Here is a 72,089-nt window from a genome sequence, read left to right as displayed (position 1 = left end):
TAAGTGCCTAGTATTGTGAAATATTTGATTATTCAGAGTTTAACATACCATCATTTTTAAGAAGTGATCATAATACTTCAAACATGTCATTTGAGGATTTACTGTTTTTAAGATTCTATACTAGTATCACGGGGAATCCAAAGGAGTTCAAAACATTAAACAGTGTAATTGGGGAGAATAGAGATAAATGAACAATTACATGGGAACTCACAAGAGGACACTGATAATTGAAAATGAGAGATATAAGTGAATGTGCCATGAACACAGATGAAGGTGATAATACTGTGGGCAAGGGCAATCACAAAATGTTTTAGGAAGGTTTTATTCTTATTCTTATTTTTATTATTTTTAATGACAAAATTTTATTATTTCTTAATAAAACAAAGCAAATCATGTATATTTTTTAAAAAATCAGTAGAACCCAAGAGTAAGTGATTACTTACTCTTGTAAGGATTACAATCCTCCTCCCTGATTAATTCCCAAACATTTCTTCCTCAGAAGTAAACTTAATGAATTCTGCATGTCATTTTCCAGAAGTTTTCTATATACACACATACACACTCATGTTGATGAGTGTTTTCAGGTCTTTTGGCTATTAACTAATCACTAAACAGTTCTTCATTGAATATCCTTGCACAATATGCCTATGCATGTATCATATGGTTTATCTGTAGGATAATTCTTCTAAATGGAATGGCTGGATATGTGCATTTAGGATTTTGAAAGATATTGCCAAATTGTTCTCCCTTTAAGTTGTAGCAATGTAAGTGTACTATTTCCCTACACTCATATAAAAATTTTGCTTGTGAAAAACTTTGACATTTTAAAAGATAAAAATGGAACGTCATTATTTTATGTTTTGTATAATAAGGCTGATTTTGAGAATAAGCTAAGATTTTTATCTCCTTTTTTTCTGCAGCTCTTGTCCATTCCTATTTCTCATTTTTATATTTGATTTGATTCTTATTTCTCTATAAACTCTTTATATTTAAAAAAATTAACCCTTTGTTTAACCTCATGTCTAACAAATATCATTCATTGCTAATTATTTCTGTCTTTTTGTTATGGTGTTTTTGTAAAGCACAAATTTTTATTAAATAAATTATCAATATTTTCCTCTCATAGTCCTGAGTTTTGTTTCTTACTTAGACATTCCTAACAAAATTATCCCATTTTTTTTCCTTAGGTACCTGTGGTTTATTTTATAATGTTTATATTTATGGACCACCAGGGAAATAATTTAATGTAAGAAGTAAGGTAGGGATTTATTTTTTCCAAATGGCTAGCTTGCTGTTTTCAAACTATTTATTGAATGAACCATGATTCCTCCCATGATTTGGAATGCTTTTTTTATTATATATTAAATTCACACATACATTAGGTCATATTTCTAAAACATCTATTTAATTGTATTGATTGATCTGTAAATATATGTCATACTATAATTGTTTCAATTACTATAACTTCATAATATATTTTAATAACTTGTAGGATTTGTACCTTGATACTCTTCAAATTTTTTCTAGTTATTCTCATATGTTTATTTTCTATATTAAAATTTAAGAGAAGCTAGTCTAGCTTGTAAAAACATTTTCTTGGGTTGCCTGGGTGGCCCAGTTGGTTAAGTGTTCAGCTTTGGCTCAGGTCATGATTTCACTGTTTATGGGTTTGAGTCCTGTGACGGGCTTTGTGCTGACAGCTCAGAGCCTAGATCCTGCTTTGGATTCTGTGTCTCCCTCTCTCTCTGCCCCTCCCCTGCTCGTGCTTTGTCTCTCTCTCTCAGTCAAAAATAAATAAAACATTTAAAAATTTTAAAAAATAATAAAAACATTTTCTTGGTGTTTTTACTGGGATCATATTAATTATAAATGATTTTGAGGAGACCTGACCTCTTTACAATATTGAGGTTTTTTTAAAATCCAAAACAAGTTATCTTGTTCCACTTATTCATATCTTCCTTGGGTAGTCAGAGCAGAGAGAAATGGAAATGTAAAGAAAGAACAGCAAGGTCCAAGAGCTGTAAAAGAAACATTCTGGGAACCCTGGGCAAATTTACTGTTTGGAGTCAAAGGGAAAGTAGATAAGACTGGGTAATATAGGAGTCAGGTTGCTGAAGAGCCTTGAGTGCTAAGTTAAAGAATGTGGACTTAATTGAGGCTGTTATAAGTCTTGCTTCAGGAAGATTCTTAACAGCTATCAGTGGTTTTCAACCAGGAGTGATTTTGTATGCAATGTACATTTGACAACTTCTGGAGACTTTTATGTTTCAGAGTGGCATGGGAGGTGCTACTGGCATCTAGAAGTATTGGCCAGGGATACTGCTAAGCACCCTGTAATGCACTGACCAGCCTACTACAACAAGAAATAATCCAACACAAAATTTCAATTGTGCCAAAATTGGAAATCCCTTCACTAGAAGGATTAAAGGGCAAAAAGAGACTACAATCAGGGAATTTATTTATAAGACTAATGCAGACACAGTGGGCTTTGCCCATGCTTTAATGTAGTTCCAATTGACATCTCCTTCCAGCATCTGCCATTCAAAAGCAGAATGGTATGAGTGAAGCCTTGAAAGTCCTGGTGGACTCCATGCCTGCAAAGGAATTGTTTAGTGGTTTGCACACTTCATATTTACCTACATTAATTAAAACATAGAAAAACCTCAATCCAGAAAATATTTTGAAAAATTCTTGTAAAACTTTCTTTCAAAATAAAAGCTTGTTTAGAGTTTAAATGCTTGGAATTACAGAAACCACACTGGGCTAATTTTAGAAATTCAAGTAATTATGGATGGTTTTTCTGGTCTTGAGAAAAATGAACAGCATTTCCTGCTAAGGAAGCACATCTCTGAAAATGTTATACCTCTCACTCATCATCTCTGTTCCTGGGCTTCTAAAGCAACACTTAGCATAATACATACAAATAGTAGGCACTGATGAATAAAAATGAGTGAATACATAGTAAGGGAAAAGTAAACATATAACTATATTATTTCAAATAATTGCATTATATAAGTGAATAACAACAATTAGGTTTATTTTGTGTTAATATTGTTCAAACATTCTTGAGTGGGTTATCTCTTTGACTTCTTACAACAATGTAATAATGAGGTGGGGGTCATCATTACGCATAAGGAAATAAGGCCCAGAAGAGAAGTGGATTGCCCATGGTCACCTAGCTAGTGAGTAGAGAATGGTGGTATAAGCAATCTGTCACTAGAATCCATTATTTAAAGCACTGGTTTATAGTGACTCTGTTACTCTTCTTACTAGTGATATACAATTCCCCTATCTGATTTGACTCTCACCATGGCCTGAGGGAGAAAAATATAGGATTCCATTTTGTAGTCATGGAATTTGAGGCTCAGAGTTGAACCTGCCTGAGGCCCTACATCCAGTAAGACATAGTACTGGATCTAGAGGAGCCTAATGTTTCTTGTAATATATCACAGTCTATATCAGCTATCAATGTATTGTCTCTCAGCTCAAAATTCACCCTTTATCACTATGGCAGATGGAGTTGGATCCTGCAAATATTTCTCTTTTGCCAGTTGGCACAATGTTAATTTTTGTTAGTGGAATGCTGGAGAGACACTGCCAGAGGAGGGTTTTTTTCTCACTGGTTCCAGAGTGCTCCTTTCTCAAAGCTCTAGCAGTGCATGATCTGTCCAACATTAACTTCTTCAGGTGAATTACTTCTTCAGCACCCAGCTCCTTCAGGGCCCAATGCCCAGTAGCATTCCTTAGCAACTCCCTGGGAAGCTTTGCAATGAGCTCCGAGGCATGGCACCTCCTTGTAAGCAGCTCTCCCTGGCATGTTAGAGGACAGATTTCCAGCAAGTTCAACCAGCATGTTACCTGAGCAACTTCATGGCCCTCCAGGGAGTCATGACTGTGCCCTACAGGAGGTCTGGATCTCAGCCATAGGGAAAGTGACTTCTCTTGATATCTGCAATCCTATATTCTTCAGGGTTCTCTTTCCTCCTTACTAACCAATACCCCATAACTTCAATGTCCTGTCATAGTTAATAACTTTATTTTAGGGACACCTGAGTGGGTCAGTTGGTTAGACATCTGAGTCTTGATTTTGGCTCAGGTCATGATCTCACAGTTGGTGAGATCAAGCCCCATATTGGGATTCTTTCTCTCCATCTCTGCCCCTTTCCAACTCATGTGCATGTGTGCACGCACACATGCTTTCTCTCTCTCTCTCAAAATAAATAAATAAACTTAAAAAAATAAATAACTCTTTATTTTAAACTTTCTCTATCCAACTGACTGTGTGGTCTGTCTCATGGTTGGTTCCTGACTAATGTAAGTTGCTTCCCTTCAGAACATCTTATTAAGATAACTGAAAATTACCTGGCACTCCATAAACATGAGCAAGAGAATCATGAAGCCAGGAGCCAAGGGAAATTTGCTTTTATCTTCTTTTCTTGGTCTGTTATCTAAGCTTCATGGAATGCAGGAAAAGAGATAAACCATATTGTACTTTTTATAACTGGTATCTATGAAATATACAAATGTTGATTGTTTAATGCTCTAAAAACAACTCAAATCCTGTTTACTTCTAAACATTTTTCAAATGTATCTGTAAGTATAACATTCAGCATCCAATTCTCCAACCATGGGCTTGACTGCTTTCCATCATTTGTAATCTCAATATGTCCTTTCCTCCAGGAATGAGTACATTTTATCACCAGCTTTCACAAGAACAATGCCGCCTCAAATGCACCCAGCAGCTTCAACCATTAACCGTCAAAGAAGCTCCACAGCAAGTTTCACAATCCCCTCTTTAGACAAGCAAAACCTGTCATTGGGAGAGTTAAAGGGCTCTCAAAAGGGCAAGTGATAAACATCAAAGCTGCAAGCTAGGACTGAAATCCATGTCTTCCAAGTTTATTGTTCTTTTTTCTATACTCCTTCTTCTCCCCATCTCCCTATTTTCTGGACACAAGCTTTATCCTCTGTTAAGGAATTTCAAAGAAAAGCAAACAGGAGAGTGTGGAGGACTATTTGGGGGGCTGCAGGATTCTTTTAGCACCTGTCATATCACTGTTGAGCAGAAAGTATCTCAGGTACTGGACCAGCTACACTCCCATCCCATAACAGAGGTGGGAGTTGGGTATAGGTGCGGCCATGAAAATGGTATTGCATAATCTGAATGGGACTTTAAGGTTTTTCCCCAGCAGAGTGATAAGACTGCATAGAAAGGGAAGTGAGTATGTGTGTGTGTTTTGGGGGATGGGGGTGTCAACAGTCATTTTGTCTGTCCTTCTTGAATACTAGCAATGCTTTGTGAAAGCTGTCTGCCATCTGAAGAGGCATGCAGGCTGCTCTCATGTGGTGACTTAGTATTTGCACACGAGCAGAGGACTAGCATCACTTTACAGATAAGATGCTGGTATATCATGTTTGTACGAGACTGTCTTGGTTTACACTACTCTAGAGAAATTAATTCCTGTTAATTATTTTTAGCACCCATTTCACTCTCAAAATTAAATTACAGTCACCCTGTTAAGTCTACCACAGACAGCAGACACTGGGATGCTGGACGAAAGGTTGTATAATGGTGTCACCACTTTGAATGTGAATGTTCATTCCTTCTAGGGAAACACTTTGGGTAGAATTGATGTTTTTTAAGTTTCCCTCATTTTGTGGAAAAATTCTCTCCTCCTCTTTTTGCTACTGATTCAGCTGTTTCTCTGCTTACCAGCACCTCCATTGAAGGTTTAGTAGAGTAAATCAAATTCATTCTCTAATTCTGTCATTCTTACAAAATATCTAAAGACACATTTATAAATCAATCAATCTATTTTATTTTTAATTTCCTAACAAATTATAGTACAGTTGAGTAAGAGTCAAATTGAGAGAAATCTAACTGGGGGAAAAAAAACTATAGTAGATGTGAAAATTTCCAATTGAAATGTGTGTGTAACCAGAACACCTCTAGGCATCACCAACTTGTAACAATGATGGCAGCAATTATGATGACATTAGCAGTGACTAGCATTTATTAAGCACTTACCCTGGGCCATTGACTGTTCTAAGCATTTTATATGCACTCTTCTACTTACCCCCAAAATAGCCATATAAACTTTGAAGTGCTACATTTAATATAATATCCAAAAGGTAGTAGATACTTCTACTGTAGTACTCTCCCACACCTTACCAAAGATCTCCTAACCATACCCTCACCCAACTCCAGTTATTTCTGAAACCCTGGAGAGCCTCACAAGTACTTGTGTTTTCCTTTTCTTTTTTAATTTTTCAAACTTCTCATTTTGAAATAATTTCAGACTTACATAGAAGTTACAAGAATAATTCAAAGAATTCTAGTATACTTTCATCCATATTCCCCAAATGTTAACATTTTATATAACCATAGTCCAATGATCACAGTGAATAAATTAACATTGCATAAATGACACTATTATCTAGTCTATTAATAATTGACTAATGTAACTTTTTATGCTCCAATATCCAGTCCAGAATCATATATTGCATTTTTGTTTGTCACTTCTCCTTAGTAACCTTGAATCTGACATAGTTTCCCAGTCTTTCTTTGACTTTCCTGACCCTGATACTTTTGCAGAGCACTGACAGTGTAGTGTTCTTCAATGCAACGTTGTTTAATGTTTCTTCATGATTTAAGTTCAAGTTATGCATTTTGGGCAAGATTATCATAGAAGTGATGTTGAACTTCTCAGTACATATAAGGACACACATGATGTCATTTGCCCCTTTACAGGTGACTTTAATTTTGACTGCTTGCTACAGTGCTGTCTGGTAAGTTTCTCCATAGTAAAGTTACTATTTTTTTTCCTTTTGGAAAAGTATGTTGTGGAGAGATATTTTGAGAACACATAAACACCATGTTTTCATCACACCTTTGCCAATTAAGTTTAGCCTATATTGATGTTTCTTGCCTGTAACAGTAATCACTGTTGTGTTTGCCAAATGGTATTGTCTTATTTCCATCAGTCCTTTTACATTTGTTAGTTGGAATTCTATGCTAAGAATGAGCTTTCTTTTATCCTCCACTTATTTAATGATTCGTTATTTATATTAGTATGGACATAAGAATCTTTATTTTATTCCATGGTTTTATAATCATCTCAGATTTGGCCCCTGGAGACTCTTGCAAGTTGGTGCCAATAGGACTCATGTTCTCTCTATCCTTTTTTAAAGTTTGTTTATTTTGAGAAAGAGAGAGTGCAAATTGGGAAGGGGCAGAGAGAGGGGGACAGAGAGAATCCCAAGCAGGCTCCATGTTGTCAACACAGAGCCCAACACTGAGCTTGATCTCATGAACCAGGAGATCATGACCTGAGCCAAAATCAAGAGTCAGACACTCAACCAACTGACCCAGGTTCCCTGGACTCATCATCTTCTCTTGAGGCTCTTTCGTTATGGAGGTCTGTGTCTGAGAAGCCACTTTTTGTAGGAGGTTCTATATCATCATCATTGCCTGAAAATACTGCTTCTCTAACCCTGTGTCCTGCTGGGCACTCCTGCTGCTGCTACTCTTTCTGTTTTTCTTCTCTTCTGAGAGACCTGGATGCTCTGGGTTTCAGGGCAGAAAGGAGACATTTCTCAGCTCTATGTGCACCTATGTCACTGGGCCTCAAGTGGCACTGCCCATATCCCAGAGTCACACATCAAGTGTGTGTGTTTTCAGGAAGTGACTTTCTTCAGCTTCTAACTTTCCCATCTTGTGCAGAGAATTTTAGGAGTCCAAACAGGAAAAAAGGTGGTGAGTCCAGAGGCTTTGGAACAACTGACTTCCACAGAAAAGAATTGAAAGAGTCATGGAAAGGTGAGCAATAAACTGTGAGGTGGAGGTATAGTCTCTGAAACCAAATGTATTAGAAACCCTCCCATTGGAGAAATAATCACTTTATCAACCTGTTTCTGAGTAATGGTGAGCATCCCTCATACCATATGCAAATGTTTTTTTCCCCTCTCAAATGGCTTTTATAATCATCATCTGTCTTGATCTTGATGCATTTTTATGTAAAGAAGCAAAACAAGGTTGTTATTGTTTAAATCCATATAAGGGTGAGAAAACTGAGGTAGTTATAGGATCATACAGGCTAAAGGGAGGATCTATACCTGATTTGACTGTCTGATTCTCCAGTTCAGGTCTCTCTTAGGTCACAATGCTGATCAAGTCACTATCCTTCTCTTGGAAACTTGGCTGGGTCCCTCTATTATACAAAGGTATTGTTGGGTTCAGATTATTTTTATTCTGAGAGACATATCAAAAATTGGTGAGGAGAGGATATGAGATTAAAAACAAAGCAGATTGTTGGTGGGAAAATAATATGGAGATGCCTCAAAAAGTTAAAAGTAGAACTGCCCTGCAGTCCAGCAATTGCACTACTAGCTTTTTACCCAAAGAACACAAATATGCTAATGCAAAGGGATACATGCACCCTAATGTTTATAGCAGCATTATCTACAATAGCAAAATTGTGGAAACAGCCCAAGTGTCTACTGACTGATGAAAATAAAGAAGTTGTGGCATACATACACAATGGAATATTACTTGGCCATCAAAAAGGATAAAATTTTGCCATTTGCAGTGACGTGGATGGAGCTAGAGAGTATTATACTAAGCAAATTAAGTCAGTAAAAGACAATTCTTTTACTGACTTAATTTGCTTAGTATAATATGGTATTTGTCTATGCCATATGATCCCACTAATATGTGGAATTTAAGAAACAAAACAAACAAGCTAAGTGCAAAAAAGACAAAGAGACAAAGAAACAAACTCTTGACTCTAGAGAACAAACTGATGGTTACCAGAGGGAAAATGGGGAGGGGGGTGAGTGGAATAAATGATGGGGATTAAGGAGTACACTTGCTGTGAGAAACTCTGGGTATTGTATGAATGTGTTGAATCACTATATTATACACATGAAACTACTGTTAAACTGTATGTTACCTAACTGGAATTTAAAGAAAACTTAAAAAGAAATAAAAAGAAATACAAAGCAGAGTTTTGATGTATTGTTTTTATTTATTTATTTATTATTCTTTTCTTAATTTGCTTTTTATGGCAACACTTAAATTTTGACTAACCTAGAAACAGGCTATGAGATCTTTATGTTTGTCAAAAGGGATCCATACAGAAAACACTGCACAACACTGAACTGAATGGTAGGCAAGCTCTTATCCAGCACTTTCTTTTTTTTTTTCAATATATGAAATTTATTGTCAAATTGGTTTCCATACAACACCCAGTGCTCATCCCAAAAGGTGCCCTCCTCAATACCCATCACCCACCCTCTCCTCCCTCCCACCTCCCATCAACCCTCAGTTTGTTCTCAGTTTTTAAGAGTCTCTTATGCTTTGGCTCTCTCCCACTCTAACCTCTTTTTTTTTTTTTCCTTCCCCTCCCCCATGGGTTTCTGTTAAGTTTCTCAAGATCCACATAAGAGTGAAACCATATGGTATCTGTCTTTCTCTGTATGGCTTATTTCACTTAGCATCACACTCTCCAGTTCCATCCACGATGCTACAAAGGGCCGTATTTCATTTTTTCTCATTGCCATGTAGTATTCCATTGTGTATATAAACCACAATTTCTTTATCCATTCATCAGTTGATGGACATTTAGGCTCTTTCCACAATTTGGCTATTGTTGAGAGTGCTTATCCAGCACTTTCAATCACTGATTCTAATACCATTTTCCTTAGCACCACCTAGAATTTCATTTTCATATTTTGATACATATTTCCAAAACTCTCAGATATATTTGTTAGGTTTGCTTTTTAAAAAATATGTATGTACATATGTATGTATTTATGCTAACTTAACTCAAAAAGGAGGGTTACATGATTTAAGATAGAATCTAGCCCAGGAGTAATGGAATAATTTGAAGATTTTACAAGGATCTTCCAGTTGAAAGTTCTAAAAAGGAAGTAGATACCACCCAAATTAAATGTTATTGTGACAACCCAGAATATCCATGATTTGTCTTAGTAGAAGTTCATTTTAAACAAAGTGTTGTTAGAACTCTGTTTCCAGGCTGTAAATTGAGCAAAGCCTCTTTGCAGAGAACTGGTTAAAGCAAATCCTGTGAATTCAGTATAAGGAATTAAATGTATGACTACACATTCTGCATGCCAGCTCCTTCTTTCTCCAAACTCTTCGATCTTGTGGGATCATCTTTAATTTAAATAAATGATCTAGAAATGGTTCCAGGTATGTTTCTGAATGCGGTATAGAGGTATGAATTGAAGAATAATTTTTTTCTAGAAAGTAGAACAGTAAATTTAGCTCAGAACTTCTTTCCTTTCCTTCTCCTGCTGGATTGAAAGAAACAGAAAATCAAGTGTTTTGTTTTTTTTTTTTTTTTGGCAATCATAAATGATGATTGTCATCTGGATAAAAATCAGGTAAAACATGTATTGTAAATGGCTTTTGTAACCACCATTTTTACTGATCATTTACTCAGAGAAGGAAATAGGTTCATTTTACAGAATCTTCCTTTTAGTGTTCAGTGTTTAGTGGGCTGAAGTAAGGAGACCTAGATTTGAGTTCTGACTCAGCCATCCACTAGTTAAATGACCTGAGCATGACACTGGACCTCATGGAATGTCTGTCTCTATTTACACATTTGTGGAGCAAATAACACCTGCCCTGTTCATACTGAATCAAGTGAGGGGATTCTTATATGTTGTAAAGTGCCACAAAATTTTTATGCTGATATTCTTATTGTCATTATTATTATTATTACTATTACTATTTGCCATCTGGGGCTTTTATCTGCATATCCTATACTAAATTTCCATATCTTCAAAGACCAAAGTAGACCCTGTCTATGGTTTTAAGGCTTGTCTCAGACCCACAAGGAAATAGGGGGTTGCCAGAGTGTGCTATTTGTTCCCTTCCCCAAAACTGAATGTGCTGTGTGGCTCAAGACCCTTCAGCAGAGACTGCCAGAAACAGAATCCTCTGTCTTGATCTGAACACAACCTGGCATATGATAAGACATGATACAATGTTATTGTTCCAACAGACCCAGTTTCAGGCTAGGCAGCTTTTCAGCCAACTTCCTGTCCCAGGACACTGCAGAGCAAGGCTGATTCCACCTGGACCACACACTAGAAACCATTGACTTTAGTGTCAGGAATGACTATGTCTTCACCACATCTAGCGCACTAAGTAGCAGACTTGTGGGAAAAATCAAGGCAGATACTGCTTGTTGGTTTGAATTTTTTCTTGATTTGGGCTTACAGAATTGTGTGGACAATTTGATCAGGTCCTCTTTCACCTACAAGGATGTGTCTCTAGCTTTCCTTGCCAAATATAATGAAATGCCTTTACCACAGCTCTCAGGGGAGACATAGTCATATATTTTAGGAGCATTTGGCTCAGCACTATGAGTTATGAAATGATTTTGAAAGAGCTATCCAGTGATATCCTGTTTGGATAGAAAGGGAATGTGGTATATTTTGTTGTTTTGCTTTTTAGTGGAAAAGTAAATCTTACAAAACCAGACCAATTCCCTCTGCTTTCTCTAGTTCCTTTCCCCTCTGTGTAGGGGAGAAAACATAGAAGTACTGTCAGTGTCTTCATGCTTCCTACTATACAGAGAAAGATTTCCACCAGTGAGCACTTTAATCCCACAGTGATCTCTCTAGTGCAGTATATTTCCTCAAGATTGTATGTATCTAGCACCTTGGGATATCTGATCATGGTCTATCTGGGCTGTTGTATGATTCTTGGCTCTCCTCATGCTGTTCTTTCATTTCTTTGGTCCAAACAAGATAAAAATTTTGAAAGAGTTCCTTGGATTTCTGCACCCTACACCAAATTGTGCAATCTCCTCAATTCTGAGAGAAAATGAAGTCAGGGATTAACAGCTACAATATGGCAACTACAATGCAAGATCTGAGACACTGTTTCAGGCTCTCCTCCTATGGTAGGGGGCACTCCTGCAGCCTCCTCCCCAGTCTGCCCTCTGTCGCGCATAGCCCTGCCAACATCATCTTCCTAGACGATAATTGTCAAGGAGCTCCCTTTCCTACCACCAGCAAGATAAATGTCAGCTTTCTCCAACCTGGCTTTTGAGGTTTTTTACAACCCAGGACCAGCATGCAGCTCCTTTGGCTCCCATTTTGATTAATATGGGACTTATTTCCTGTCCCATTGCCTGCCTCTGCCACTGTCACTGGTGTTTTGTTCAAAATATCTGTTTCATTTTCTTAAGATATATTTCTGGGATTTTTAGTCCAACTGAAATCAACTTCTTCTTGAGAGTGATGCTCAAACCCTATAGCTTCCATAGTACCTTCCTTCACATGAAGTGATGTCTCTATCCTTTGAATTGACTCAGAAATTTTCTGTATTTTTCACTTCAATCAGTCAATCTTCTGCAATTGTAATCTTCAATAATGTTATGGACTGAATGTTTGCATTCCTCTAAAATTCATATGTTGGAATCCTACACCTCAATGTGATGGTATTTGGAGAGGGACCTTGGGGAAATAATTAGTGTTAGAAGAAGTGATGAGGGCAGGTGCCCTGGCCTCATGAGATTAGTGCTTTTATAAGATAAGACATGAGTTCTCTCTCTCTATTCTCTCCCTCTCCCCATCCACTTCCTACCCTCCCTATTGGCAGGTACTAAGGAAAGGGCATGTGAGAACAAGGCAAGATGATGGCCATCAGTAAGCCAGAGAGAGGCTCATTACCAGAATCCAACCATGCTGGCCCCTGATCTTCAGGAGGACTTTCAGCCTCCAAAACTGGGAGAAAATAAAACTTCAGTTGTTTAAGCTAGCTAGTTTACAGTATTTTGTTATGGCAGCCTGCACTAACTCAGACAAATATTTTAAGTCTTTTTCTGGGTAACTTCTTCTCTTGTTTTACTTCCTACTTTCCCAACAGGATACCTTACACTCCTGGAGATCAAGGCCTTAAACACCTTAGCATCCCCCACAGGGCTTGATATTCAAAATATTAATTGGTCTCCTTTGAACTTAATCTTTCAGACCAATTGAAGAAAGATCTGTCTATATTTATGGAAGTATTTTTTTTGAAAATAATTCAAGAGGTCCAGTTTTTATCCTCAAAACCATATTCTAAGTAGAATAATGTTTCCTAAAAATTTTGTTAAAGAAAATTCTTTTTGAGACTTTAATGTATAAATAGAAATTATTTGCCCCTTCCCCTAGTAATTGGATATTCATGTGTATTCCTTACTCTTGATAAAATTTAAGTTAGTTTTTCATCCTTCCAACATAGTTTGAAACTCCAACCTGCTATCTTGTTTACACGATTTCTTCACAGGAGCCCTTTCTTCATAATTGCAAAGGTTAATGTCAATTTATCCTTCATCCTGAACCACTGTGAGTTTTTAGGAAGCTGAGTCAGAATTGGTGAGGTTTAACAATATAAGCATTTTACAAAATAAGTTTTCTTTTCCTAATCAGTCCACATTTTGCAAAAGCTTTATTTTTCCCTTAGCGCTTCCACTACTATATGGGAAAGAAAATAAAAAGCCTCCCAAAATGGCTGAGAGCTTGTTTCCCACTTCTTCCCTGCATGTGTGGTAGGGTTCTGACTCTCTGAAATGCGTCCTGAAACAATTCCAAGAATAGCAAGACGGAAGGGACTGACTTCTGGGAACTCATTGCACTTCCACGTAGAAATTGAGGAAGGCCAGGTGGCCAGGAGATGTCAGCAGCTGATGAAAATAAGTGTGTATTAGACAAGTGACCTAATTCAGTGGGGCTGCTGTTCCTCAATGGGGAAAAAGACCACAATGCATTTTCTGTCCTCAAGCAGATGTTAGTTTGGCAGATGTTATCCATAGAAAGCATATTATTAAGAGCTCAGTTTTAACCTGAGGACCTAAGCCTGATTTGGAGTGCCTTCCCATTTCTCCTTCTCCACTGGCTGCTCTCTGAGCATTGTTTCCTGCCTCTCTGATCACTGCTCTCTACTGCCCCTGCACTTATTGGTCCCAAGTAACTGTTCTTAGCATCCTTATTCAGAAACATTGGATGGTCCTTTAAAAGAGTCTACAACATTAGGGGCGCCTGGGTGGCGCAGTCGGTTAGGCGTCCGACTTCAGCCAGGTCACGATCTCGCGGTCCACGAGTTCGAGCCCCGCGTCAGGCTCTGGGCTGATGGCTCAGAGCCTGGAGCCTGTTTCCGATTCTGTGTCTCCTTCTCTCTCTGCCCCTCCCCCGTTCATGCTCTGTCTCTCTCTGTCCCAAAAATAAATAAAAACGTTGAAAAAAAAATTTAAAAAAAAAAGAGTCTACAACATTAATTACAAACGTCTTCAGAAAAATTTTGAAAACCCTCTACAATTTCTCTTCTTTAACCTATTCAGCCTTCTCTCTTATTATAACATCTCACACATGTTATCCATAACCCCATGGAGTTTGAACAGTCTAGTGCTTCCTAACTTTGCTCAAGCTATCCTTCTTCCACATGTCCCTTCCCTCTTTACCAACCTGGCCAGTGCTGTGTCAAGCTATCCAAATTGGAGTCAAGGCAAAAGGAAAAATACACACCCTCATATATACTTACCAAAATATGTTCTCATATTTGGAATCAAATGCAAAAGTTAATAAAATCTCTATAATAAAAAAAAACATGACTATCTATAAATCTCTGTGTTTCCCAATCTCTTTGCAGGTCATTGTCAATCCTCATAAATTTATATGGTAGGGGATTGGGTACCAGGAGCTGATTGAAAATTACTGTTCCCATTATATAAGAATGCAGCATTACAAAACAAACATTCTTTCTTTACTGAAATGTTGATATTCTATTCATCATGGGCTCTTTTGTGTTTAATTTAAAAAATATATATATATTTCATTAAAATACTATTTATCTTGATAACTGAGGGTTTTTTCCCCTTTTTTATTTCTTTTTCTTGGAGTACAGTTGACACATAATGTTATATTAGTTTTAGGTGTGTAACTTAGTGATTTGACAAATTTATGCACTGTGCTATGTTCACAAGTGTAGCTACCATCTGTCACCATATACTGCTATTAGATTATCATTGACTGTATTCCTTTTGCTGTGCCTTTTATTCCCATGACTTATTCCATAACTGGAGCCCTGTATCCCCCTCTTGCTTTCACCCATTTTGCCCATCCCCCATCTCCCTCCCCTCTGGCAACCATGAGTGTTTCTCTGTATTGATAGGTCCGATTCTACTTTTTGTTTGTTTATTCATTTGTTTTTGTTTTTTTGTTTGTTTTGTTTTATTTTTTTAGATTCCACTTATGAGTGGAATCATAAAGTATTTGTCTTTTTCAGTCTGACTTATTTCACTTAGCATAATACCCCTTTGGTCCATCCATGTTATCTCATCCTTTTTTATGGCTGCAGAATATTCCATTGTACACATTATATATGTGTATATATTTCCTTATTCACTTGTCTGATAACTGAGTTTTTTTTAGTGGCACTCTTTTGCGTTTTGTACCCTACTCAAAATGGCTTATTCCCGGGGCGCCTGGGTGGCGCAGTCGGTTAAGCGTCCGACTTCAGCCAGGTCACGATCTCACGGTCCGTGAGTTCGAGCCCCGCGTCGGGCTCTGGGCTGATGGCTCGGAGCCTGGAGCCTGTTTCCGATTCTGTGTCTCCCTCTCTCTCTGCCCCTCCCCCATTCATGCTCTGTCTCTGTCCCAAAAATAAATAAAAACGTTGAAAAAAAATTAAAAAAAAAATGGCTTATTCCCCTTACCTTAATCCCTGCCCTGAATCTGGCAAAACAGGGCATTCACAGCCTTGTTTAGGCTTTAATAAGCCTTAGCAGATCACACTCATTGAATTGATCTCTCCATCATCATACTTCCACATCATGCTGCTTAGGCCTGGGTCTTGTTCTTAACTACTCTGTTCTTTTTCTGGTTATTGGCATGTGGATCTTGCTCATTTACCAGCTAAGGACTTATGGAGAAGTAGGTTCATACCTTTTTCAACTCTATATTCCTTGCTATGTTTAAAACAGCACTCTGCATATGTAACTATTTGAGGAGTTTGGCCTTGATTAGATAACAAATACTAATCCCCTCACCTGAAATCCCATTCAGATGTTATTTGTTATAAGATATAACTTAGTAGAAATTCTTTTATTGCAACTAAGGGGAATTTGGTTCCTGAAGTTCTGAGGATACTAAAAAGTAGTTCCATTATAGAGGGCTGGAGTGTAAATGCACAACAAAGAAATGCCCTCCTGCTCTTCTCTGTTAGAAATGCCCTCCTTGCTCTTCTCATTGGGAGGAGTCTCTTCCCATCTCTCCTCATTAGATCAGTGAGGGATTCCTTACAACCATGCTGCATACATTCTTTACTGTCTTTGCTATAGAACTAGGCTTGGGGCTCAATGCTTCCAGTGTTTCTCATATTTGTGCTTATTCTTGATCCTTTCCATTAATCTCTCTCAATGCAGTAGTATCTCTGACATGGGATAGGCCCCTGTTGCCCTAGATTACTAGGGAAGAAGGGAGCACTTGATCTTTCCTGATGAAGCCTGGAGACTCACTGTGCTAGGGAAATGGCTCTGGAAAGGAAAACCAGGGTCCCCGAGGTGCAACTGTCCCTGATTTGAAAGGCTTTGGACCTACTGGTAATTACCTAGGGAATTTGAAGATATTTCTCCACACATTTAATGGCATACCTTTTCATGCTTAAATCAAGATGCTTTGTGTAAGAATTAAGGCAACTCATAATACTGGAAACTTTTTATTTATTTATTTATTTTTCCATCTTCCAATTAAAATTTTATTACAAATAAGCACTTTAACAGGTGGAAATGTTAAATTAATTTTTTTTGTAATGAAACATGTTTCCATCATGTTACCCACACAGAAGCTTATATAATATATACATACACACATGTTTAAAACTTAGAGACATGCTATACAATGTGCTAGTCAATAGCCATTAGCCACATGTGACTACTGAGCGCTTGAAATATGGCTAGTTCAAACTGAGATATGCTGTAAGGTAAAATGCACACAAGATTTCAAAAAATCAATATGAAAATTGAGTATAAACTATCTCAATATTTTTTCTATTGACTACATGATGTTGAAGTGGTATTTTTATATATTGGATGAAATAAAATAAATTATTAAAGTTTTACCTGTTTATTTTTAATTAATTTAAATTTAAATTTACATATGTGGTTCACATGTGTAATTCTATTAGAATTATATTTATACTGAATAGTGCTAGTTTTGAATCTGCTATGGATCACTTAAAAAACTTTGGTGTTATAATGTATTTATGATTTTAATTATTTTCATGTCTATAACATTCTAAATTCTTTTATTTATTTATTTATTTTTTGTTTGTTTTTTTTAACCCTTATTTTTTTTTAATATATGAAATTTATTGTCAAATTGGTTTCCATACAACACCCAGTGCTCATCCCAAAACGTGCCCTCCTCAATACCCATCACCCACCCTCTCCTCCCTCCCACCCCCCATCAACCCTCAGTTTGTTCTCAGTTTTTAACAGTCTCTTATGCTTTGGCTTTCTCCCACTCTAACCTTTTTTTTTTTTTCCTACCCTCCTCCATGGGTTCCTGTTAAGTTTCTCAGGATCCACATAAGAGTGAAACCATATGGTATCTGTCTTTCTCTGTATGGCTTATTTCACTTAGCATCACACTCTCCAGTTCCATCCACGTTGCTACAAAAGGCCATATTTCATTTCTTCTCATTGCCACGTAGTATTCCATTGTGTATATAAACGACAATTTCTTTATCCATTCATCAGTTGATGGACATTTAGGCTCTTTCCATAATTGGGCTATTGTTGAGAGTGCTGCTATGAACATTGGGGTACAAGTACCCCTATGCATCAGCACTCCTGTATCCCTTGGGTAAATTCCTAGCAGTGCTATTGCTGGGTCATAGGGTAGGTCTATTTTTAATTTTCTGAGGAACCTCCACACTGCTTTCCAGAGCGGCTGCACCAATTTGCATTCCCACCAACAGTGCAAGAGGGTTCCCGTTTCTCCACATCCTCTCCAGCATCTATAGTCTCCTGATTTGTTCATTTTGGCCACTCTGACTGGCGTGAGGTGATACCTGAGTGTGGTTTTGATTTGTATTTCCCTGATAAGGAGCGACGCTGAACATCTTTTCATGTGCTTGTTGGCCATCCGGATGTCTTCTTTAGAGAAGTGTCTATACATGTTTTCTGCCCATTTCTTCACTGCGTTATTTGTTTTTTGGGTGTGGAGTTTGGTGAGCTCTTTATAGATTTTGGATACTAGCCCTTTGTCTGATATGTCATTTGCAAATATCTTTTCCCATTCCGTTGGTTGCCTTTTAGTTTTGTTGGTTGTTTCCTTTGCTGTGCAGAAGCTTTTTATCTTCATAAGGTCCCAGTAGTTCACTTCACTTTTGCTTTTTTTTTTTTTTTTTTTTTTTTGGGACAGAGAGAGACAGAGCATGAACAGGGGAGGCGCAGAGAGAGAGGGAGACACAGAATCAGAAACAGGCTCCAGGCTCCGAGCCATCAGCCCAGAGCCTGATGCGGGGCTCGAACTCACGGACCGCGAGATCGTGACCTGGCTGAAGTCGGACGCTTAACCGACTGCGCCACCCAGGCGCCCCTCACTTTTGCTTTTAATTCCCTTGCTTTTGGGGATGTGTCGAGTAAGAGATTGCTACGGCTGAGGTCAGAGAGGTCTTTTCCTGCTTTCTCCTCTAAGGTTTTGATGGTTTCCTGTCTCACATTCAGGTCCTTTATCCATTTTGAGTTTATTTTTGTGAATGGTGTGAGAAAGTGGTCTAGTTTCCACCTTCTGCATGTTGCTGTCCAGTTCTCCCAGCACCGTTTGTTAAAGAGACTGTCTTTTTTCCATTGGATGTTCTTTCCTGCTTTGTCAAAGATGAGTTGGCCATACGTTTGTGGGTCTAGTTCTGGGGTTTCTATTCTATTCCATTGGTCTATGTGTCTGTTTTTGTGCCATGGAAACTTTTTAAACCAAGAGAATAAATGAACAGCTGAATAAATGTCTAAGTAAAGTGGTCTCGGTGACCTCCCTATCACCCTAAAGGTAAAATATCCCTAGATGCTCAGGAAGAAAGGAGATGAAAGTGGGCCCTTTTATTTGTGGCAGGATACAAGGTTTTATAGGCTACTTATGACAAAGCTCAATTGGTCAGGGCCACAAAGGGATAATACTGGGGATAAATTACCCCAAATCAAGGACTTTGACTGACCTGATGCTTCTGGACTGAATCATCCTGTGGCTTGTTTGAGGCAGCTTTTAGACTTTGTTAAAGTTTACTGCTCCCTGCTGTAGACACCTAGTGCAGACTCTCTTGGCTGTGTGACCTAGCTTCCTAGTGGTGGCCACTGCTGACATAGCCACTAAGAATGCAGTCCAACTCACTGAGCTAAGCCTGGAAGCTCCTAAAGAGAAACAAATCACAACACCATGAATAAATTACAATAACCTTTAACTTAGGTTAATACTATACTTGCTCTGTTCAACCTTTGCATCAGCCAATTCCACAGATTCCCAGGATTCTTTTGTTCTCAATCCCAAGTTTGACAAGTGGTGCTTACATGTCCCAACTGAGCAAGTCTGGTGGGTGGTTTTGCTAGAATAATTCCCTACTTGGCCTCTCCAAGCCAAAGACAGGAACTGAGAAGTCTTTTTAAGAATTATTTTCTCAATATTTTAAATTCCATTTTTTCTACATCATATCAGTGGGTGTGAAATGCGAGTGACACAGACATTTGGAGTTCTATGAGGTTGAGTACACCAAATTCCAAGGCTTTTGGGCTTTAGACACATACTGAAACATACATGCTGGCCCACATATTTACCTTACTCTGTCCCCAGCAGTGTGAGCTACCAGTATATCTCTTTCCAAGCCCATTTCCATTGTTACTCCATGTTGGTCTTTGCCTCTTGAGTAAATGAGCTAGATTCATTCATTCATACCCTCACTTTTTCACTTCCTCATCAAAAATTTTTGAGTAACTTCTATGTCCAATGCATAGGTTAGGTGCTGTGAGGGTCTCAGAGATAACTCCAGAGTACCTGAGAGCCCTGCTAGCTGCCACTTTCTTCTCCCTGTCAGCCCCATTCACTATCAGCTCACTTTAGGTTCAAATCTCCTATTACCCTTACCTCATCCACAATTCCCTGGATGAATTAAGTTTAAGTGTTCAATCGGAAAAGCTTTGGAACCTTATCCTTACAGAAAGGGGAAAAACAAGATTCCTAAAACAAGCAGACTGGATTTTCAATTTGGAAAATAATAAATTTGGGTTAGCTAAATACTACTGGACACCAGGAACTGTGTATGGGCAGAGAAATTGTTTGCAAGGCCTATACCAGGAGAGTCTGCTGCTCTGCTCCTGTGGGAGATCAATACAGGCTAATGTACTGACTCACCAGGGAGGGCTTTCTAAGAAATATGGCAGGACCAGTATTTTTCTAATGGTAAACATGGTTTTTCATGTGACTGGTTCACCCAACTCTATCCTAAAGCCTACTGAATGAGAGAGTTCTAGCTGAGTTTTTGAACACTCAATCTATCTAATTCTGTACTAAATATCAAGCAAACTGCAGTAACTAGAGGCTCCATTTCCTGGCTCAAAGAGCCCAGATGTGGATGTGTATAGAGAAGATCTACAGGTACATATAAACATGGAAATGAGCAAACACCATCAGGACTGCTGTCAACACTTGAGAAGAAAGAAATTTTTTTTAAGTTTATTTATTGAGAGAGAGAGAGAGAGAGAGAGAGAGAGATCACAAGCAGGGGAGGGGCAGAGAGAGAGGGAGACAATCCGAAGCAGGCTCTGTGCAACTAGCACAGAGCCTGATGCAGGGCTTGAACCCACAAGCCATGAGATCATGACCTGAACTGAAGTCCAGAGTCAGGCACTTTACCTACTGAGCCACTCAGGTACCCCGAGAAGGAAGAAATCTTATTGTAAGGGACTCCTTATTAGGAATAAGTATGAAAATAAGAAACCTACAATTTGCTTGCCACATCAGAAGGCAATGTTTCAGGTGCATGCTGTTAAGCGTCACCACAGCCCCTGAAAAGCAGATGTTAATCTCATTTTCCCACAGGATAAAACTGAGGCATAAAGGTGACCTGGCTTACCTAATGTGACTATTGGCAGGACAGGGACGGTGACCCAAGTATGTAAGTCTCCACATCTCTCTCAGGTCTTTCCCAGAAATCAGAGCCCTCATACAATCCCTTCCTCTGGGTCATGCAAGAGCCAGGGCTGCCCATTCAGGCAAGGAGGAGACCATGGCCCACTTGGTAGGATTTCAGGGGTGTTGCTTACTGAAAAGTTTCCCTCAATAGCTTGCCAGCACTGCCTGCTGGTAATCATATCATAATCATTTCTTTGGTTGTTTACATTGTATTTATCAGCATTCACTCTCTTCCTATTTGTAGACTTCTCCTCAGCCCCCATAAAGCATTTAACTCTCCCCATTTAAAAACAAAAACAAAAACTTTCTATACTTCTGCCTGTCCCCCTTCCCCTACTTATAGCCTCCTCTTCAGTGTTCCAACTCTGTAAAAGAAGTATCACAGTGCTGCTATATGTCTTTATCCTCCTATGGCCAGTTCTCATGTCCACTAAACCAAGCCCTCCTAAGAGACTCCTAGTTGTCACCTATAATAGTATTTTTTTTCAGCCTTTTTCCTACCCGGCCTTTCCATGGAATTCAATGCTACTGATCACCACTTCATTGAACTGCCTTCTTTCTCAGTTTTAGGCAATTTTATTTTATTTTTTCCAGATTTGTTGATGCTGGTCTGTTTTTCCCTCTTCTTTGCCTGAATGTCTGAATGGCTCTAATTAAAAGTTGATCCCTTGCTGTTTCTCCTTCTTTATTCTCACTCTTGGCCAAAGGCATCACCATAGAAAACCATGTCATAAACTGGAGGCAGGAAGCCATATTTTTTGACACCTCCTTCTATTCCTCAGTCTCCACATTCATCCACACAAAGTCCTATAAATTCTACTTTTTTTTACTCATCCTGTCTCCTCTGTTATCTCTGCTACTGCCCCTTTTGAATTCTTCTCTTTTCTCACTTGTAATAAAGAGATTCCCAACTGATGTGCTGCTGATAATATCTTTCCATCTCAGTGGAATCTCTACATGGCTGTCAAAGAGATTCTTTGAAAGTACAAATATGGCCATATCAGGACATGATAAAAATTTTAAATAATTCTGTTCCACTATAAGTTAGTATCTGAATTCCATGGAATGGCCTTTAAGCCTCTTTACAAGGAACCTTGCTGTACAGTTCTTTGTTGTATGGCCTGCAACCAATCCCACCATTCACTCGGCCTTCCAGACTCTCAGAAGAACCTGTCACTCCTGAAAAGCTATGCCTCCCCATCTGTGCTGTTCACTTCCCTTTGTCAGAAACACACTCTTACCTGTCCCTCAAGGTCCAACCTAAATATTACCTCCTCTGACCAAGTACCTCTCTTCTCCCCTGACTCCTTCCCACAAGAATGGTGGAACTGAGGTGTCCTTTGTGCATCTGCAACACTGTAATCCTTCTGCTAATACAGCCCCACCCCCAAAACCCCCTTTAATGAGTTACTGGACAGGTAAGAGCCAGGTTTTATCTAACTTTGTTTTTCCAGTACAGTCACTGATACATCGTAGGAGCCAAATAAATGATAATGATGATCATTAAAGTACATGAACTAATGAATGAATGGATAGATGGATGAATGAATGGATGAATGAATGAACTAATGCATTTAAATTCTTTTAAGGGCTTTCAGGAAGGAGGAAAAGAGAGAGATGGAAGTAAATAAAAGGGGAAGCAGAAGCAATGAACAGGGTAGCATAACTTAGCTTATTCACCAGTTGTTTTTAAATGAAAGGGTTAGTTAAGTTTTATTTTGCAGAAAGCCAGCTGGCAGTTTAGCACTAGGGAGCTGCCTCAGGAACCCCAGGCCAGGTAAGAATCAGCAGAGAGCTGAGCCCAATCCCCAAAGTGGGACTAGCTATACACAGCCTCTGGATGCTTGTGCATTCTGAATTGAAAAAAGAAAAATTATAAAAACAAACACTTCATAATTTTCCCTTGAGACTTTTTGGGGAGTGACAGTTTTCTATGCCTAAAGAAAACTCCCTAAAATTGAAAAAGCTGCAAGCGTCCTAGGAGCTAGGTTTCCATAGTGTGGTTAGGGCTCCTCCTGGTGGATATCTACAAAATGAATGTTTCCTAATTCCATCCTCTTACCCATTTACTCAACATTCTCTCCATCAACTATTGCATGTGCCTTAGTTTTATATTGCTACTGTGACAAATTATCACAAATATAGTGGCTTAAAACAATATGAATATATTATCTTATAGTTGTTTAAGTGCCAAGAGCAGGCTACCCAAAAATGGAGCACTTTAGAGGAAGATACTTTGAGCTGAAGGCAATTGAGACCCTACAATTTGTTGGGGAGCAGGAATACCTGTATCCTCAAAGATACTTCTAGCTTCAGTAATAAACAAGTTTACATGAGACAGATTAACAGGAAAAAAACTTAATAGGCATACATTTGGAGAACCCACATAGACATAGAAATACCAAAGACAGGCAAAATAAGGTATATATGTCATTCTGAACTAAGGAAAAGGGGGTGGGATCTGGGATTTCAGAGGAAGGGAATGCACTTGACAGGGTGCTAAGAAGAGCAGATGTTTGGTAATTAGATGTTTGCATGGACATACAGATGGGCCACTCAGATAAAATTTATATCTGTAAATAACTATTTTCTGGGAAAGACCCTTAATTTATATTCTTCTATGTGGTTAAGGGAGGGACAGAAGTTTCTTTTGAAACTCAAAAGGATCTCAAGTGACTTCAGCTCAAAAAAATCCATATGCCAAAGTGGCACATTCTGGGTTGGGGATGGAGGATCTGTCCTGAACCCCTTCAGTTCCCCCATCTGAAACTTTCATGGAAATATTACATATTAAAAGTTGAGCTGGACAAGGAGTTAAGATGGCAGAGGAGTAGGGAGGCCCTAGGCTTGCCTTGTCCTTCAAACAAATATATAAATATCAACTCATTTTGAACACCCAAGACACTGATTTGAAGACTGAGAGAGCAAAAAACGCACATCTAGAGGTGAAAAAAAACCCCACCACATTATGGAAGGTAGGAACTGCAGACAGTTAATTTGAGGGAGAGAATGGCTGTGGGCGCTGCAATGGAGAAGGAGCCCTGATAGAGAAGAAAGGAGACAGAGAGATGGGGAATTGCACAAGAAAAATTCTTCCCACAAACCATCGACTGGGAATAGGAGACAGGAGGACTACCACAAGTTTTTATAAGCAGCAGAGGGCAGAGCCTAAAGTTGTAGAAGTCGGAGACATCACCAGGTTGGCAACTGATGGGCTTAGCAGTGTTCTGGTGGAGAATGAGGGTAGAGAACAGGCAGCATGGTCTGAGGATCCCCGGGTCCCCTGAGTTGGACGGGGAAAAGCAATTCCCCTGCTTGGAGTGCCTTTGGAAAAGGGGACATGATCTCTCTAGGGGCCAGGCACCCATCGGTTGCCATTGAGCTGCCCCGTTCACTAGCATAAGAATGAGGGCACTGGCTGAGAGCAGTGAGTCTTGGTGCTAGCTTTCTGCTGCACTTTGCCATATACTCCAAGCTGCTGTATGGTCGCGTGCCTGATTTCTGAGACAAACCGGCAGGTGGCAACACCACAGAGAGACCTTCCTCCAGGGGATCGGTTCAGGACCATACCCTCCAGTTCTCTAAAATTTGGAGTTTTGGAACCCAGCTGCGCACCTGAGATAAAGCACAAGAATCCTGCAGGGCCTGGCAGGTGGATAGCTGAGATGAAGGCAGGGTGAAGGCAGGGATCTGACACAGGAGAGGTAATTGCTCTTCTGTAAGGGCTTTCTGAAGGGTGCTGGGTGAGAACTCCCTGCTCTGGAGACCATACAATTTACACCCAACCCATCAGCGCTGACAGCTTCAGGGAACAAAACAGCGCCACCTAGGGGAGGCCAGAGCCATTTACCCCAAGCCCGGCCACCTTGTGCCTGGCAGGTGCAGCTACACTAGGGCAAATCCCCTTGAGAATTGGTGTGACAGGCCCCTCCCCCAGAAGACCAGCACAAAACCCTCACACACACACCAAATCCACAGACCAGAGTGCTACGAAACTTCAGCTCTAAGGGAAATAGAATTGAGACCCTTTTTATTTTATTTTTAACTTTTATTTATCTAATTTCTATTTTCATTTTAATTAAAATTTTTTAAGGTTTATTTATTTGTTTTGAGAGAAAGAGAGAGGAAGCAGAGCAGAGAGGGAAAGAGAGAGAATCCCAAGCAGGTTCTGCACTGTCAGTGCAGAGCCTGACACAGGGCTCTGTCTCATGAACCATGAGATCATGACCTGAGCCAAAATCAAGAGTCTGATGCTTCACCGACTGAGCCATGGAGGTGACCCTTTTTATTTTTTATTTTGTTTATTTTAATTATTTACATTTTTTATTTTTGTATTTATGTATTTATTTACGTATGTATGTATGTATATATGTATGTATTTATTTATTTTTTTGCATCTAGGTTCTTTCAACAAGCACACCAAACCATCTAGGATCTAGCATACATATATATAATTTTTTCTTATTTATTTTTATTTTTTAATTTATATCCAAATAATATAGTACAATAATGATTTCGGGAGTAGAATCCAGTTATTCATTCCTACTATATAAATTTTTAAAATATTTTATTTTGTGTACCTGGGAGGCTCAGTTAAGAATCTGACTCGGTTTGGCTCAGGTCATGATCTCATAGTTCGTGGGTTTGAGCCTCATCTCAGGCTCTGTGCTGACAATGTGGAGCCTGCTTGAGATTCTGTCTTTCCTTCTCTAGCCCTCCCCTGCTCACTCTCTCACTCAAAATAAATAAGTGAACTTTAAAAAATTATTTTATTTTAGGGGCACCTGGGTGGCTCATTCAGTTAAGTGTCCGATTTCGGCTCAGCTCATGATCTCATGGTTTGTGAGTTAGCACCCTGTGTCGGGCCCTGTGCTGACAGTTCAGAGCCTGGAGCCTGCTTCAGATTCTGTGTCTCCCTCTCTCTGCCCCCCCCCCCACTCACACTCTGTCTCTGTCTCTCTCTCAAAAATGAATAAACGTTAAAAATTTTTTAAAAATTATTTTATTTTATTATTATTATTATTTTTATCTTTTGGATCTAACTTCTTGTAACAAGCAGATTAAAACACACCTAAGATCTAGTTTCCTTTTTTTGTTGTTGTTTTTTGTTTGTTTGTTTGTTTCTTGTGGACAAAATGACCAGGTGGAGGAATTCACATTAAGAGAAAGAATGGGAAGTAAAAGTAACAGCCCGGGATTTAATCAATAAGGATATAGATAAGATGTCTGAACTAGAATTTGAAATAACAATTATAAGGATACTAGCTGGGCTTGGAAAAAAAAGACACAGAAGACCCTAGAGAATACCTTATTACAGAGATAAAAGAACTAAAATCTAATATGACTGAAATTTAAAATGCTATAACCCAGATGCAAATCCGAATAAATGCCATGAGAGCAAGGATTGATGAAACACAGGAATGAATCAGTGATATAGAAGATAAACTTATTGAAAATAATGAAGCTTAAAAGAAGAGGAAAAGAAAGGTACTGGATCATGAATGTAGACTTAGATAACTCAGCAACCACTTCAAACATAATAACATTTGTATCATAGGAGTCACAGAAGATGAAGAGAGAGAAAAGGGGCAGAAGGTTTAGTTGAGCAAATTATAGCTGAAAATTTCCCTAATCTGGGAAAGAACACAGACATTGAAATCCAAGAAGCACTGAAAACTCCCATTAAATTAAACAAAAACCAGTCATCACCAAGACATATCATAGTCAAATTCCAAAATACACAGACAAAGACAGAATCCTGAAAGCAGCAAGGGAAAAACTGTCCTTAACCTACAATGGAAGACAGATCAAGTTCACAGCATATCTGTCCACAGAAACTGGCAGGCCAGAAGGAAATGGCAGGATATATTCAATATGCCGAATGGAAAAATATGCAACCGAGAATAGCCTTTATCCAGCAAGGCTGTCATTCAGAATAGAAGTAGAAATAAAGAGTTTCCAGACAAAACGTAATAAAGGAGTTCATGACCACAAAACCAACACTGCAAGAAATATTAAAGGGGACACAGAAAGTTGGGGAAAAACACCAAAGTGACCAAAGAATAGAAAGGAACAGAGGACATCACCAGAAACACCAATTTTACATGTAACACAATGGCAATACATCCATATCTTTCATTAATCAATCTGAATGTAAATGGACTAAGTGCTCCAATCAAAGGAGACAGGGTATGAGAATGGGTTTAAAAAAAACACAACAAAACAACAAAACAAAACAAAACAAAACAAAACAAAACAAAAATGACCCATCTATATGCTGCCTACAAGAGACTGATTTTATCCCTAAAGACACCTGCTGATCTGAAAATGAGGGAATGCAGAGCCATCTATAATGCTATTGGATGTCAAAAGAAAGCTGGAGTAGCCACACTTATATCAGACTATTAGAATTTATTTTATTTTTTAAACTGTTTTTAATTTTTATTTTATTACATTTACATCCAAATTAGTTAGCATATAGTGCAACAATGATTTCAGCAGTAGATTCCTTAGTGTCCCTTACCCATTTAGCCAATCCCCCTCCCACACACCCCCATAACCCTCAGTTTGTTTTCCATATTTATGAGTCTCTTCTGTTTTGTCCCCCGCCCTGTTTTTATATTATTTTTGTTTCCCTTCCCTTATGTTCATCTGTTTTTTCTCTTAAAGTCCTCATATGAGTGAAGTCACATGATATTTGTCTTTCTCTGACTGACTAATTTCACTTAGCATAACATCCTCCGGTTCCATCCATGTAGTTGCAAATGGCAAGATTTCATTCTTTGTGATTGCTGAGTAATACTCCATTGTATATATATACCACCTTTTCTGTCATCCATCGATGGACATTGGCGCTCTTTCCATACTTTGGATATTGTTGATAGTGCTGCTATAAAAATGGGGTGCATGTATTCCTTTGAAACAGCACACCTATATTCCGTGGATAAATGCCTAGTAGTGCAATTGCTGGGTCTAGGGTAGTTCTATTTTTAGCTTTTTGAGGAACCTCCATACTGTTTTCCAGCATGGCTGCACCAGTTTGCATTCCCACCAACAATGCAACAGAGATCCTCTTTCTCCGCATCCTCACCAACATCTGTTGTTGCCTGAGTTGTTAACGTTAGCCATTCTGACAGGTGTAGGGTGGTAATTCATGGTGGTTTTGATTTGTATTTCCCTGATGATGAGTGATGTTGAGCATTTTCTCATGTGTTGGTTTGCCATCTGGATGTCTTCTTGGGAGAAGTGTCTCTTCATGTCTATTGCTCATTTCTTCACTGGATTCTTTGTTTTTTGGGTGTTGAGTTTGATAAATTCTGTATAGATTTTGGACACTAACCCTTAATCTGATATGTCATTTGCAAATATCTTCTCCCATTCTGTCAGTTGCCTTTTAGTTTTGCTGATTGTTTCCTTCACTGTGCAGAAGATTTTTTATTTTGATGAGGTCCCAGTAGTTCATTTTTGGTTTTTTTCCCTTGCCTCCAGAGACGTGTTGAATAAGAAATTGCTGCGGGCAAGAACAAAGAGGTTTTTGCCTGCTTTCTCCTTGAGGATTTTGATGGTTTCCTGTCTTACATTGAGGTCTTTCATCCACTTTGAGTTTATTTTTGTGTAGGTGTAGGAAAGTGGTCCAGGTTCCTTCTGCATGTCGCTGTCCAGTTTTCCCAGCACCATTTGCTGAAGAGACTGTCTTTATTCCATTGGATATTCTTTCCTGCTTTGTCAAAGATTAGTTGGCTGTATGTTTGTGGGTCCATTTCTGGGTTCTCTGTTCTGTTCCATTGATCTGGGTGTCTGTTCTTGTGCCAGTACCATACTGTCTTGATGGTTACAGCTTTGTAGTAATAGTTTGAAGTCTGGGATTGTGATGCCTCCTGCTTTGTTTTTCTTTTTCAGGATTGCTTTGGCTCTTCAGGGTCTTTTCTGATTCCATACAAATTTTAGGATTATCTGTTCTAGCTCTGTGAAGAATGCTGGTGTTATTTTGATAGTGATCACATTGAATATGTAGATTGCTTTGGGTAGTATCGACACTTTAACAATATTTGTTCTTCCTAACCAAGAGCATGGAATCTTTTTCCATTTTTTTGTGCCTTCTTCAATTTCTTTCATAAGTTTTCTATAGTTTTCAGTGTATAGATTTTTCACCTCTCTGGTTAGATTTATTCCTAGGTATTTTATGGTTTCTTGTGTAACTATAAATGGGATCGATTCCTTGATTTCTCTTTCTGTCACTTCATTGTTGATGTATAGGAATACAGCCGATTTCTGTGCATTGATTTCATATCCTGCAACATTGCTGAATTCATGAATCAATTCTAGCAGTTTTTTGGTGGAATCTTTTGGGTTTTCCATGTAGAGCATCATGTCATCTGTGAAGAATGAACGTTTGACCTCCTCCTGGCCAATTTGGATGCCTTTTATTTCTTTGTGTTGTCTGATTGCAGAGGCTGACTTACAACACTACGTTGAATAACAGTGGTGAAGAGTGGACATCCCTGTCTTGTTCCTGACCTTAGGGGGAAAGCTCTCAGTTTTTCCCCATTGAGGATGATATTAGCGTTGTGTCACTCATATATGGCTTTTATGATCTCGAGGTATGCTCCATCTATCCCTACCTTCTTGAGGGTTTTTATCAAGAAAGGATGCTGTATGTTGTCAAATGCTTTTTCTGCATCTATTGAGAGGATCATGTGGTTATTGTCCTTTCTTTTATTGATGTGATGAATCACATTAATTGTTTCGTGGATGTTGAACCAGCCCTGCATCCCAGGTATAAATTCCACTTGGTTGTGGTGAATAATTTTTTTAGTGTATTGTTGGATCCGGTTGGCTAATATCTTGTTGAGGATTTTTGCATCCATGTTCATCAGGGAAATTGGCCTATAGTTCTCCTTTTTAGTGGGGTCTCTGTCTGGTTTTGTAATCAAGGTAATGCTGGCTTCATAGAAAGAGTTTGGATCTTTCCTTCCATTTCTACTTTCTGGAACACCTTCAAGAAAATAGGTGTCAACCCTTCCTTAAATGTTTGGTAGAATTCCCCTGGAAAGCCATCTGGCCCTGGACTCTTGTTATTTGGCAGATTTTTGATTACTAATTTGATTTCCTTACTGGTTATGGGTCTGTTCAGATTTTCTAGCTCTTCCTGTTTCAGTTTTGGTAGTGTGTATATTTCTAGGAATTTGTCCATTTCTTCCAGATTGCCCATTTTATTGGCATATAATTGCTCATAATATTCTCTTAGTATTGTTTTTATTTCTGCTGTGTTGGTTGTGAGCTCACCTCTTTCATTCTTGATTTTACTTATTTGGGTCCTTTCCTTTTTTTTCTTTTTGATCAAACTGGCTAGTTGTTTATCAATTTTGTTAATTCTTTCAAAGAACGAGTTTCTGGTTTCAGTAATCTGTTCTACTGTTTTTTTTTTTTTTTTTTGGTTTCAATAGCATTAATTTCTTCTCTAATCTTTATTATTACCTGTCTTCTGCTGTTTTGGGGTTTTATTTGCTGTTCTTTTTCCAGCTCCTTAAGGTGTAAGGTTAGGTTGTGTCTGAGATCTTTCTTCCTTCTTTAGGAAGGCCTGGATTGCTATATACTTTCCTGTTATGACCGCCTTTGCTGCATCCCAGAGGTTTTGGGTTGTGCTGTTATCATGTTCATTGACTTCCATATACCCTTTAATTTCCTCTTTAACTTCTTGGTTAGCCCATTCATTCTTTAGTAGGATGTTCTTCAGTCTCCAAGTATTTGCTACCTTTCCAAATTTTATCTTGTGGTTGATTTCGAATTTCATAGTGTTGTGGTCACAAATATGCACGGTATGATCTCGATCTTTTTGTACTTACTTAGGGCTGACTTTTGTCCCAGTATATGGTCTATTCTGGAGAACGTTCCATGTGCACTGGAGAAGAATGGATATTCTGATGTTTTAGGATGAAATGTTCTGAATATATCTGTTAAGTCCATCTGGTCAGTGTGTCATTCAAAGCCATTGTTTCCTTGTTGATTTTTTGATTAGATGATCTGTCCATTTCTGTGAGTGGGGTGTTGAAGTCTCCTACTATTATGGTATTACTATCAAAGAGTTTCTTTATGTTTGTGATTAATCGATTTATATATTTGGGTGCTTTCACATTTGGTGCATTAATGTTTACAATTGTTAGGTCTTCTTGGTGGATAGACCCCTTGATTATGATATAATGCCCTTATACATCTCTTGATACAGTCTTTATTTTAAAGTCTAGATTGTCTGATATAAGTATGGCTACTCCAGCGTTCTTTTGTTGACCATTAGCATGATAGATTGTTCTCCATCCCCTTATTTTCAACCTGAAGGTGTCTTTAGGTCTAAAGTGGGTCTCTTGTGAATAGCATATAGATGGATCTTGTTTTATTATCCATTCTGTTACCCTATGTCTTTTGATTGGAGCATTGAGTCCTTTGACATTTAGAGTAAGTACTGAAAGCTATGAATTTATCGCCATTATGATGCTTGTAGAATTCGAGTTTCTGGTGGTGTTCTCTGGTCCTTTCTAATCTTTGTTGCTTTTGATATATATATATATATATATATATATATATATATGACATTTATCATATATATATTATATATATTTCATATTTTTACTCTTTTCTCCCCTCAGAGAGTCCCCGTTAAAATTTCTTGCAGGGCTGGTTTAGTGGTCACAAACTCCTTTAATTTTTGTTTGTGTGGGAAACTTTGTATCTCTCCTTCTATTTTGAATGACAGCCTTGCTGGGTAAAGAATTCTTGGCTGCATATTTTTCTGATTCAGCGCATTGAATATATCCTGCCACTCCTTTCTTGCCTGCCAAGTTTCTGTGGATAGGTCTGCTGCAAACCTGATCTCTCTTCCCTTGTAGGTTAGGGACTTTTTTCCCTTGCTGCTTTCATGATTCTCTCCTTGCCTGAGTATTTTGTGAATTTGACTATGATATGCCTTGTTGATGGTTGGTTTTTGTTGAATCTAATGGGGGTCCTCTGTGCTTCCTGGATTTTGATGTCTGTGTCTTTCCCCAGGTTAGAAAAGTTTTCCACTATGATTTGCTCACATAACCCTTCTACCCCTATTTCTCTCTCTTCCTCTTCTAGGACCCTTATGATTATGACGTTGTTCCTTTTTAATGAGTCACTGATGTCTCTAATTCTTAAATTGTGCTCTTTTGCCTTAATCTCCCTCTTTTTTTCTGCTTCATTATGCTCTATAAGTTTGTTCTTTATATCACTGATTCTCTGTTCTGCCTCATTCATCCTTGCCGCCTCTGCATCCATCCATGATTGCAGCTCAGTTATAGCATTTTTAATTTCATTCTGACTATTTTTTACTTCTTTTTTCTCTGCAGAAAGGGATTCTAATCCATTTTCAACTCCAGATAGCATTCTTATTATCGTGATTCTAAATTCTGGTTCAGACATCTTTCTTGTATCTGTGTTGGTTAAATCCCTGTCCGTTGTTTCTTTGTGCTCTTTCTTTTGGGGTGAATTCCTTCATTTTGTCATTTTGAAGGAAGAAAAGGAATTAATGAGGTAGAAAAATTAAAATTAAAAAAATTAAAATTAAAAAATATTAAAATTAAAAAAATTAAACACACACACATACAAAATCTAATAAATGACGCTAGATCCTAGGAGTGTTTTGGTCTGGGTGTTGAAAGTGGTTTGACAGATTAGAGAAAAAAAAGGTGGGGGGAGGAAATCGTTTGAGAGTTTGAAAAAATGATTACACTGAAGTAGACTAAAATGAAATGATAGGAGTAAAATAGAATTTGAAAAATTTACACAAAAGTAAAAAATATAGTAGGAAAAAAATTAAAGAAAAATATTTTAATAGAAATTGAAGGTAAAAATGAAGTTTTTCACTTTCTGCATTCAAGAAAAAGAAAAGAAATGAAGTAGAGAAAAAAGAAAACAAGGAAATCGTTTGAAAACTTGAAAAGGTGAATACACTGAAGTAGACTAAAATAGAATGATGAAAGTAAGGTAGAATTTGAAAAAAATTACACAAAAGTAAAAAATATAGTAATAAAAATTAAAGAAAAATATTTTTAATAAAAATTGAAAATAAAAATGAATTTTTTTTCTTTCTGTATTCAAGAAAAAGAATAGTGTAAAAGAGAAAAAAAAGAAAATGGAATAGATGGACCTGCTAACAGATTGAAATAGGACTGAAATTGTTTCGTTTTCCCCTAGAAGTCAGACTATGTAGTGCAATATAGTTCATAAACTAAGTAGGCGGTGAGACTTGTGTTCTTGAGGAGCGAGGTTGGCCCAGTTGGGCAGGGCTCAGCATAACAGCTGCATTCTCCACTTGATGGTGCGACTAGCCCACTGGGGTGGACTGCTGCGGCACTCATAGGTGCCTATGTGCATGTGCGCAAGTGGTGAAAATGGTGTCACCCAACTACTCAGTCTCTAGTATGGGAACTCAGTTCTCTCCCATCTGCAATTGCTCACCTGTCCTCTGTCTTCAGCTTTCATCCACTCCCCACTTCTTCACTGTCCGTGACCAAGCCTAAGGTAGTACCTCCCTCCTGAGTCTTGTCTGAGATGCAGCTGTTTTCCCTGCCCTGTGTTTCTGAAGGACTATGGGATTTACCTATTCCACCCCTCTGTGGGAGGGTCTCATCGAGCAATGGACAAACAATGGCCAAATGTCAGATGCACCCAGGAATGCTTGCTGGATCCTGCTGCTGCCAGAGCCCCAAGACTGTGGCCAGGTGCCAGCCCACCCCAGAAAAAGTTTGCGAGATAGTGTAGCAGCAGCTTTTCAGGGATTATGGAAAATCATAACACACATCTGGCACCAGGCTTCACCCTTAATGACCTTGTTCCAGCACCAGCCAATGTGGACATTTTCTGAGGTCTGTTGGGACCAGGTGGTTTCAACAGTCTCTACCAATTGTGCTCCCAGCAGTGGAACCGCTTTTCCCCTGTGGCCTGAGAACCCCCTGGACCCTGCTCTGTTCCTGGGGATTTGCCCTTCCCACCAGAGCACCGCCAAGTATCAAACTGCATAGTTGCAGACTTTGTGCTCCCATTGTTTACAGTCTTAATGGAATTTAAACCCTCTCCTTTCTTCTTTCTCCTTTCTCCATTTTTAGTTTAGTCCCTGTGGCTGTTTCCAATTTTCCACTTTCTCTCCAGCTGCTTTAGGGGAGGGGTGCTTTTCCCATATTCTCCCCTCCCCCCCAGTCTCTGTCCTCTCTCTGCCTGCAAAAGCGGCTCCCTGACCACCACAGGTTTCTCTCTCCCCAAGTTCACCTCTCTGCACCACTTACCTGCTGAATTCTGTGGTTCAGGTTGTGCAGATTGTTGTGTTAATCCTGCAATCAGTTTTCTAGGTGTGTAGGATGGTTGAGTGTTGATCTGGCTGTATTTCATGGACGCAAGACACACAGAAAACTTCCATGCTGTTCCACCATCTTAGCTCCCCCCACCCTAGACTATTAGATTTTAAACCAAAGACTATAGCAAGAGATGAATAAGGGCATTACATCATAATTAAGAAGTCTATCCATCAGGAAGATATAACAATTATAAATATTTATGCCCTCAATTTGGAACACCCAAAAATACAAATCAATCAATAACAAACATAAAGAAACTCATTGATAACAATACAATAATAGTTGGGGACTTTAACAACACACTTACATACTTATGGACATATTATCTAAGTAGAAAATCAACAAGGAAACAGTAGCTTTGAAGGACACATTAGACCAGATGGACTTAACAGATATATTCAGAACATTTCTTCCTAAAGCAGCAGAATACACATTATTTTCAAGTTCACATGGAATAATCTCCAAAATAGATCACATACTGGATCATAAATCAGCCCTCAACAAGCACAAAAAGACTGATATCATATCATGCATATTTTTAGAACACAACACTATGAATCTTGAAGTAAAACACAAGAAAAAATTTGGAAACACTAAGAATACATGAAGGTTAAAGAATACATTACTAAAGAAAGAATGGGTTAACCAGGAAATTAAAGAAGAAATTTTTAGAAAGTACATTGGAGCAAATAAAAATGAAAACATGACAGTCAAAACCCTTTTGGATGAAGCAAGGCAGTCCTCAGAAGGAAGTATATTGCAATACAGGCCTATATCAAGAAACAAGAAAAGTCTCAAATATGCAACCCAACCTTACATCTAAAGCAGCTAGGAAAGGAACAACAAATAAAGCCTAAAACATGAAGAATCAGGAAAATAAAGATTAGAGCAGAAATAAATAATATAGAAACAAAAAAATACATAGATAAATAAAACTAAGAACTGGTTCTTAGAAAGAATTAATAAAATTGATACCCTCCTAGCCAGACTATTCAAAAAGAAAAGAGAAAAGACACAAATTAATAAAATCATAAATGAAAGAGGATATATAATGCTCAACACCACAGAAATACAAATAATTATAAGAGAATATTATGAAACTTATATGCCAAAAAGTAGGGCAGTATGGAAGAAATGGGCAAATTCCTAGAAGCATACAAACTACCAAAACTGGAACAGGAATAAATAGAAAATTTGAACAGACCCATAATCAACAGTATGGGTTCATCAGTAATGAATCAGTAATCAAAAAAATCTCCCAAAATCAAAAGTCCAGGGCCAGATGCATTCCCAGGGGAAATCTATCACACATTTTAAGAAGAGTTAATACCTATTCTTCTCAAATTGATCCAAAGAATAGAAGTGGAGGGAAAACTCCCAAACTCCTTCTATGAATACAGCATTACCTTGATTCAAAACCAGACTAAAACCACAGTAAAAAGTAGAATTACAGACCAATATGCCTGATGAACATGGATACAAAAATTCTCAACAAAATATTAGAAAATCAAATCCAACAGTACATTAAAATAATCATTCAGCACGATCAAGTGGGATTTATTCCTGAGCTGCAGGGCTGATTCAATATTTGCAAGTCAGTGAATGCAATACTCCACATTAATAAAAGAAAGCATAAGAACTATAGGATCTTTTCAGTAGATGCATAAATAGCATTAGACAAAATACAAAATCCATTTTTGGTAAAAACCCTCAACAAAGTAGGAACAGAGAGAACATACTTCAATATCATAAAGGCCATATATGAAAGACCCACAGCTAATATAATCCTCAATGGGGTAAGAGACTCTTAAGAACTGAGAACAAACTAAGAGTAGACGGGGGCTGGGGGAGGGGAAAGTGGGTGACGGGCAGGGAGAAGGGCACTTGTTGGGATGAGCACTGGGTGTTGTATGGAAACCAGTTTGAGAATAAATTATATTTTTTTAAAAATACTCAACGGGGGAAAAACTGAGAACTTTCCTCCTAAGGTCAGGAACAAGACAGGGTTGTCCAATCTCATCATTACTATTTAACATTGTACTGAGGGGCGCCTGGGTGGCGCAGTCGGTTAAGTGTCCGACTTCAGCCAGGTCACGATCTCGCGGTCCGTGAGTTCGAGCCCTGCGTCGGGCTCTGGGCTGATGGCTCAGAGCCTGGAGCCTGTTTCAATTCTGTGTCTCCCTCTCTCTCTGCCCCTCCCCCGTTCATGCTCTGTCTCTCTCTGTCCCAAAAATAAATAAACGTTAACATTGTACTGAAAGTCCTATCCTCAGCAATCAAACAGTGAAAATACTTAAAAAGGCATCCAAATAGGTAAGGAAGAAGTCAAATTTTTACTATTTGCAGATGTCATGATGCTCTGTGTAGAAAACCAGAAAAAAAACAAAAAAAGAAACAAAAAATTTCCACTAAAAAATTACTGGAACTGATAGAAGAAGTTAGTAAATTTGTACAATACAAAATCAATGTTCAGAAATCTGTTGCATTTCTATACATCTATAATGAAACAGCAGAAAGAGAAATCAAGGAATCAATCCCATTTACAACTGCATCAAAAACCATAAGTTACCTAGGAAAAAACTTAAAGTGGTAAAAGATCTGTAAGTTGAAAACTATAGAAATCTTATGAAAGAAATTGAAGGTTACACAAAGAATTGAAAAACATTCTATGTTCATGGATCTGAAGAACAAATATTGTTAAAATATATACACTGCCCAAAGCAGTCTACACATTCAATGCAATCCCTACCAAAATATCACCAGGATTTTTCACAAAGCTAGCACAAATAATCCTAAAATTTGTATGGAACCCTCAAATAGCCAATGTGATGTTGAAAAAGGAAAGCAAAGTGGAAGTCATCACAATTCCTGACTTCAAGCTGTATTTTTTATTTTTTTGCTTATTGGGTAGGATATTTATTTATTTATTTATTTAATTTTTTATTTTTTAATATGAAATTTATTGTCAAATTGGTTTCCATACAACACCCAGTGCTCATCCCAAAAGGTGCCCTCCTCATACCCATCACTCACCCTCTCCTCCCTCCCACCCCCCATCAACCCTCAGTTTGTTCTCAGTTTTTAAGAGTCTCTTATGTTTTGGTTCCCTCCCTCTCTAACCTCTTTTTTTTTTTCCTTCCCCTCCCCTATGGTCTTCTGTTAAGTTTCTCAGGATCCACATAAGGGTGAAAACATACGATATCTGTCTTTCTCGGTATGACTTATTTCACTTAGCGTAACACTCTCCAGTTCCATCCACGTTGCTACAAAAGGCCATATTTCATTCTTTCTCATTGCCATGTAGTATTCCATTGCGTATATAATTTCTTTATCCATTCATCACAATTTCTTTATCACAATTTCTTTATCCATTCATCAGTTGATGGACATTTTGGCCCTTTCCATAATTTGGCTATTGTTGAGGGTGCTGCTATAAATATTGGGGTTCAAGTGCCCCTATGCATCAGTACTCCTGTATCCCTTGAGTAAATTCCTAGCAGTCTATGGCTGGGTCACAGGGTGGGTGTATTTTTAATTTTTTGAGGAACCTCCACACTGTTTTCCAGAGCGGCTGCACCAGTTTGCATTCCCACCAACAGTGCAAGAGGATTCCCGTTTCTCCACATCCTCCCCAGCATCTATAGTCTCCTGATTTGTTCATTTCGGCCACTCTGACTGGTGTGAGGTGATATCTGAGTGTGGTTTTGATTTGTATTTCCCTGATGAGGAGTGACGTTGAGCATCTTTTCATGTGCCTGTTGGCCATCCGGATGTGTTCTTTAGAGAAGTGTCTATTCATGTTTTCTGCCCATTTCTTCACTGGATTATTTGTTTTTCGGATGTGGAGTTTGTTGAGCTCTTTATAGATTTTGGATACTAGCCCTTTGACCAATATGTGCAGAAGTTTTTATCTTCATGAGGTCCCAATAGTTCATTTTTGCTTTTAATTCCCTTGCCTTTGGGGATGTGTCAAGTAAGAAGTTGCTACGGCTGAGGTCAGAGAGGTTTTTTTCCTGCTTTCTCCTCTAAGGTTTTGATGGTTTCCTGTCTCACATTCAGGTCCTTTATCCATTTTGAGTTTGTTTTTGTGAATGGTGTAAGGAAGTGGTCTAGTTTCATCTTTCTGCATGTTGCTGTACAGTTCTCCCAGCACCATTTGTTAAAGAGATTGTCTTTTTTCCATTGGATATTCTTTCCTGCTTTGTCAAAGATTAGTTGGCCATACTTTTGTGAGTCTATTTCTGGGGTTTCTATTCTATTCCATTGGTCTATATGTCTGTTTTTGTACCAATACCATACTGTCTTGATGATTACAGCTTTGTAGTAGAGGCTAAAGTCTGGGATTGTGATGCCTCCTGCTTTGGTCTTTTTCAAAATTACTTTGGCTATTCGGGGCCTTTTATGGTTCCATACTAATTGTAGGATTGCTTGTTCTAGCTTCAAGAAGAATGCTGGTGCAATTTTGTTTGGGATTGCATTGAATGTGTAGATAGCTTTGGGTAGTATTGACATTTTGACAATATTTATTCTTCCAACCCATGAGCATGGAATGTTTTTCCATTTCCTTATATCTTCTTCAATTTCCTTTATAAGCTTTCTATAGTTTTCAGCATACAGATCTTTACATCTTTGGTTAGGTTTATTCCTAGGTATTTTATGCTTCTTGGTGCAATTGTGAATGGGATCAGTTTCTTTATTTGTCTTTCTGTTGCTTCATTATTAGTGTATAAGAATGCAACTGATTTCTGTATATTGATTTTGTATCCTGCGACTTTGCTGAATTCATGTATCAGTTCTAGCAGACTTTTGGTGGAATCTATCGGGTTTTCCATGTGTAATATCATGTCATCTGCAAAAAGTGAAAGCTTGACTTCATCTTTGCCAATTTTGATGTTTTTGATTTCCTTTTGTTGTCTGATTGCTGATGCTAGAACTCCCAACACTATGTTAAACAACAGCGGTGAGAGTGGACATCCCTGTCGTGTTCCTGATTTCAAGGAGAAAGCTCTCAGTTTTTCCCCATTGAGGATGATACTAGCTGTGGGCTTTTCATACATGGCTTTTATGATGTTTAAATATGTTCCCTCTATCCCGACTTTCTCGAAGATTTTTATTAAGAAAGGATGCTAAGTTTTGTCAAATGCTTTTTCTGCATCAATTGACAGGATCATATGGTTCTTATCTTTTCTTTTATTAATGTGATGTATCACATTGATTGATTTGTGAATGTTGAACCAGCCCTGCAGCCCAGAAATGAATCCCACTTAATCATGGTGAATAATTTTTTTTTTACATGCTGTTGAATTCGATTTGCTAGTATCTTATTGAGAATTTTTGCATCCGTATTCACCAGGCATATTGGCCTGTAGTTCTCTTTTGTTACTGGGTCTCTGTCTGGTTTAGGAATCAAAGTAATTCTGGCTTCATAGAATGAGTCTGGAAGTTTTCCTTCCCTTTTATTTCTTGGAATAGCTTGAGAAGTTTAGGTATTATCTCTCCTTTAAATGTCTGGTAGAACTCCCCAGGGAAGCCATCTGGTCCTGGACTCTTATTTGTTGGGAGATTTTTGATAACTGATTCAATTTCTTCACTGGTTATGGGTCTGTTCAAGCTTTCTATTTCCTCCTGATTGAGTTTTGGAAGTGTGTGGGTGTTTGGAATTTGTCCATTTCTTCCAGGTTGTCCAGTTTGTTGGCATATAGTTTTTCATAGTATTCCCTGGCAATTGCTTGTATTTCTGAGGGATTGGTTGTAATAATTCCATTTTCATTCATGATTTTATCTATTTGGGTCATCTCCCTTTTCTTTTTGAGAAGCCTGGCTAGAGGTTTGTCAATTTTGTTTATTTTTTCAAAAAACCAACTCTTGGTTTCCTTGATCTGCTCTACAGTTTTTTTAGATTCTATATTGTTTATTTCTGCTCTGATCTTTATTATTTCTCTTCTTCTGCTGGGTTTAGGCTGTCTTTTCTGTTCTGCTTCTATTTCCTTTAGGTGTGCTGTTAGATTTTGTATTTGGGCTTTTTCTTGTTTCTTGAGATAGGCCTGGATTGCAATGTATTTTCCTCTCAGGACTGCCTTCACTGCATCCCAAAGCGTTTGGTTGTTGTATTTTCATTTTCATTTGTTTCCATATATTTTCTAATTTCTTCTTTAATTGCCTGGTTGACCCACTCATTCTTTAGTAGGGTGTTCTTTAACCTCCATGCTTTTCGAGGTTTTCCAGACTTTTTCCTGTTGTTCTCAAGCTTCATAGCATTGCGGTCTGAAAGTATTCATGGTATGATCTCAATTCTTGTATACTTATGAAGGGCTGTTTTGTGACCCAGAATGTGACCTATCTTGGAGAATGTTCCATGGGCACTTGAGAAGAAAGTATATTCTGTTGCTTTGGGATGCAGAGTTCTAAATATATCTGTCAAGTCTATCTAATCCAATGTATCATTCAGAGCCCTTGTTTCTTTATTAATCCTGTTTCTAGATGATCCATCCATTGTTGTAGGTGGGGTCTTAAAGTCCCCTGCAATTACCACATTCTTATCAATAAGGTTGCTTATGTTTGTAATTGTTTTATATATTTGGGGGCTCCGGTATTCGGCGCATAGACATTTATAATTGTTAGCTCTTCCTGATGGATAGACCCTGTAATTATTATATAATGCCCTTCTTCATCTCTTGTTACAGCCTTTAATTTAAAGTCTAGTTTGTCTGATATAAGTATGGCTACTACAGCCTTCTTTTGACTTCCAGTAACATGATATATAGTTCTCCATCTCCTCACTTTCAATCTGAAGGTGTCCTCAGGTCTAAAATGAAACTCTTGTAGACAGAAAATAGATGGGTCTTGTTTTTTTTATCTATTCTGATACCCTATGTCTTTTGGTTGGCACATTTAGTCCATTTACATTCAGTGTTATTATAGAAAGATATGAGTTTAGAGTCATTGTGATGTCCGTAGGTTTCATGCTTGTAGCGATGTCTCTGGTACTTTGTCTCACAGGAACCCCCGTTAGGATCTCTTGTGGGGCTGGTTTAGTGATGATGAATTCCTTCAGTTTTTGTTTGTTTGGGAAGACCTTTATCTCTCCTTCTATTGTAAATGACAGACTTGCTGGATAAAGGATTCTCGGCTGCATATTTTTTTTTCTGTTCATTACATTGAAGATCTCCCTGCCATTCCTTTCTGGCTTGCCAAGTTTCAGTAGAGAGATCGGTCAAGAGTTATCAGTCTCCCTTTATATGTTAGAGCACATTCATCCCTAGCTGCTTTTATTTTATTATTTTTTAATTTTTTTAACGTTTATTTATTTTTGAGACAGAGAGAGACAGAGCATGAATAGGGGAGGGTCAGAGAGAGAGGAAGACACAGAATCTGAAACAGGCTCCAGGCTCTGAGCAGTCAGCACAGAGCCTGATGTGGGGCTTGAATCCACGGACCGTGAGATCATGACCTGAGCTAAAGTTGGACACTTAACCGACTGAGCCACCCAGGCGCCCCTCCCTAGCTGCTTTTAGAATGTTCTCTTTATCCTTGTATTTTGCCAGTTTCACTATGATATGTCGTGCAGAAGATCAATTCAAGTTACGTCTGAAGGGACTTCTCTGTGCTTCTTGGATTTCAATGCCTTTTCCCTTCCCCAGATCCGGGAAGTTCTCAGCTATGATTTCTTCAAGTACACCTTCAGCACTTTTCCCTCTCTCTTCCTCCTCTGGAATACCAATTATGTGTAGATTATTTCTCTTTAGTGCATCACTTAGTTCTCTAATTCTCCCCTCATACTCCTGGATTTTTTTTATCTCTCTTTTTCTCAGCTTCTTCTTTTTCCATAATTTTATCTTCTAATTCACCTATTCTCTCCTCTGCCTCTTCAATCCGAGCTGTGGTCACCTCCATTTTATTTTGCAACTCATTTATAGCATTTTTTAGCTCCTCCTAACTGTTCCTTAGTCCCTATCCCTGTAGCAATAGATTTTCTGCTGTCCTGTATACTGTTTTCAAGCCCAGCGATTAATTTTATGACTAGTATTCTAAATTCACTTTCTGTTATATTGTTTAAGTCCTTTTTGATCAGTTCGTTAGCTGTTGTTATTTCCTGGAGATTCTCTTGAGGGGAATTCTTCTGTTTCGTCATTTTGGATAGTCCCTGGAGTGGTGCGGAACTGCGGGGCACTTCCCCTGTGCTGTCTTGAATAACTTGTGTGGGTGGGTGGGGCCACAGTCAGACCTGATGTCTGCCCCCAGCCCACCGCTGGGGCCACAGTCAGACTGGTGTGTGGCTTCTCTTCCCCTCTCCTAGGGGCGGATTCACTGTGGGTTGGCGTGGCCCGTCTGGGCTACTTGCACACTGCCAGGCTTGTGGTGCTGGGCATCTGGCCTATTAGCTGGGGTGGATCAGCAAGGTGCATGGGGGCAGGAGGGGCAGGCTCAGGTCGCTTTTTGGGAGGGGCCCTGCGCTGCCGGGAGGGAGTCAGACCTGCCGCCATAGGGATGGATCTGAAGAAGCACAGCATTGGGTGTTTGCATGGTGCAAGCAAGTTCCCTGACAGGAACTGGTTCCTTTTGGGATTTTGGCTGGAGGATGGGCAAGGGAGATGGCACTGGCAAGCGCCTTTGTTCCCCGCCATGCTGAGCTCTGTCATCCGGGGCTCAACAACTCTCCCTCCCATAGTTCTCCAGCCCTCCTGCTCTCCGAGCAGAGCTTTTAGCTTATAATCTTCCAGAGGTTAAGTCCCACTTGCTGTCCGAACACACTCCGTCCAGCCCCTCCACTTTTGCAAGCCAGACTTGAGGGCTCTGCTTTGCCAGCGGGCTGCCCCTCCACCGCCCCGGCTCCCTCCTGCCAGTCGGTGGAGCGCGTACTGCCTCTCCGCCCTTCCTACCCTCTTCCGTGGGCCTCTTGTCTACGCTTGGCTCCAGAGAATCCATTCTGCTCATCTTCTGATGGTTTTCTGGGTTATTTAGGCAGGTGTGGGTGCAATCTAAGTAATCAGCAGGATGCGGTGAGCCCAGTGTCCTCCTACACTGCCATATTCCTCCAAACTGACTTTCAAAACAAGTTCTGAGAAAATTCAATGGTGAAAAAATAGTATTTTCAAGAAGTGATACTGGGAAAATTGGAAATCCACATGTAAAAGAATGAAGTGAAACCCCTACATCACACCATATACAAAAACAAACACAAAATGGGTTAGAGATGAGCTAAACCTAAAAACTGTTAGAATAAAATACACGTATAAATCTTCATGGTCATAAAATAGCACAAAGCTGTAAAGAAAAAAAAATGATACCTGGAATTCATCAGAACTACAAGCATTTGTGCACCAAAGGACAGTATCAAGAGAGTGAAAAGACAACCCACAGAATAGGAGAAAATACTTGCAGATCATATATCTGTAAGGGATTTGAATGCAGATTATGCCTCCTTCTGGTTGTGTGATCTTAGGCAGCTTGTTTTCCCTTACTGAATCTCAGCTTCCTCTTCTGTGAGCTGAAAGAGTTGGAATAACTGATAGAAGAAAATAGCACTTAAATACTTTATGGTTTATAAAATGTGTTCTTATTCATTTATTATCTTATTTAATCCTCATTACAGCTCTGTTGTGAAAGCACTACTATTATTCCCACTTAACAAATAAGGAATTTTCTATTATAACATTTCCTTTATGTAGTGGGGTCCTACCACTGCTTTGTTTCCTCTCCCCAGGGCCTTGACATTCCATGACATGATTCCATGGTAGATGTAGGTTGAGCACCAGGCCATCTCCACATTGTCATGCACTACACCTTACCTTTCTTGTTTTCTTCTGAAGATTTCCCAAGCTATCTGTTGTGTCCTCCACCTTGTCTGCTGACCCAGAACACACACAGGACTTTGCAACCCTTCCTTTAAGAACAGTTGTCAGTTATTGAACTAGGCCAAGAGTCTGAGTAACCAAAAGAAGCAAGATTCTATTCAACTTCACTCTTGTCTCTTGTAATTTCAGGATACTTTATGATAACTCACTTTGGAGGATAAATGCAAATAGTCCTTGATCACTCCTCTTGCCTCTGCTACCACTGTGCTCTTCACTCTATAAAGGAAGAAGAACAAAGACAAAAAGGGGGAGGAGAAGAAAGAGGAAGAGGAATTACATTTTATTTCCAGTAATTTCCTGAAAGCAGAAATTCAAACCTCAAGGGACATTTGTATTTCTGAGGTGATGTGTAACATTGGAGTGACCTCTCAGCTTTGACTCAGGCTCACAAAGGCCCTGCCTCTGGCCCTCAGTGGAAGTGCCCCCACATAATCCAATGGAGAAAGAAAACATATAAAGTTCTGCAGATGGTGACGCAAAAGCCCAGAGATATGAAATGATCCACTCCAGGCCACACAACTAAAATGTGGGGGAGCTAGATGAAAACATTAGGATTAGGCCTGTCTACTCCTGACTTGATTTTCCTTCTATCACCTTATGACCTACAACCATTCCTCTCTTAAGACCTTCAATACAAGTATGGAGAGTGCTGTGTTCCAAAGCTACTTTGTTCCAATCCTCCTTTGTTTCAGAAAATGTTTTTCTCCTACAGACAAGGCTGCAGGGATGAACTCTGCAGGACTGAGTTGTGTAACAGTGGCTCTGGTGCACTGCCTATAAAGCTCAGCATACTTGGAGAGAACTAACGGGTATTAAAGACAACAGAGGTAATCTGCCACATCCCATCCAGAGATATTCAGGGATGTTAGGTGAAAGGACTGCATTCCCCTTTCTTTGTGTCAGTCTCAGAGGACAGACTCACACAAGCGTTACAGAGCTTTCTCCAGGAATAGGGTCAAGTCAGTTTGGGCTATATCTTGGAATAATAAATTCTGCAAGTAAGACAACACAGTAAAAGATAATATTCCCTAATATTAACTATCAGTTTTCTATTGCTTTTAGAGTGGTTCTTTGTGGAAGTGTTCTTAGACTCTGTGATCACTAAGACTGGGACTTTCTTAAATATTTTAGCTACCTTAATCATATCCCCTCAGATTTGGGTCCCTCCCTGTAAGAATTTTCCTGTCTTGGGGTACATGAGTGTCTCAGTCAGGTAAGTATCCAACTCTTTATCTTAGCTCAGGTCTTGGTCTCAGAGTCATGGGTTCAAGCCCCTCATCGGGCTCCACACTGGGCATGAAGCTTATTTAAAAAAAAAATCTTTCTGTCTTTCTCCACGCTGCTCTTCCTGCCACACATTCATCAGAGTCCCCTCTGCATTTTCTCTGACTCCACAGTCACTGCCTTAATTTGTGGTGCTGTGGCTTCCGCCCAGGTTTTGTATTTTGGAAACAAATGTCTTTTGGTTTGTTTCCAACAGTCCCTCTTAGAGTGCCTATTGTTTCACTGGCCTGTTGACCACAAAGTCTCACTAGTCCCACTGTCTTTTCTGCTGCACCATAATTGATAATTCAGAGCTCATCATCTTATAAACATGTTTATGGTCTCTTCAACTCCTCTCTTTCCAAATGAGAAAATACACATCATCTTTTCCACAGGGGTGGTCATCTGACATTGTATGCTATTTAAAAAATATATATTGTGGCTCATTTTGCTGGATTGATATTTTCATTTTTAGAAGAACTTAGTATCACTTATGAATGTGGAAAATTTATAATACATTCTTTTCTTCATATCATATATAAAGCCATGAATAAAGACCAATCCCATTTTCTATTTTTATAGGATTCTCCTTTTTTTACTCTTCCAAACATAGATTATGTTTATGATCTATTTGTGATCTAAAATAAAAAATGCTCCCTGACTTACTTTGTAGTATGTGTTGTTGACTTTTCTATAATAAATTATAATTACAATAAATTATATCCATTGTTTTCCCCTTAAATATATGTTTTATATTGCTTAAACAATGCTAACTGACAAGTCAAGGATGAGTTCCTCTTTATTATTTTATTTTTTTAATGTTTATTTATTTTTGAGGAAGAGAGAGAGAGAGAGAACGTGAGTAGAGGAGGGGAAGAGAGAGACACACACACACAGGATATGAAGCAGGCTCCAGGCTCTGAGCTATCAGCACAGAGCCTGACATGGGGCTTGAACTCACAAACTGTGAGATCATGACCTGAGCCAAAGTTGGACGCTCAGCCGACTGAGCCACCCAGGCATCCCTGAGATGAGTTCTTTAAAAAATTCTTCCTATTTTTGAGAAGAAAGGGAAACAAACCACAAGAGACTCTTTTATTATTAATTTATTTATTATTGTTTAAATTTAAGTGAGACTCTTTATGATAGAGAACAAACTGAAAGTTGACAGAGGGAGGTAGGTGGAAGATGGCTAGATGGGTGATGGGTATTAAGGAGGGCACTTGTGATGAACACTGGGTGTGGTATGTAAGGATGAATCACTGAATTCTACTCCTGAAACCAATATTGCACTGTATGTTAACTAAAATTTAAATTTAAAACTTCTTCCTACTTTATAAATGTGGTACAATTTTTGTAATAAGCCCAGTCTTTATTATAAATTCTCCTCCACATGTAAGAGTGTATCATTATCAGTACCCCTGACTCTTCTGCGCCCTACCTTACCTCACTCCCACTTTTGTACAGGGATCCAGTGGCCATTCACTCAGTGTACATTTTTAGTTACAGCTTACATATTCTGACAAAGGATTTTCTAATTTTACCTTTGGGCTCTTCAAATTCCGAGACAATATCATCTTGACTAAAGGACAATATAAGCACCTCTGGTTTTAAAAATCAGGTAAGTCTAGTTAATACTAACCCTCTAAAAACATATCCATAAATCAGCTATCCATTGTCCAAGTAATAAGGATTCACAGAGGTTCAGCTTGAACTTGTTCCAGTAATTTGGAGTTTGTACTGAGCCCAACAAACTCCTGCAAAGAAATGTAATAATCAAAGCCAGACACCATTAACATTTCAATCTGATATCCAAGTACCTCACAGCCTGCACCTGTGGGTCTTTCCATTTCTACCTCTGCCTCTATCTCTACCATTATTCCCACCCAGACTATGAGCATTTCTGCCTCTTTGTACTTTAACACATTTAACACAGAATGTATACTAACTTGCATTAATGATCATTTTCATACTGTGTATATCCTATTTGCTAAAATACATGGGAAGCTATTTACAAGTGGGTGCCATGACTCTCATCTCTTTAAAACCCCACATTTAATAAATGTTTGAAAAAGGTAGCAAAATGTCAAAATATTTATAGGACCTATGTATTTGCCCACACATTCTCTTTTGCTATAAAAGAGCATCTAGTTTACTATGTCTGAATTAGCTAATAACTTATTCATTAACAAGTGAGAACAATTCCTCATTATAATATTTGTATTAGGAAATCCACTGTTTGAAGGGATTTCAGGGATGTTTCTTTTCACTTCCTCTGATAAAATCTTGGATAAAAAATGTTTTCTTTTTTCTGCCCTCCTGCTTTTATTTCTAAAAGTGAAAGAAGTTTAGGAAAGGTAGAAACCCGGCCATCCATTCACCGAGGACAAAGTCACTTTAGCAGCTCTAGGTTTAGCCACAGAAAAACTACTCAGCTTCTAAGAACCAGGCAAACAATTTCCCACATTGGCAATTTGGCAGCAGTACAATGTTGAGGACACTTTCTCAACTCAGCTGAGAAAACTCAGGAAAGACCAAATGGAGGAACAGAGGACAAAGTTTTATGGTCTGTTGGGGATGTGCCAAAGAATATCAGATAATAGATGAAATGCAGTTTGTCATTTACCCCATTGGTTTCAGGGGCACACTGTGCTCAAAGCTGTTTCAATGGAATGAGTCACTCCTTGCAGAATCCACCACAGCTCAAGTTTAATCAGGCTTACAACAGCTTAGGAGAAAGCATAGCTATGTCCTCCCATAAAAGATGGGCCAGCTGAGGTAGCAAAGCATTAGAGGAAGAGCTATGGGTTACGTTGATAAGGAGAGAACCGGGGAATGGCACTCATGGAAGTCGGGGGTAGGGGGAGGTATACTCAGGGGAGAGGGAAGTAAAGCCTGTTGAGCAGCCCATAGAGATCTCATGATTAGGGAAAGAGGTGGTCACTCTTTGGTCACTGAAGTCCAAGGCTCATGGATCGAACATGTGACAAGGCTCAGAGACCACTTTCTGCTGCTACTGCTTACTGCCAGGCTCCTCGTCACTGTCTTCTCCCAGAGGAAATTCCCTTGTGGGCTTCTGAGTTGCACATATCCAGGTCTCCATGGGGCAGTCCTGGCTCAGAATTGCCTGAAGCAAGAGTCAGGAAGAGAAATTACTGCATATATTTTACCAGTCTCCCAGTTCCCTTCCCTCACTAGCTTACTCAAGTCTAGTATTGTTCGGGAAAGACTCAGGAAATGGGGTAGGATTCTTTTTCTGCTTTGTTTACAGGCACAGGCCTCCCAAGGCACCTAGGTGTAGCAACTCTAGTCAAGAGAAATATCTGGAATGCTTTTAATTGAATCTTAACAGTGGTAATACAAGCTATAGCAGCGAGTCAGCTGAAACTGGAACAATCCCCTATCAGACCCCTCTGTCTTCTTCCATCCCTTTGAGCAGCCCCCATATCCATCACTAAGCACCCTTAGGGTGCTCACGCTGCAATAAAAGGAAAATATCTTATTAACTAAAATCATATGTTGTGGTTCTCTTCCCTGGGTTTTGTACTTTAAATGATGACCTGGTAAAGATAATGGCAGACAAATATATATATATATATATATATATATATATATATATATGTATATATAATGGCAGACATAAATTAATGAATTAATGAATGAATTAGCCTGGTGGAATTTTGCCTTCTTTGCGGAAATAATTTGGTAACTCATATTTTGCTAGTAACTAAAGTACAGGATGCTTTTGATGGCCCCCACACCTAAGCTTCTCATTGTTCTTCTTTACTTAGGACCCTTTTTAACCACCCGATGTAAGAAGCAAAGTGGTTATATAGAAAAGGGAAAATAAGGAAGAAAACAAAGGAAAGATAAAGGTGAAAATTAGATCAGAAAACATGGCAAAGCAGAAAAACATTCAAAGAGGGAGGAAATGGCATAGGATAAAAACAATGTGAGAGAGATATGGAAAAAAAAACCCAGATTATTATTTTTTTAGCAGCAGTCAGAGCCCCTTACCAGCTTTTCCTCCTTGGCTGGGGGGCTTCTCAGGTAGTAACAGAGAGGAGCATACATGATGTTGATGACCCCAATGATGACCATAAGCCAGGGGAAGCCAATGGCATGCACAATGGCTCCCCCGGTGGATGGGCCTGTGAGGAATAAACCAAATTTACCAGTATTTATTGAGCCTTGATCACATAGAAGACACCATGCGAGGGGCAATAGGTGACCCAGAGGATGTCCTGAAGTCAAATATCTCCAGAACCTTAGGAGAATCAGCCTTCTGACTCTATTTCCAGTTGGTAAACAGTAAATAAGAGAAAATGGGAACCAGGTCCTGGGTGCTCCCTTCTCCCCTGCCAACATACCTATAGCAAAACCCATGCAAAAAGCTACATCAGCTATGGCATAGACACTCCCATACACCGAGGTATGACGCAGGTCCACCAGGTGTCCCATGATGGGCATCACAGAGGAATCCACCATACCTGTAGCCAGAGGAAACAGGACACTGTCAGCTCTACTCACAGTCCCTTCCCTTTTTGTGGCATCTTTCCTTCTTATTCTCCTTTAGTCTTTTTGCCTGCTATCCTCCCACTCAGCACTGACACCTATTCCTGGTAGGAGTTAGAAGTCCACATCTTTGCCAGCTGCCCTCCTGCTCCTTCTGCCTTTTCATATACCTCCTCTTATCTGACCCAAAGCCAAAATTCAGGAGGTTCTTATCTCCTTTAAAAGTACTCTTACCTATGGAAAAGCCAAGTCCTGCATTGGGGCCAATGAGACCAAAAATATTATAAGCCAGAGGAACCTGCAACAGGGAAGGGAGAAGAGTTCATCAGGAGTCCAGCTGAATCACCACAGAAACAAAGGGTTTTCATATGAAATGCATTTATTAGCCATGTGCTGTGTACCACATGTATTATCTATCTGGATTCTCACATCTCCTTATGAAGAAGAATCTTTACCTCCAATTTAAAGATATGAAAGCTAGATTGGTGCCATTTGGATTAAACATCCTATCCAAAGTTAAGATCTAATAAGTGGCAAGATTAAGTCTAAACCTCAAATTTGACTCCATTATACTATAACAGTGCTTGAGCTTCTGTTGAATGAGCCCTCCCCCTACTTTAACCACCACCCACCCCCCCTGCCCCAGACATACATTTCTGTCCTCACTATTCATTGAATAGTGTTTCCTCCCTTTTCTATTAGGAACATTCAAAGGTTTTAGTTAAATTCTAACTTGGTAGCCACTGGAGCAAGACAAAATACACCAACAACGAATTACCCATAATCTAGAGGGGCAGGTGGCATGTTTGGGGTGCTATATCAGCAAGCTTGTGAAACTCATTATTTTGCCTTACCAGTGCTCCACTGAGAGCCTTCCTTTCCTCTTTTGCTGATTCCTTACCTCCCTCTCTCCTTGAGCATCTGTTACCTACACCTGCCCCAAAACATTAACCCCTCAGAGGTTTAAAATACCACTTAGATGTTAGTGGCTAAACACAATTTTAAGGATTATTCCCAAGGGGTATTTATATTTTACCAGCAGTTGTCTTAAGATTTACTGTGGGCTCACTATGTGTCAGACACTGTTGCTATTTATATGGACAGCCCTATGAAATGCTAACAGAATCCTCTCTACACAGATGGGGATACTGAGCAAAAAGAGGTGACATATCTAGCTCAAAGTCACACGAGCAGCAAGTGGAAAATCTGAGAATGAATGTGGAGCTCATGTTCCTGATCAGGACCTCCAGCCTTTCTTGAACACTGTATTCAGTGCTTTACAGCTCTAGTCTCATCTCCCTCAAGCCTAGGAGACAATTGTGCTGATGATTCCCATTATGGAGAGGAGAAAATGAAGGTTTAGAGAGCTTGAAGGGGGCTCTTGAAAATAGGAAAGCTCTTTTTTCTTTCTTTTTATACCAAATATTCTGGCACCAGAGCCTGCAACTCAGATGATGGTTCCCCTAGGGTCCTGTCATGGTGGGATGAATAAATTGAGTCATAAAATTCATCACTCTGTTGGCCCCAGAAATAGATACCAACTTGGATAGTTTCATGTGCCCATACATAGGACCTCAGACCTCTGGCTACAGCTGCCCCAATTACACTTCCTCCCTCCTTCCCTCCTCCTTTAATGGGATGCCTGATGGCATCTCTCCCAGTTCTCAATTCCTACCTACGCAGAAATAGTCCTGCCAACAATCATTGCCAAGTTAACCCTCTGTTCATTTTAAAGAAAATGGTCTTTAAATGTCTCTCTCTCTCCTAGACTTATACTTACACAAAGCAAGCTGGTACCTATAACCATCATCCCAATCATGGAGCAGAGCCACCTGGAAGAAAAAAGCCATCAGCAAATAGTGCTAAAGGGAAATATTCCTACCACCCCTAATTCCAGGAATCCCTTAGGATGTGAGAAGATGAAGACATCTCTATATGACTTGTTTATAACCAGGTGAGAGATCTTTCCCTGTTTTTTCATTGCCTTCATCTATTCCAGGCTCCATATCTCTTTCCATAGTAGAAGCAGAGGAGGTGCAACGGAACATAATATTTCTTCCTCTAGAAGAGGAATCAACTTACTCAGAATGTACTTGCCCCTTGGTAGTAACCTTCAAACTTAATTCACGCTACTCCCAGTTCACACTATATCTCCCCTATTCATATTTTTTTCTGGTCTTCAAGGTTCATCTCAAAAGCCACAGAAAATACCATACTTCTTTCCTTTTCTGACTTCCTATAGCAGGGGTTTTAAGAACTTATCTTTTAAATCTTTATGCTGAGCTCCAAAGATAAAATTAAAGCTGTTCTCACTGTAGTTGAACAGAATCCATACTCATATTTTTAGCCCTCAACCTTTTCCACTTGATGGCCTCTGAGGTCCCTCTAGAACTCTCTAGGGATCTATGGAACACAATCTGATAACCACTGCCCCCAAAGTACTGAGCTTTCTCATGACTGTTCTCTGTGGGGTTATTTTAGCACTTCAACTAGACAACAAACAACTGGAAATAAAGGTTATCCCTCACAACCAGCTCAGGGCCATCCTTTCTCTATATTGTCCTCACCAACTACCCACCCTCATCCTCCCTGTGGGCAGCTTTTATCTATGTGTACTTGTTCTAAACTTTAAATATCAGAGAAGCTGTTCATTATCCTAAGCTCAGGGACAACCTCAAAAGGCTCTCTCATCCTACATTCTTTTTATTCTCCACAGATTCCCAGGTTACATACCGACCCATCTTGTTTGCCAACACACCAAAGAGGTTGGTGCCAATGAGGTAGGACACACTGGCAGGCAAAAAAGCTAGACCTGTGGAAAGACAAAGGTCCTCATCTTAGGACATTCCCAGTTAACTATTATATAATTTATTTCCTACAAGACAGTTAAGTCCCCCTATTACCTTCAAGGACCCCAAGCCACTTTGTTTTGTGGTTTGGAGATCCTTGTGCAAACCCAGAGAAGTTGACATAAGGCTCTCACCTCCATTTTCCTCAGGAGTAGGGCTTTGTTTAGCTTTAATACAATGTGTTCCAAGCTCCTCACTTAAACTTCTTGAAGAATGGCTCTAATGAGCCATTCTCATGTATAAATCCTTTTGATTATCATCATAAGATCATCAGCATTAGATAGAGAAATAAATATATCTTGGGACGTGAAATTCCTGCCTTGCTATTCACCTTTCTTTCTATTGCTCTGGTAATGATCTTGGGTATGTTACTAAATCTTTCTGAGCTTTGGTATATACATCTGGCAAAAACAAAGCTATGACTCTATCATACCAATTTACACTGAGAAGTAAATTGTATAATGTATGTAAAAGTATTTTGTAAACTGAAGCACCGGCTACATTGCTTTCTCTCACTGTAGAGCCAGGTGGTTTAGATCATGGGCTTTGGAGCCACACAGTTTTGGGTTCAAACTAGTTTCGCTACTTTTTAGCTCTGTGACTTTGGGCAACTTACCCTCTCTGAGTCTCATTCATTCATTCAGTTTACTTTTAATGAGCTTTTACTATGTCTCAAGTGTTCTAGGATTAGAGGGGGTAAATAAGATAGACAAAATCTTAGCTTTTGGAGAGTTTACATTCCAAGAGAGGGGAGCCCGAAAATAATAAACACACAAACAAATGAATGAAAAAAGATAATTTTGTAAAATGATAAGTTCTGTGAAGAAAATTTAATGTGGTGACATGGAAGTGACCAGGAACAAGGCTAACTTCAGTTTGGGAGTTGAATGCTTTTTTGAGGAGATGACATTTAAACTGAGAGTTGCGAATCAAAGCAGAGCATTCAAAGCAGGGGGAAAAACACATCTAATGCAAATACCTTAAAGAAGAAACTATTTGTCTGTTATAGGAAAAAAAAAAAAAAGGAAGTCTGTGTGGCTGAAACACAATGAGCAAAGTGAAGAGTGATAAAAAAAAATGTAGGTCTATGGGGGAATGGGTTAAATGGGTAATGGGCATTAAGGAGGGCACTTTTCAGGATGAGCACTGGGTGTCATATGTAAGAGATGAATTACTGGGTTCTACTCCTGAAGCCAAGGCTACACTGTATGTTAACTAACTTGAATTTAAGTAAAAAAAAAAAGAAAAAAAAAAAGAAAGAAAATATAGGCCTAGAATTTGGGATTTATTCCAAGTGCAATGGGAAACTTTGGAGGGAAACGACATATTTTAATTTACATTTTTAAAAGTCCTCTGGGGGGCGCCTGGGTGGCTCAGTAGGTTGAGCGTCTGACTTCAGCTCAGGTCACGATCTCTCAGTCTGCGGGTTTGAGCCCCGCGTCGGGCTCTGGGCTGATGGCTTGGAGCCTGGAGCCTGCTTCCGATTCTGTGTCTCCCTCTCTCTCTGCCCCTCCCCTGTTCATGCTGTGTCTCTCTCTGTCTCAAAAATAAATAAACATTAAAAAAAAAAAGTCCTCTGGTTGTGGTTAGAAGAATGGGATCACAGGACAAGCATGGAAGTCAGAACATTATTTGTAGAACCCAAGAGGAAAGTGACAATGCTTCAGCTTAGAGGTCACAATAGAAAGAAGTGAATAAAATCAGAGGTGTTATGGTGGTAGAGTCAGTGGAATTTTCTGTCGGATTGGGCGTGGGCATAGTGGGAGTGAGGGAAAGAAAGAAATCAAGGATCACTCTTTTTTGTCTTAATTTGGTGTACTACTTAATTTTGTCTTAATTTGGTAGAGGAAGAGCTTGGGGGAAAAAAACATGAAAGGTTTGAAATGTGTATTAAATATCCAACTGGAGATGTCAGGCTGTGAACATACAAGTCTAGACTTCCAAGGACAGATCCTAAGCACAGATATAAATGTTTGACTCATTGGTTTATACATGGTTCTTAAAGCCATAGGGAGGGCTGGGATCACCTCTGAAATATCAGATAGAGAAGAATAGAAATCCAAGGTCTGAACCTTCAGGGACTCTTAACTTTAAAAGTTAGCAAAAGAAGAGGAGCTAACAAAGGTAATAAGAAGTAGCCAAAGAAGTGGTTGAGAAGGGATGGAATGCAGAAAAAGAAGAAGTAGAAGAAGAAAGAAGAGGAAGAGAAGGAGAAGAAGGAGGAGGAGGAGAAGGAAGAAGATAAAAGAAAAAAAGGAGGTGGAAGAGGGAGTTGAGCGAGGGAGGAGGAGAAGAAAGAGATGGAGATGGGGGGAGGAGGAAGAAGAAAAAGTAGTAATAGTGGTGCTGGGGGCAGGTGGGGGTGAGGGTGGTGATGGTGGTGATAGTGGTGGTGGTAGTAGTAGTAGTATTAGTTGTTGTGGTTGTAGAAATAGCAGCAGTAGAAGTAGCTTGGCCTCTGAAGGAGTTGGGATGCTTCAACCATAAACAGAAGGCAACGAATGTGGGTACAAGTGCAGAGAATATGTGAATTCCTATCTCATTGCTTCTATTTTCTCAATGAATAGGAGATGAGAAGGATGAAGGTAAAGGAATCAGGGTACAGAGGAAGTTTGAGTGGATAAGGGTAAAATTATCATTTCAGAAAGTTGGAAGGAGAACAAAACTGGGGACTTAGAAAAATGTTGTTGGGTAATATGAAAACCTACTTCAATTTTTGTAAAGTAGACTCCACAACCAGCAGTGAGCCCAAGGCGGGGCTTGAACTCATGACCCTGAGCTGAGATCAAGAGTCAGACACTTAACCAACTGAACAACCCAGGTGCTCCTATGAAAACCTACTTTAGATTTGTAGCCATAAATATAAGGTTAAACTGAGAGCCTAGTTGTGTGTTTTCCTACAGCCCCAATCCACTACTCATGTGCAGACAAGGAGTGGGAAAACAGATTGGCTTAACCAGAATTAATGCTGTGCCAGCTGACAACCCTAGAGGGAGAGAAAGGCAAAGGAATTAGCAATGCTTTCAAAGGAGTAACATCATGATGGAATCCAAGCTGAGTAAATGAATAAGTGAGGATATGAGAAATGATGGAAATAGGAAAAGAATTGAGGCCAATGAATTGGTGAGCTTAGAGTAGCCAAAATTTGTTGATATGGAGATATTAGAATACCTTAGCAGGGAATATGTAAGTTGATAACATGAAAGCTTGGAATTGAAATTTCAAAGGTGATACAATTAAAGGTTTGATTGGTTGAGGTGGAGAGGAGAAAAAAAATTGCAAAAGATTATTGTAAGAAAGTAGATTAAGGAATAGGACAAGATGTTGGTAAAGTTCTCCACCTGGATATTGAAGCCACCAAAAGTGGCTATAGGTGTAAAGGATAAAAGAATATTAACCAGGTATTGACAACTTTAATGAATGAGAATGGGTAAGTAAGGGGTCAATAGGTGATTGCAATGAAGAGAGGTAGAGGAGGGTATAATATGATGACATGATCTTCAAGCGAGTTTGGGTCTTTGAAGGAGAATTAAGAAGAAATGATCCAGCAGCAGCAAAAGTAATCAAAGTCTAGAGGAATGTGGACTTCCATCAAGAGGGCTGGGAAAGGGTGTTCTCAGGAAACATTAGGGTTTCAGGGCAAGAGAAGATGAAGGCAGTGTTTGGAGAAGAAGATGAAGGCACTGGGACACATGTCAATGACAGGAGGTTCTACAAAGCCAGGGAATTTTTGGAGGGGAAAATAGACAATTGGGTAAGATTAAGAAATTTCTTTTTTTTTAATTCAAGTTAGTTAACATACAATGTAGTCTTGGCTTCAGGAGTAGAACCCAGTGATTCATCTCTTATATATGACATCCAGTGCTCATCCCAAAAAATGCCCTCCATACTGCACATATGAAATATGGTGTTAATAATAATTCCTACCAGATGGGCTGGTTGTGAGCTTTGAGATAATGTATGCCAACCATTTTTCACAGTGTCTGGGACACAATAAGTGCCCTCAGAGCACCAGCCTTAACTTTTAACATCATAACCAGTGAGTAGCAGGATCAGGACTTGAACCCAAGCCTTCTCCTTCCGACTTCCTGTGTCTCCACTACCCATACCAGTGGTGTGAGAGCACAGATGGCTCTGGCATAAGGGACTGTAGAGAATGCAGTGTGAGTTTCTTCAAGTCTCACTAGGCTCTCTATGCCTTTCTGTAGCTATATGAAGCAGTGTTGCCTGATGGAAACTGTCATGATGATTACAATTAAACCCAAAGTACAACAATTCACCAGTTACTGGTCAATGGCTTGTTTGACTTTAATATTCTCTTCAATGGGGTGAAAGTGAAGCATATCTTAGTGTATTTGTCTATTTGTACAGGGCAGCAAAACTTTACCCAGTTGTTTATTTTTAATTGCTTTTAAAAATTTAAAAGTATACCTACTCCATTTTTTACCTGAGATCTGGAAATGAGCATCTCTAAGAATCCCACTAGCCACTTAAATACATCTCCTTAATATTGCTTTGAATGACATGGAATTTTCTAAATGAGATTTTCCTCAACTAACGTGGCTTGTTCTTTAGGATCTGGGTATAGGTTGTATTTCAATAGTATTTTGTGCAAAATAGGTGTTACAAACTATATGTCTACAGACAAACATATATTTTTCACAGCATATCTTCAAAGGAGCAGGAAATTACACATATCTGTGACTGTCTAAATAATTTCTAGAAAAATATTGATGAAAATAATAATTTTTATTTGCTGAGTATAACTATCCTGTATTCTATGTACTATGCTAATCCCTTTAGAATACATAGATCTATTTAATCCTGAAAACAACCCTGAAAACATCTCCCTTTTTACAAATGGAAAAAAAAAGTGGTGTGAAGTGGTATGAAGAGGTTAAATAACTTATCCAAGGTCACAACCAGTAAGTAATCAGGATTCAAACCCAAGTGGGCCTATCTCCAAAGCCTGTGCTGTTTCCTCCACTTAGAGTGCTGGGTCACTTAAAAAGTGTCCGGTCACATGGGGCGCCTGGGTGGCGCAGTCGGTTAAGCGTCCGACTTCAGCCAGGTCACGATCTCTCAGTCTGTGAGTTCGAGCCCCGCGTCGGGCTCTGGGCTGATGGCTCAGAGCCTGGAGCCTGTTTCCGATTCTGTGTCTCCCTCTCTCTCTGCCCCTCCCCCGTTCATGCTCTGTCTCTCTCTGTCCCAAAAATAAATAAACATTGAAAAAAAAATTAAAAAAAAAAGTGTCCAGTCATAGACTACAAAGCACCCTCAAAACTGCTGTCTCCAACTCCTAACAACCATGAGAGGTTGTCTCCATTTAGTGCAATATTTTTTAGTGTGGTCACTGATAACACATCAACATCACCAGGAAACTTATGAAAATGCAAACTTGATTCTGTCGAATTTCTGGGTGGGGCCCAACACTCAGAATTTTAACAAGCTTTCCAGATGATGTGAGACTTTTTGAAGCTAGACTTACAGATGCAGATAGCATTGAGGAAAGTTGTAAAGGATGGTGGGAGACAAAGCCTTATTGGTGTTTTGACTTACTCTCCAGAGGGCTTTCTGCTGCAGCCTCACCTCCATAAGGGACTGTGTGGAATCAGCCCAGTGAATTTCTTTTGGTGTCACTAGCCTCTCTATGCTTTTCTGTACCTAGAGGAAATAGTGGTCCCTAAAAGAAACTGTCATGACAATTACAGTTAAACCCAAAGTCAACAATTCAGCAGTTATTGAAGGCTGGTTCGCTTTTCTCTCCTATAGGGTGAAGAAAGGCTGAAGAGGAGTTGTTCTGAGCTGTATTTGCCCACCTGCATCAAGAGCCTGAGCCAGCAGAGCCTTGGAGCAGAGGATACTTTTCTATTACAAGCACCAATTCAATTAATTGTCATGGTCAGAGGTAGTCGCTGCCCAGAAAAATTCAATTTGAGGCTAGGAGTGCAGCTTGGAGCCTTGCTTAGAATTGTCCCCTAAAAAATTAGATTTAGTGCTTTTTATCGTATACTGAATTTTATCAGATTCATATCAACTTCCCCTCTGGTCCCATAAGCTTCTCCTCTCTACAGTGACTGAATGACATGTAGCCTTCTATGTTCCCTTTTCTTAGGCTTCCTGAACCTAAGCTCATCTAAGCTCAGATGAGTCATGAGTACCTCTCACCATGAATCAGAGGAGGCTAGAGGCCTTTCTCACAGAACAACATACTCCATAAACACCTTGTTAGAGGTAAAAAGATAGCAAAAGGGTAATCTAGAGGAAGGAGAGTTGAAGAGAGAAAAGTGTGGATGTTAATGGTGGTGCATATTAATATTCCACAGGTGCAAAGCATTTCTACAAATTATAACATGTATTCCTCATATTACCCTTTGAACTAGACAGTATTCTGATGCCCTCTTCAGAGATGAAAAAAATTATTCTCAGAAAATTGATGTGGTTTGCATAAGTTTGCATAGCCAATCAATGGAGCTGAAATGAAAACCGAGGTCTTTTGACTAAAAATTATTGATCATTCTATGACTTAGCTGGGCATGTTGACTCCATAGCCCCTCTCAATCCCTCCCACCCCGCCCATCTCAGGATGCTTCTTTGAGGTACTGCCTGGCCACTCAGGCTCAATTTATAAGTATGGAAAGAGAAAATACAAATAAAAAAAAAAGAAAAGTGGTGACAAAGGAAGCACATTGTGACCCTGAAGACCTGGACCTGATAATGCTTCTCAATTACCTGAGAAATGGCCATGGCACACACCTCTGGCCAAGCCCAAGTTGGGGAATAAGGTCACTTACCTAACTGCCACTCAGGGGAACACATGGTCTGCATCATCCAGATGGGCAGTGTGGGCTCCAGCATGGCCACTCCCATGTTAGCAAAGCAGAGGGAGCCTGGAGAGACATTTCTGTGAGCCCCCATGGCTACCCTGAAGCCCGGACTCTTCCTATCCCAAAGGGAGGCATTGTCAGCTTACCTGCAGCCACCAGGATATAAGGGTCTTTGAGAAGTGTAAGGAGTGGAGTCCCCTTGGCACTCTGAGAACATGCACAACAAAAAAACATCCATTTGTACAGTGTACATCTCTCCTATTTTCATAGAATCTGAGAATATGCAGACAGGACCTTAGAGGCCATCTATGTCAGCTCCTTTACTGAAGAGAGCAGACACACAAGTTAAAGGAGATAAAGTGACTTGCCCAATGTCACAGAGTCACCTGGCAGTTTACCTCCTGTGTGTAAGACAGACAATGTAGTAGTCATAAAGAGTAGGACAACATATTCCATACATGATTCCTGCCTTCAAATGATCATCAACAATATGAGAGTGGATTGTCAGCAAGACCAACTTTGGACAATGGATGTCTGGACTTCTGGTCTTGGGCCTTACCACTAGATCTCACTGGCATTAATGTTTGCCCTGGGAGAACCACAGGCAAAGTACTGAATCCCAAAGATGAACACAGAGGTGATAACTTAGAAAGCTTCTCAAGCATTCTGAATGCTTTATTCTAACCATTTTGAGCCATACTAGACAAGTGTAGCAGAAAGTGTTTGAATATCTAGATTAAAATGTGAGCCTATGGGCACCTGGGTGGCTCAGCCTGTTAAGCGTCCAACTCTTGGCTTTAGCTCAGGTCATGGTTTTGTGGTTCTTGAGTTTGAGCCCTGCATTAGACTCCACACTGATGTGCAGAGCCTGCTTGGGATTCTCTCTCCCCCTCTCTCTCTGCCCCTCATCTGCTCATGCTCTCTCTATATACCAAAATAAACTTTAAAAATAAAAATAAAAATAAAATAGAGTTTTAAATATTCAGTTCTAACTTCTGTCTACCCCCAGCAAATTTTTATTCCAGCTAAACTCAGTCATTCCATCTTCTTCCCATTCATTCAGTGGGTTATTTTTGCCTAACTAACTTCGTGGTTATTTTTGCCTAAACTATCTTCCTTCTCTCTACAGGTCCAAATCATCCAAATTCTACCCTTCTTCATAGTCAATCTTAAACAGCTCCTTCTTTTCCACAGTATTCTATGACTCAGTAGCTGGAGCTTCTCCCACTTTCACACTTCCTGAATTCTGTGCCTTAATCCATGGTGCTAACTACATCTTATCTTGTAATAGAATGAATAGTTTTGGTATGATAATCATCTGTGCATACACACAGGGGTGGATTGAAATATTCAGAGATATTAAAACTAAATATATAATTCAAATTAAAGAGACAAACCTAAATCATAAAATACACATAAAGAAGTCCAATAAGCCCTTTGGCCCAAAAATTCCACCTCTAGAAATTTATTCTATAGATTACTTCCAATGTAATAAAAACGCATATACATAAAGTTATTAATTGTAGCACTATTTATAATTGCAAAGTACTAGAAACTACCTAAATGTTCAAATCTATGAGATTGAATAAAATATGGTACATGCACAATGGCGTTTCATACAGCCAGAAAAATAATAATTGAATTTTTTGCATATCTGTAACATTACCATCTAAGTCAAAATTATTGAAAAAGATATTAAAGGAAAATAATTTCTCCTCTCACAACACTTTTGACACTGAATGTGGGAACTTTCACCAAGCAACTCTTCAGTTCTTTGTAGGCACCAATTGGTTGTCCTAGAATGTAATTCAATTCTGACACTAAGTACTTGGAGTTAGCACAGACCCCACAGATTAACAACTTGGTCCCGCAAGACTGCCCCCACTTCAGATCCCAATTGCAAGTAGTGTGTTCCCATATTACCCACACTTCTGTCTGATGTGGCTATAAAATCAAGGTTTTTAGATCAAACTTTCCCACATTTTTTGTATTTACTTGTCTTTTATTCTATGTGGTTTGATATGAATTTCTCAGAGCCGTCTTTGGCTTGGGGTCAGACAAATACCAACTCTGATATTTAATCATGATAGGATGATAGTGTGCAAAGATGCTCTTGGTGGAGAGATTGAACAGCATCTAAAGTCTTCTCTAGCTCTGAGGTGTTATAACCATGAATTCACAGGTCCCAATGTCATTGCCTCTTGTTCTGAGTTCATATATATAAATTCTGTAATGTTTCTTTCATTTTTCATAAGGTCCTTCCTCCATCTTTGTCCAACATCAAACCAGACTCCCTCACCATCCCCAACATTACCCTAAATATGGAACTATCTTGGAATCCAGATATAGTTCTCACTTTCCATCACTCCACTCTTCTTCACCTTTCTTCTTATGGTTTGACAGGGATGATCTAGGGGAGACTGGGTCTCAGCACTTAACCATTCTATATATCCCTTGGCAATGGAGCTTGGTGCCCTCTTACCTCAGGAGAGACTTTGGAAGGCTGTAGGATACACAGCTGGAGTGCTAAGAAAGAAAGAGGCAGAGAAAGAGATAGTTTAGTTTGTCCACTGATTATTTGGAAACTCCAGTAACAGCCATACTGCTATTATCACCCTATCATGTAGAGATCTAACTCTCTGAATTTCTTCCTTCTTTCCAAGAATGGGGCAGTCCTTGATTTTTCAAGTATGTCAAGACTGACACCATAGCAGAGTACATTGCCAACCTGATTTAAGCTATCATCTGTCTGGTGATCTCTTATGGTGACTTACCTCCATTTAGTAGTGCCAGAAAGGCCAATATAAGGAAGGGTGAAGACCGCCCAACAAACACATACATCAAACTTCCAAAAGGAGCTCCCACTGGAAAGGAAAAACAGATTTCAGAGGTAAGGGTCAATTCCTAGTTGGCGTGATTTGTCCACATATATCCAATGAGATTTACCAAAGCTCTCCTAGGCACTGAGCTCCACATGAGGTTCTGGGGATTCAGAGATGAAGAAGACCTGGTTCCCAGGGGCTTACTTTCAAATAGAGAAAATGCATGTGATTGGGGTGGGGTGGGATGACCCAAATAATTAGAACATGGTGAAAAGTAAAGTTCAACAGGAAAGTTTCAATCTACAAAGTGCTGTGTAAACACAGTGCAGTGAGTTCAGGTGGCCACAAGGGCTTTGTCAAGTGGATAATACAGGTGGGGAAGAAGCATAAGTGAAGAATATTGAGGTGTCATAAAAGAGACTGTAGTTGGAGAAGAAATAGAATGAAGTCAGTTCAGTGTTCAGTCACTAGAATGTGAGTATTTGGGAGAGAAAGAGTAGAGGTGGGGAATGTTGATGCCAAATAGTCAAGTGCCCCATATATCCAGATAAAGCATGTATTTGGCCTTGTGAGCTATGGAGAAACATGTTTTTTAGCAGGGAAGAAATGCCACCAGCTCTGGGCATAGGACATTTTTTCTGGTGGCAACTTGGGGGAAGAAAGGAAGGTGAACGAGATCAGGCAGTAGGCTGGTTCCAACTGAGATGTGATGAGGAACCAACCTTGAGGAAGTGGCTATACAGAATATACTGGGCTTATCCATTTGAGAGTGAGAAGTGATAAAGGAGACCAAGATGAACCAAAATTTTAGCTTGGGTGGGAAAATGGATATTAACAAAGAACAGGGTTTTTGTTCCCTCTTCTCCCATGGTTGTGGTGGGAGGTGGGGTATGGACCAGGGAACAGACCTTTGGTGTTTTTCCCTCAATTAGATTGCAAGGAGGGGAGAAACAATGTGTGAGGCTTCTTACCTATATCCCCTCTGTCCTAACATTGTGCTTGGCATGAAATAAGTGCTCTGTAAAATATTTGACTTGTTGGACTAGTCAAATGAATCATATGAGAGATGAACCTCAAAGGAAGTATGTTACAGCTTGGGTTTTTAGGCCAGAAAACGTGAGTCTATATCCTGGCTCTGGCATTTTCTGTATGTGTAATCTTGGATGGTTGCTTAAACTTTTTAGTTCTCATCTGTATAGTGAAGACAATAATTCCTCCTTTATAGTGGTGTGATGACTAAGAGAGATTATGTCTGCAATATATTTAGCACAAAATCTGTCAAGGAGCTCCTTTCATTTTGAGAGCACTAGCCATGTGTGGAAATGGAGGTGAGACAGTGGCTGCTAACATGGGTATATTTGCTCAACTTGAATAGACTAGGTTTCTGGACCATTCCCAGGCCCTCATGGGCTATTAAGCTTCTTAAGGGGAAAGAGACTTTGCCTTTTTTGGGAAACATTTCAGAAGGACTCCACATGTAATTGGACAGAAAAGGGAAAAAAAATACTGTCTTCCTTGAACTTAGAAACACCTGCCTCCTGGAGCCATCTTCAAAGAGTATGCACTACCCTACCCTCTGAACCAAGATTTGGGTCCAGGTTATGCTTACTCAGCACTCCCAAAGCCAGGCCCCCCAAGGCAATTCCCATGGCATGCCCTCTCTCATAGTCATCAGTGTAGACACTTGCCAGCATCCCAAGACCTGAAAGAAGAGTTACATAATGGAGTTAGCATACAGGAGCCCTCTGTCTGCCTCTTTCACTGAATTCTTGGTCTATTAGTTCTTAGTCTTCTATCCCTATTATATCTTCAGGGATCATCTTACCTAGAGTTCCAGTTTGAGGGTTTTTATAAAACTTATTGCACAGTACTTTATAAATACTGTCCTCACTGGTCCCCCAAACTCTCACATTGCTGTCTCCTTCTGCTCACAATACTGTTGGAAGTGTAAAAGTCTCTGGGAAGGGTAGTACAGAATACCATTGTCCATTGATTCTGCATTTCATTGCATTTTATCATTCCCTACCTTATTTTCCTGAAGGAATGTATATGAAGTAGGTCAAAAAAGGAAAAAATCTATAAACACAGAACACTATTCTATTCAATGGAGGTGCTCAAGGAAGACATAAACAGAGTATCTGGAAGACAGCATGGGTTGGGCTTTCAGGTCAGTTATTCATGTGAAAAATGGCATAAAATATCTACTTCATAGGATTACATTAAATGTTGTATTTGATGATACTTTGCAAAGTGTGATAGGGTTACTGGTAGTATTCACATTATTCTTTCTATAAAATGTTAAGAGGGGGACAGAGAAAAGACCATAGAGTAGCATTAAATACAAACCTGGCCTACTGCATGGTCTTACTGGGCTTACTTGGACCTAAGATGGCTATATCCAAATATTATCAGAGGAAGTTATGTCAGGCTTAGGTATTTATAACACTGCCAATAACTACAATTATATTGTTTTTGTTTATTCTTTTAATGTTTATTTATTTTATTTTTGAGAGGAGGGGGAGGTGGGGGGGGTTGGGAATAGAGAATCCCAAGAAGGCTCCACGTTGTCAGCATGGAACCTGATGCAGGGCTTGATACTACAACTGTGAGATCATGACCTGAGCCAGAATCAAGAGTTGGATACTTAACTAATTGAGTCACCCAGGTGACCCAATTGTCTTGTTTTTGAATCATAATTTCTTCCTACTAGGATACTTTCTTATCTATTCATATAAATCTTATAGGGTCTGAAGATGGTAAGAGATGTATGGGTGTGTGTGCTGTGTGTGTGTGCGTGTGTGTGTGTGTGTGTGTGTCTGTGTGTGTGTGCATAAGATGTCAGTATTACCTGCAACAGAAGAAAATGAGGATCCAATGCCTTGAAGGGTTCGAGCCACAAAAAGTAGGGTATAGGTACCAGAAAAAGCAAACACTGAGTAAAGAGAACAGCAAGAATGCTCCAGTTAGCAAATTGTCTTTATCCCTGGCCACCAGAAAATATGCCCATGATATTATAGATATAAGCCACTAAATATATGTTTTAATAAAGCATGATCACTGCTCTCTGTTTTTGGAGTTGTCTTTCTAATCTCCTATGCCTTATTTAGGATTTAATTTTCATTGACATGAAAACTGAGAAACCACAGAGACATAAACCAATTCACCACACAGTGGATGGAAGGCTGGATTTCCACATTTCCTGTCCAAAGCTCAACATCCTGTCCATTGGAATCATGGCTGTCCAAAAACTTTAATGCCTTTAGATCCTACTTCTCAATCCTTTATATTCAACACCCACATTTGACCTTTGCCATTGTTGGGCTCCATTGGGTCATCTAAAGTGAGGGGACAAAAGCTATGTGTAATTGAAGGACCATTGGCATTGGGTAGAAAATAATATCTTGTGATCCAATCAGGTATTTCCTCTTATTTTACCTGGAAGATCTTTTAACCAAATCAAACCAGTGAGTATGTGTTAAGTAATACCAAACACACATCTATCATATACAGACTCTGTAGCAGATGTGAAATAAAGAAAACATCCAGTTCATGCCCTTTAAGAGGTTCAGCCTACTCAAGACTAGCATACAAAAAACTGAGTACCAAATAGAAATACATTATCAAAAACTAAATTACAGGGTGTTGGTGGTAAGCTTGGTAAATCTAGACATGTCCCACCTCCATTTCAGGACAATGTCCCTGAAAGAAAGAAGACTCTCTCCCAAAGTATTTGAATCAGCATAATTTGAATCCATTTACCCTTTCATTACAGATGTGTTTGGTTGTTTGCGGTCTTATAATTTTCTCCCATTACTTCCTGACGTGATCACAATCTCTCAAACATGCATGGACTTGGTTTCTCTTTGCTGGCTTTCTAATGCCTTCTCCTAAGCTTTCTGATTTTCAGTCTGTTCAAGGTTGGCTATTCCTATTTTCTTTGAGAATGGAGTTACCAACTTGTTACAGTTTGCCAAAGACTTTGCATTCTGGAAGGCCCCTGAATCTCAGGCAAAATAGAATGGTTGGTAACCCTATGTAGGAAAACCAAAACAATTTCTTTCTCACTTTGCCCCCAAACATGGTCTGCCATTTCACTCCTAATTACATTAAGCATAGGTCTAAGCTGGAGGCCCTTAAGGGTAATAATGGGCATCAGCAACCTCTTTTCAGTATTTAAAAAACCCTAAAGAGGGGCGCCTGGGTGGCGCAGTCGGTTAAGCGTCCGACTTCAGCCAGGTCACGATCTCGCGGTCCGTGAGTTCGAGCCCCGCGTCGGGCTCTGGGCTGATGGCTCGGAGCCTGGAGCCTGTTTCCGATTCTGTGTCTCCCTCTCTCTCTGCCCCTCCCCCGTTCATGCTCTGTCTCTCTCTGTCCCAAAAATAAATAAACGTTGAAAAAAAAAATTTAAAAAACCCTAAAGAGATGCCACATAAAATTCTGTAAAGACCAAACATTTGTTAGAATTAGGCCAATTCAGTATAGCAACACTGGTTATAACATGGAAACAATAATTATTATTTAATTGCAGAGAATCAAGCAAGGACCTTATACTAAAGAGTTTGGCATACTATAGCATTATCTTATTTTGCAGGGTGCTTGTTTTATCTCCCCAGACACACATCATAAACCTCTGGACTGGAACCATGTCATTTCATTCTTTAACTCCCCTCAATGGCTTTTGCCATCAAGACATAATATGTGTGCTCTACAAATTTTTTTGGTGAGAATTATGGTCTCATTTGATAAAACAGAATCCTATTCATTTTTAATCTATTATGTGGCATGGACTGAGATTCTACAAGTTCAATAAACATTTCTAACTTGAATTTACTCATTTTCTTTTATTTAGCTAGAATTTTCACAAGTAAGCTGCAGTTCTCAGAACTTCACACATCAAGCTTCTGCTCTTTGCAGCTTTCCAACCCTGAATGCAACAAATTCCCGTTAAGCATTGGTTGATAAGAGTTAAGCCCTATGCTGAAAGGGAAGAAAACTTGAAGAGGGGCAATAGAAAAAGCAGAAAAGTAACAAAAAGGTGATAAGAAAAACAGGAGAGAGAAGGAAATAATGTTACTGGAAGCAGAGTAAGCAGAGGCAAGCTACCTTCTCCTGTATTAACCTCCCACCCCCCTTCATTCCTTCTTATTTTAATTCTCATGGTCAATTTCCAGACATATTTTGTTCACTTACTGTTTTTATTCCATCTCTATTTTATTAGAACATTTATATTATACTGGATAGACTGTTTTTCTTTTTCTTGTTTTTTTTTTAAACAAAATTATTTCTCTAAGCTATAACCTTTAATGTCTTTACTTGAAGGCAGTAGACTCTTTGGTATTATCCAGTTGCTATTGTCCAATTTAGATTCTTTGCTGGTGGCCCTTTACCTTTGTGTATCAAAATAATACAACCTTTCCCCAAATATGGGAGGTTTGTACTAAACTCATTCAAGGGACTACTGATACACACACACACACACACACACACACACACACACACACTATAGCCCACCTATTTAAAAAGTATTTACAATTTTCCCCAGCTGATGGAAGCAAAGTGTCTTTTCTTCTATAGCAGAATATACAAATTCCAAGTAGAATGATTTGCCACTACTGCTCTAGTACCCATACCAAAAGCAGCAAAATATTTAAATCAGTGTCAGGCTATTTAGATACTACCTAGCTAGCTTGACCCTACTCTATTGTAGTGCATGTGATAAAATCAAAGGTAATCAATGAATGAAATAAAAGATGAAGCAAATTACTTACTAACTGTGGAGAGAAACAGGATAACAAAGCCAACAAACATGGGGATGTGATATCCAATCCTAAAAGAGAATTAAAAAGAAAAAGATACAGTCCCAATAGGCATCCATATACTTGGACTATATATTTTTTTCTTATAATTGGGAATAGAAATGCAGTTATTGAGTACATGGAAAACATGTCTCTGAATGCAAGTTTAGAGATGAATATGACATAGAATGTGTATAAGCAAATAAACAAATATGCAAATTTACCCAGAGACCAGGGCCAAAATCTTTTTTTCCAGGAAGGATGCCCTAGTCAGAGTATATATCCCTTTGAAACATCAGGGTAATCCCAAACACTTCTAACAAACCAGTGTTCTAGATTGCAGTAGTCCTGCCTTTGAGATATGTTCCAGAGCACTGAAATAACATCAACAGTATACTTCTGACCACTGGTTCTTTTCTTGGTACTCAATAGTCATTACATCATTAAGAAAATTTGAGCTCCATGGCATTTCATCAATACTATGTTATCCTTTGGGTAAACAGCTGACTCCACAGAGATAGACAAGTGAGTTCTTTTCTTCCTCTAACTACCTTTATGATACCACAGCCCATCCTCTTACTTCTGAGCCAGTGAGTACCATGTAGAGCACTGAACTTATTGAGATACCTGTTGATGAAAGGTCCCACGAATGGGTTGACCAGAAGTTGCATCAGAGCCTTTGAAGCAAACAGAACCCCAACCCGTATGTTCTCTTCCTCCAAAAACTCTGTGCCTTGCAAGCAGTTGTTTTGTTGTGCTGGGATGGCTTCAGTGACTAGAGGAGGGATGGTACCAGAAGTGCGATCTGTCCATGCTGTGCCACTGGGTGCACTTTCTTTAATAGCCATGGTGTCATTTCCAAAGAAGGAGAAGATTGTGGAAAAGGCACGAGGAGTAAGGACATGCTGGGAAACTGTGGTGGTGCCAAGGTGCAGAGGAGTGTTGATTTCTTTGAACTCTGTGGCATATAGGAAGTTGGGTATAATGGGCACTGAAAGTCAAGAAGGACAAGTGATGAGGGCTAAGGATACTTTTTAATGCTAATTGGTTCAAAGACATTACTATAGGCTCTATATCATGCTCCATGTGACATGATTTGAAGCCTACTAAAAGACTGTGCCATCCAAATTATCCTTTTAGATTAAGTAAATTCCAACTAACATAAAATTGGTCACATTACTCCTGGATTCTGTATGGGCCAATCACCTACTCACTAACATTTATTTTTAATCACAAAATCATTATTTATGGAGTTTTCACAATTTTTCTCAAACATACATACAGAGAGTGGGGCAATTTTCAACTCACCAGATGCTCACTTTCACAGCTGCGGTTGAACAAGGCAAGCTTTGTCTTACTGTTTCAGCTTTCATACAGAGATGGCAAAGAATGGAGATGGTAGGGTCAGGGAGGTATAGTGCAAGAAGGTCTAGCTCTGGGATCAGTTGGACAGAGCTTGAACCCCAACTTAGCATCTATTAGTAGGGAAGTCACAGAACACTTCTGAACCTCATTTACCTTTTGTGTTTTTCAAGTCCACTCACTGCTAAATTTTAGCAGGGTGTGTGCTCCCTGCTGGAGCCCAGAGCAAATTAACCCCCAGGGCAGAGACATCCAAACATACCCACTACAGTAAGTAGCATGTTGTCCAGGAGCAGAGCAACAAACACCACCACCAGTACCAGCTTCCGGGATTCTCTCCTCTCCTTTAGCAACTGCTGAGGAGCATCCCAAACTATCCTGAGCATGGTGAGAGCTGGGCTGAAGGTGTCTTCTCCAGTTTCTTATGGAAGGTCCTCTTACAGCTATAGGTCTTCTGCAGCCTTTACAGAAGAGGGGAGAAATCCTGCCCAGACAAGTGGAACTCACTATTAAAATAAAAAAGTGCAAATAGTTGCAGATACTAGAATGGTATTTGAACCATTTCCATGCCTGTGTCTCTGTTCACTTATACATCTCAACAATTCTACTGGGTTCCTGGAATGCCTTATAAGAAAGCACTGCTTATCAGCTTTTTATATCTGGAATTCTACCTAGTATATTTTTTTTTCTTTTTTTCAAATTTTTTTAAATTTTTATTTGAATTCTTTATATATATATACATATATATACATATTTAAATATATAATATATTAAAAATATAAATATTATTCTATTTAAATTCTACTTAGTTGCACTAAATACAGTACAATGTTGGTTTCAGGAGTACAATCCAGTGGTTCATCACTTACATACAACACCCAGTGCTCATCATAACAAGTGCCCTTCTTAATACCCATCAGCCTTCTAGCTCATCCCCCACCCACCTCCTTCCATCAACTCTCAGTTTGTTCTCTATGAGAAAGAATCTGTTATGGTTCATTCCCCCTCCCTTTTTCCCCTTTCCCATATGTTCATCTTTTTGTTTCTTAAATTCCACGGATGAGTGAAATCACGGTATTTGTCTTTCTCTGACTGACTTATTTCACTTAGCATAATACTTTCTAGCCCCATCCATGCTGTTGCAAATGGCAAGATTTAATTCTTTTTAAAAAATTTTTTAGGTTTATTTATTTATTTTGAGAGAGAGACCACAAGCAGAGGAGAGACAGAGAGAGATGGAGAGAGAGAATCCCCAGCAGTCTCTGCACTACCAGTGCAACACCAGGGCAGAGCCTGATGCAGGGCTCAGACTCACAAACTGTGAGATCATGACCTGAGCCAAAGTCAAACGCTTAACCAAATGTCAAACTGAGCCACCCAGGTGCCCCAAGATTTCATTCTTTTTGAATTCTGTGTAATAATCCAGTGTGTGTGTGTGTGTGTGTGTGTGTGTGTGTGTGTGAGCATGTGTGTATCACATCTTCTTTATCCATTTATCAGTTTATGGACATTTGGGCTCTTTCCATAGTTTGGCTACTGTTGATAATGCTGCTATAAACATCAGGGTGCATGTGCCCCCTTTGAATCTGTATTTTTATATCCTTTGGATAAATACCTAGTACTGCAATTGCTGGATCATAGGGTAGTTCTGTTTTTAAATTTTGAGGAACTTCCATACTGTTTTCCAGAATGGCTGCACCAGTTTGCATTCCTGCCAAAAATGCAAGAGGGTTCCTCTTTCCCGATAGCCTCACAAACACCTATTGCTTCTTGTGTTATTAACTTTAGGCATTCTGATAGGTGTGAGGTGGTATCTCATCATGGTTTTGATTTGCATTTCCCTGATGATGAGTGACATTGAACATCTTTTCATGTGTCTGTTAGCTATCTGGATATCTTCTTTGGAAAAATGTCTATTCATGTCTCTGCCCAATTTCTAATTGGATTTTTGTTTTTTGGGTGTTGAGTTTGAGAAGTTCTTTATAGATTTTGGATACTAACCCTTTATCACATATTTCATTTGCAAATATCCTCTCTCATTCCATAGGCTACCTTTTAGTTTTGTTGATTATTTCTTTTTGCTTTGCAGAAGCTTTTTATCTTAAGTTCCAGCAATTCATTTTTGCTTTTCCCTTGTCTCTGGAGACATGTCTAGTAAGCAGTTGCCATGGCTGAGGTCAGAGAGGTTGCTGCCTCTACTCTTCTCTAGGATTTTGATGGTTTCCTGTCTCACATTT

At 39.2% G+C, this 72,089-nt stretch overlaps 1 protein-coding gene across 3 annotated transcripts; it reads right to left on the bottom strand.

The window, feature by feature from the left end:
- Window positions 1-48,695: 48,695 nt before the first annotated feature.
- On the bottom strand, window positions 48,696-70,238 carry SLC18A1 (solute carrier family 18 member A1). 3 transcript variants are annotated; one of them, XM_030311862.1, is made up of 15 exons: window positions 70,115-70,238; window positions 69,118-69,481; window positions 68,464-68,522; window positions 65,544-65,627; window positions 64,305-64,397; window positions 62,648-62,737; window positions 62,356-62,399; window positions 60,020-60,080; window positions 59,841-59,936; window positions 52,931-53,009; window positions 51,978-52,029; window positions 50,432-50,495; window positions 50,053-50,172; window positions 49,700-49,833; window positions 48,696-48,809 (listed from the first exon to the last, which is right to left on the bottom strand). In XM_030311862.1, the coding sequence occupies exons 1-15, from the start codon at window positions 70,236-70,238 to the stop codon at window positions 48,696-48,698; spliced, it is 1,578 nt and encodes a 525-aa protein (XP_030167722.1). The 3 variants fall into 3 exon arrangements, with proteins under 3 accessions (XP_030167722.1, XP_030167723.1, XP_030167724.1); XM_030311863.1 differs by lacking the exon at window positions 59,841-59,936; XM_030311864.1 differs by lacking the exon at window positions 49,700-49,833 and having other exon boundaries at window positions 48,721-48,809.
- Between the last annotated feature and the right edge of the window lie 1,851 nt (window positions 70,239-72,089).

Source organism: Lynx canadensis, chromosome B1 (genome assembly GCF_007474595.2).
Source record: "Lynx canadensis isolate LIC74 chromosome B1, mLynCan4.pri.v2, whole genome shotgun sequence".
NCBI lineage: Eukaryota > Metazoa > Chordata > Mammalia > Carnivora > Felidae > Lynx > Lynx canadensis.
The sequence above is the reverse complement of the archived record's forward strand: the minus strand, read 5'-3'. Positions and strand labels throughout refer to the sequence as shown.

Excerpts from the sequence above, each read along its gene's own strand:
- SLC18A1 (XM_030311862.1), bottom strand. The coding sequence starts at position 70,238 with ATGCTCAGGATAGTTTGGGATGCTCCTCAGCAGTTGCTAAAGGAGAGG. Across the intron at positions 69,482-70,114 it reads CATGCTACTTACTGTAGTGG|TGCCCATTATACCCAACTTC; the intron begins GTATGTTTGGAT and ends CTTGACTTTCAG. Across the intron at positions 59,937-60,019 it reads TTATATCCTGGTGGCTGCAG|GCTCCCTCTGCTTTGCTAAC; the intron begins GTAAGCTGACAA and ends ATGTCTCTCCAG.